The sequence below is a fragment of the Panonychus citri genome, unplaced genomic scaffold (assembly GCF_014898815.1).
Source record: "Panonychus citri isolate SS breed McGregor unplaced genomic scaffold, ASM1489881v1 Contig00020, whole genome shotgun sequence".
Lineage (NCBI taxonomy): Eukaryota > Metazoa > Arthropoda > Arachnida > Trombidiformes > Tetranychidae > Panonychus > Panonychus citri.
In genome coordinates, this window is record NW_026515425.1 from 1 (window position 1) to 72,089 (window position 72,089).

Genomic DNA, 72,089 nt, shown 5'->3' on the forward strand with positions numbered 1-72,089 from the left:
TGCTGATTATCTGATGATGGACAATCTACAAGTTCTTTGTAGTCGATATTTTCTTGATAATTTTAATATCTGTAAACTACCAACTGTCCTTAAATCTTTATCTTCTGTGACTGATGCCCCATATCAATTTGGACTGATTAACAAACAGATAATCAATCATTTCATTAATCGACATTTCGACCAAATCTCATATACTCAAGCCTTTCTCAACTTTTCAGCTGAAACCATTGAATACATTTGTAAACTGGATTTGATAATTGACTCGGAATGTCAAGTGTTTGATGCGATAACCCGATGGATCCAAGTGAATGAAGATGAACGAAAAATTTACAAAGACCAGTTGATGAAATGTATCCGTTGGAATCATTGTAATGAACAAGACATGGAAAAGATCAGGAGCAATCATGGTAACATTGGCGAAGTTGAAAAGTCAAGTAACTCAAATGATGGAATAAAAAATCGAGTCATAGTCAAGTTTCTCGTTGCAATATATAAATTAAGTGAAACTGTAATTCAACTTCGAGCTTATAAGAATTCAAATCGTTGGATCAATTGTGGTGAATTCACTTTGAAAAATGATCTCTGTTGCAATCTAATAACCAATGACAGTATCACCGATATCGTTTACGGTTTTGGGACCAAAGGTATTCGTTTAGATTGGAAGGAGAAAAAGTTTAAATATCTCAACATGTTCGGTGATGAAAACTCGTACTATGGACAAATGTTCAAGTACATTATGGATGATCCATCTTCCCTTGGCAGTGGGTAAGTATTCGTATCGTATCCCAAAAACAATTGAAAATGTTTCTTAAATCTAATCTTGTTGTTATTGATCTTATCGATTCGAAATGAAATGTTAATTTGAAAGAAAATGGATAACCCTTGAACCCGATACAACTCAATCACTATCATCGGAGGAATTGAACGCCGTTGAAATGATACTTTACCACAAGGGTAAATTCAACGCAATTGGTAAACACATAATCTACAACACCTCGAAATATGGTAAACGCGTATCTCAAACATTTCTAGTCTATCAATCACCCGTTATGGACCAAAGCCTATTCTCAACTGACCCCGAGACTCGATCGGCACACGCTTGTATTATCAACAATTCAATTTACAAATTGGATGAGTCACTTGACTTTCAAGAGTGCGATGTGTCTAACCCAAAGATGCGAACATTAAAATTTATCGATGAGAAATTATCCTTCGAAAACTTGGAATTATTGAATCACAATGATGATCTAATTCTTTGTGATAAAGACACCAAAAAAGCTTATAAATACAATTCATCTAAAAATGATTGGCAATTCTTATTTGAAATAAGAACAGAAAAAAAATTGATCACAATGGTATCAATTCATCTACTTAATTCTTATCCTCAAACAATTATATAATCTCAATCTAATCTTATTATACAAAAAAATATATTATCTTATTGTTCACATTGTAACTTCATTTACATAATATTGTATTGGAAAGATTAGAAATCGTTAATCAATTTCTAAGATTTCTATCAGAGTAATTTCTTTGTATCAAATTATAAATATAATCAAATGAAATATTAATAAAATTATAATCTATCATCATGAATCTCTGTCCAATTCTTGGGGTCACAAATCGCTGATCAACTGAATGGGGAGATTATTTGAAATCTAAACTACGGGCTTCAAGATGTATCAAATGAATTCATTTCTTTTCTGGTAATTTAGATCTAAATAGCAATTAGAATTGACTAATTAATTATTTGAAATAATATAACAACATCTCATTCTCTTTACAACAGTTTACCAATACTTTGAATTAGTAATAATCGAATAACAAAAAAAGGGAAAAATAATTAGACAAGTTTATTAATTAGTTAATCATCTTTTATAACTTGATCCTTTTCAATTGAATGGGTTAATAATGATCATTGGAATTAATTAAATTTTAATTTTTCTCCACTAACTAGATATTACTGTTGGTTCATCTGGATTAGGCCTCGGTGTAGCTGAAGATCTCTCCTATCACAATGCATCGGCATTGATGAAGAAAAAGAAAGGACGAAAGCCTAAAGGTTCACCTGAAAGCCTCACTGGTCCCGGTCAAACTCCAGGAGTGGCCGGTGTATGTCCGAGCTCAACAAAGAGAAAGTCTCGTGAAGGTTCAACTACTTTTCTTTGGGAATTTTTACTAAAATTATTACAGGACAAAGAGTATTGTCCAAGATTCATCAAATGGACCAACAGAGAGAAAGGTGAGTATAAGTTACATGCTATTAATCAAAAAGGGCACGAAAATAATTTACAATCAATGTTGAGAACAAGTGCAAATTGGTTTGGTTAGAGCGTTTATTTTGATCATGATTGTGACCCGAATTTCAGTTGGATTTCTGAATCACTTTCTAAGGAAAACTGATTGTTTGGCTTTTGTGTTAAAAATTGATTAATGTCTATTATTTTACCCAAATTACGATCAAAAAATCATAGGATGCATTATTTTTCTCGGTTGATTGGCTAATTGTAGTAGATTTACCGGAATGAAAGAAGTTGATAGAAACTTGAACAGAAATGAAAGTATGAACGAAACAATTCCTGTGATCAGTTGATTGTGAGTATTTTACTCGGTGGCATCATCCTTTGTGACGGAAAAAGGTTCCTCAACGGGAAGGACACCACTGTCAGAGATCACAACAGATTCAACTGGCTTATCTCCACTACTTGTTTTGGTCGATTCGATTTTACGAACAACATCCTGAGAGAAAAATTGAAAATGATTCAATTAAACGATAAGTTGACAATGTTGTTAATCATTTGCTTCAACTATTTCTTACCATTCCTTTGATGACCTTGCCAAAAACAACGTGACGATCATCAAGCCATGAAGTTTTCTTGGTTGTGATGAAAAACTGAGAACCATTGGTATCTTTACCAGAATTGGCCATCGAAAGCCAACCAGCACCGTAGTGCTTGAGTTTGAAGTTTTCATCATCAAATCGTCGGCCATAGATTGACTCTCCACCGGTTCCATCACCATTGGTGAAATCTCCTCCTTGGATCATGAAGTCTTGGATAACTCGGTGGAAAGTACTTCCCTTGTATCCAACTAATTTTCCATCAGAGCTTGGCTAATGAGAGACAAAGAGATTAGTTATCAAGATTAGTGAAAACAAAGATCACAATTTTATTCCTCATCAATTGATTAGATTAATGAGACAATTTGAAGTTTTGTCAACATACTTGATCTTTGTGCCTTGTAGCCAATCCAATGAAATTTTTTGCAGTTTTAGGAACAGTTTTACCAAAAAGTCCGATTTCAATTCTTCCAATGGGTTCATTGCCGATTTGAATATCAAAATATACCTGAGGAAAAGAGACAGAGATATTGATTAAGATTACAATTAGTTACAATTAGCTATGAATAAGTTTGAAATAAGCAAATGAATCACAAGCAGAAGAGGTTCTGTCATAGGATCTCAACAACACAAGGAATAGTGTTTTAAGCTGAGAACAAACATTTACAATGAAAATTTAATTATTTCCATTTTATCGGAAACCCCAATGAAACTTGCAGATGGAAAGATGATTTCTCATTGGAAATTGGCGAATGACAAATTGAATTAATTAAGTGAATTTAATGAGAAATTTATATTAATTAGAAAAAGAGGAATAGACTTACAATATCAGTCACTTTTGGACCTTTAGCTTTGGTTCCATCTTGACTGGAATGAGCAACAGTAATTGCAAAAGTGAGTAAACAAAAAAACAGTAAATTGTTCATTTTCTAAGAAAATAATTAAAAATTAACAATTTAAATGAAATTAAATAACCAAAGGTTTAGAAAATTAACACGTAATGATAAAAGTCTTTCAACAAAAACTAAACAATCATAACAAAGAAAAAATTCTGACATCTATTGAGAAAATAGAAAACAACAGCCAAAAGAAAAGAAACTCAATCAGAATTAGATAATTGATTTTAATTCCAATAAATTAGATGATTTTTAATTAAATAAACACGAATTACTATTTTAAAAATTGATTCCAATCAAATGAGAAAATAATAAATGAACATTCAATTAAATTGATTCTTATATTTAAAGAATTAAAAAGGAGACTGTATTTTTCAAGTTCCATTGTTGGAATATAAGATTTGGACTCTCCCTAACAGGCATACTTACCTGGCTCCGAGAACCCTGTGATCAAAAAGGCAGGGACTCCGGGTCGAGGCCCTCTCATTGCACTCCGAGAGTGGCTGAAGCCCGCCACTAACTCAAAACGAGTTAGATGGGGAGTGATATTTTTGGTAGCGGGGTGATTGCGTTCGCGCAGCACCCCTTTATCTATTATAAAACAAGAGCAGAAAAGCACCTCTGATCCATTGGACGTAAAATCGACCCTTTGAAATCGATTTTGACCAATTTTCGGGTTTTCAGTTAATCTTCCTCAAACCATTTTCCATGTTTGAAAGCCCAAAGTCTAAAGAATCTCAATTCAAATCTAGTTGACAAATTGAAGCCAAATTTCAGTTGAATAGTAAACTCAAAATCTATTGTTCATTTAAGACAATTAAAAGTTAACAGAAACTAAATTAAAACAAATTATCGTGTTTCTATGAAAGAAACAAATGGTAGTGAAAATAATCAACTTGAATTAATTGTTTACCTTGATTAATAGAAAAAAACAATTGGTTCGCAATTTAGCATAATTGAAACACAATCGGATTACACACGAGAAGAGAAACTTTTAATTACTTTGAAATCTTTTTATTACTACAAACAATCAACAACAAAGGTAAACAACAATTTAAGCTATGGAAACGCAGGCGTTTCCATTGTTATCACTATTATATTACACACTATTAAATCATGATTAACCCTGGTAACTTTGTCTGATCATTGTGAAAGTTGGTAACAATATTATTGAACAGAAAAAAAAGTCTAAATCTAAATTGTTGATTAACAAGAAAAACGCGAAAAAAACTGACAAGAGAGGTAATTATTTGATTCTCAATTGAATATAAGATCATCAACAATTATCATACTGTGACTAACATGAGCTTAATTTGTTTTAATGACAATTATCTTTGCCTGATTATCCTGATGATTGGCCAAGGCCGATTCAAAGAATCATAAACGATTCTCATCAGTGCGATATCATCATCACAATCAACATGATCAACAACAACATGATCATAATCATTATTCATAATTTCAAGTCTTTTCACTTGATTATTTTTCCCATTAAATCATTTTTTATATCAAATTGTTTAACCTGGAAACAAGAATCGAAACTGACAAACGTGTTGTTATTTCATTAGTTTGTTGATTTTTGTTTCTTGATAAACACGATGATGATGATGATGATGATTGAGATGGAAAAAGGTAAGGTGGTGATGAGGATGACGACGGTTTGTTGTTGTTTTTCAAGGAAAACTGGAAGAGAGGGGATAAGAAAAGAAAGAGGCGAAACAATATCATCATTATCATCAAGAAGATGCCAAAAGAAACAACAATATTTTTGGAAACTGATGAGGCCCAATAAAGGCAAAGAGGATGGAATTGGATGATGATACAAACTCTCACGATCAACTCTGAATAAGGGATTAAGAGTGGGATTAACGATTAAATGATTAAAAACAAGTTGAATCAGCAAAAAAACTTTTTGTTTCTTTATATGATGAAGGCATAAATTGTAATGATTATAATGGATAATATTGAAACAGTTATAATCAAATTATGTAATAAGTTTAGGATAATATAAAAAAAAACAATTGATTGTGAATTAAGTATAATAATCGTGGATTAGATGAAAGGTTTTGTTTGGCCTGGGTGAGATTAGGTGATTGGCATGGTGATGGTGGGATTCGAGGAGAGTGAATTTCATGATGATGGGTCGGGGGTGAGGATCCTTGTGGTTAATATGATTGATTAACTGATGGTTAACGGTAATTAAACAACGTTAACTGATCTCGCGTTGAAAAACTTGAGTAAAGCCGCCATGATACAGACGAGAATCGTTAATGCGACAACTAGACTGTTGTTAACAGCTACTCCAGCATCTGCGCCCCAGGCGAAGGCGAGGTCAAGGATCAGTGCGACACCAGCGATGACCAGGTAAAGGAATTCCTCTTTCCAAGCACCAAACAGAGCAAATAGTAAGACAACATAGGTACAAACGAAGTAGATAATTTTTTCTGTTTGGAAACTTTTACCATGTTGGACAAGGTCAACGGTGATCTTGACCAATATGATGATGGTGATGATCATGATGGCATATTTGATGATGGTTGCGATGATATCCTTTGGGTTTGCCATTTTTATTTAGATTCACTTGTTGATATTGTTAATACAAAGAAGAGAAAATAACTGTTAATTGGTTAGAGATGAAGAATTGAAGTGATCACCACTTTAATTATGATACTGAATCAAATTTAGATCCTGGATGACAATTTGAAACTGATTATGGTTCGTCAATGTTTGTGGCTATTTAAGCTCAACCCAAACTGGAAATTGGCTACACTTTTGTGTGAGTGTGTTACTGTAAAGGGAGAGAGATTATGATGATGATGATGATGATGAGGGAGAGCAAGTAAAGAGAAAAAATGAAGGAGGAAAGAGAGAGTCAGTTAATGAGATAAATGGCGTGAGATGGAAGAGAGAGAAAGAGAGAGAAAGAGAGAAGATTGAAAAGAGGAAAAAAGGGAGCGGCTGATGAAGATTCAAAGAGAAATGAGTAAACTGTTATGAGCATTCGGGATGAAGAGGCTTCTCTCTGGTTGGAATATCAGATACAATTAAAGATAAAAGAAAGAGAGAAAGAGAAAGAAGATAAAATTCATATGATGATGAGTAATTTTCGACAATCTGAATTACTCTTGATGACTTTTCTCTCTTTTTTCCAATGGTAATTTTCTGATGATCGAATACATTTTTCCAATGAACTGAACCGATTGAGATAAAATTGAAATTTCATAAGATGAACTTTGATTCCAATTCAACTATTTTTGAATAAATTACATTCATGTTTCCTGATTGATTGAAGTTTACGATTAGTTGACAATTTATTTTTAAAAGAAATTAGATTAGACTTGTTTTAATTTAGTTTGTAATTCTGGTAAAAAGTCAATTTAAAGTGTCAACAAGTTTTTTTTTCTCAAACTAAACGAATGCAAATTTTAGGTTAGCTGATTAGTTAATCATTTACAATTAGTTTATTTAGAGATAAAAATAAACGACAATTTAAATTTTAGCAATTAAATTACTGGTGTTTCTGGTTGCTGATATTGAATTAATTAATCATCATGATCAACATCCGAATGGCTTAGTTTTATTTTTCTTATATTATATTTTTGGTTAATTATTATTGAATGTAAACATTTAAAATCTAAGTCAAGGTTATCACAATTAAATCTAATTACTCAATGATAGTTAATTGTTGAAGAGGAAAAAGTTATTTATTTTATTATTTGTTATTGAATAATTGTTTTCATTTAGTATTAATCTGATTCTTGGTAACAATTTGTATTGTTTCATTAGCAATCAACAATCAAGAAAAAGTGATTTGATTTGACTCAAAGTTTTCCAGTAAACTGATTAACTCATTTCTAATTGTTTACAATTAATTAATCACATTACCCTATTTTTGCTATTAATGCTGATTGAATAGTAGTCAGTGCAAGTTAATTAATTGATCAATTGTCGTTGTTGATAATCCACATCTAATCAAATAATCTAATGAATTGAAATTTTATCCTTATCAACAATTGAATTAATATTCAAATTTACCTTTAATTGCTGAATCATAATTATTAATAACAATGAACTTTTGAGCTTTCATGTAAAAAATCAGTGAAACTTAATTGTCCCTAAGAAAATTCAATCTCATAGACTCGATTAATTTTCACACTCATTACAATTAATTATCTGGCAATTAGACAATCGAGCAAAAAATCATATTAATTAACCTGAAAAAGGTAAAGCTGATTTCATTAATACATTTTAATCAACTGATTGTCGTCAATTGCAATACACTTATGAAAGTTAATTGTAATGAGTGATTAACATGATTTATCAATGTTGTTATTTTTATTGATTAACTGGATGATGATTTATTAGCAGAAATGTTAAGATTAAGATTTGATATTTTATCAAATTAAATCTCTAGTTGATTGTTGAAAGTGTTACATTGATTGTAAGTAATACAAATGTATGAATTTACCAGTAATGATGTTTATAATTAGTTGATTGTGAAAGTTTTGTCTTCCTCTCATTTGATTAACAAGGTTAATGATTTATTATTGATTATTTTCTTGATCTCAATGAATTTACATGAACTTAATTGAAAAAACAAATTGTTTATCAAACATTGGGAACATGATTTAATTTCATAAATTAACTTTGACTGTTTACAATTAACATTTCATTTATTTCATTTTACTCATTTCTTTTTAATTGTTGATTATCTAATTCAATGATTAATCAATTGATGTATCATGTTGAAATTAAACTCAATAGAGCTGAATGGAATTTTAATTAATTATGATCAATAGATTTAAAATTATCTTCTTAATCATAAACAAGATCAAGATTAACCATTTCAAAGTAAAAGTCAATTGAAAATCAACAATTTAACATCTAAACGAATCATTTTCAAAATGATTCGTTTTAATTTACCCATCAAGTGATTAGATTAGGATTTAGATTTCAATCATGATAATGAACAAAATACTTATTAATCTTTAATCATTCTATTGATAATCTTAATCATTTATCGAGACATTTGTTTACTATTAAAACGATCTTCTGATGATTTCATCCAATTATCACGACTTTTGATCAGTTAATCAGAATTATTAATAGAATTATGATCTTAAAACAGTTTAGTTCCTTTCAAGAACAATAGATGTCATTCCTTTTCGCGTTAATTGTTCAACGATTACAATTCAAATTGAAGAGTTTAAAAGAGAAACTCAAAAGATCAGTTTAAAAGTAATTGTAGATTTTAATTGTAACAGTTGATTATTGTTGATAGTTTATGAAAAAAGCGCGAACTAGACTTTGTCAACTGTTGATGACAATTCCATAGTTAGTTCAGCTCTCCATTTAATTCTGACTATTTAATTAGTACTTTGGTTGCAAACATTAATCTAATCAACTCATTTCCAGATAATTGTTTTTAACTTTTCTAATATTTTTGACAATTTGACCCTTAAATGACTTTTCCATTAGCTAATTTTTTAAACCAATGTGATTAATCTGAGTTATGGTGATTTAGATAAGATTATCTTCTAGTAGCAATAACAATCATTGTTCCATTTATCTAATGGTCAGTTTGAACCAAATGGGTTTGAGTTTTGTTTCATCAAATAATCAAGTATTATTTTGGTAACGATAAATCATATTTTCCTTGGAAATAGCTTTGTAAATTCTGAGGGTTTCAACGAATTGCAAATCAGAAAATAAACCAGTTTCTTATTTTCAACGGGATTCTGAATTCAGTTGATCATTTGATCAATCACACAATCATCATGGTAAATATAAAATGCCATTTCTATCGTTACAATCAGATGTTGTTCAGGAATAGCCCAAAAAAAATCAAAAAAAAAAGTTAATATCCCAGAACTTTAGAGTTTCAAAGATTGGATCGAGTAACAATATTGATAATATCACTGAGAGGAAAATATTCAATATTGAAACGTAAAGTTCTGAGATGAATGCAACTTACACCCTCGATTAAACATGATGGAGAGTGTAATTCGGTACTTGAATATTCATGGGATATTAGTGATTATTTAAAAGTAGCTCGATAAAATCAGGATAATCGAAAATTAAAATTGTACACAAATTAAGATAATAACATTCATTGATTAGCAAAGAGCATCTGATTGGAAAGTATCATCATGGTGATTACTATGATGATCGGGTATCATTATCTAGTAATAAAACAAGTTATAACTTTGTTATGGATTGGAAAACAAGCCTGATGATAATAATGAGCTTGAAATGTTGTTCAGTTTAATAGAACCCAAAAAGACCTTAAATTGACCAATAAAGGCAAGAATTAATAGTATCATTATAAGCTAGCGGAAAAAAAGTCTCCCTCTTTTTGGATCAATCGTTTTTTTTGCCTCATCATTATCATCAGATTCGAAATCAGAAGCATCATCATCATCATCATCATCCCACTCTCACTCTCACTGCCATCTAACAAGATCTTCACCCAAGATGCTCACCATGTTTATTGATTTCATCGATTAACAATTTTCAATTGAACAATCTCCAGATTTCCAGAGCTTCTCATCTCACCATCATTTCAATTTTTTCTTCTCAGAGTTTTTTTTGTTTCAATCTTCTAGTTCCACAGATATACCCATAGATGTACATTAATGGAATAATCTATGGAAGGTATTATATATCCTCTTCCTTTTTGATTATTCATGATAAAAAACTTCCTAGATTTTGGGCTCTATTTTTCCTTTTATTTCAACTTGTTCCATGATATAAATGAATTTCATGAGCATCTTCCGAACCTTGATAATGTCCATTTGTTTCTGTGTGAACATTTGTACAAACTGAATCATTGATTGATGCAAATATCATTATCGGATGAAAATACAACTCAATAGTTGATGAATATCTGTCTTACATCTAATGAAATGTTATCTTTCACTTTCTCAACTTATTCATCCAATCATGTTAGTACATTTCTAGGAAACTGGACACAATCAAGAAGTATTATCTCTTACCATGATTACATTTGTTCGAAGTTTTTTTCCCCTCGAAAACACCAAGAAAACAAGTTCTAAGCTTAAAAAAAGTTCTAAACGTGGTTTGAATCGATGAATAGTGAGAAACCAAATTGAATATAAACTGTAAAAAGAGCTAACAAGTTGACATGATTGAGTAAAATACTTAACCTGTTTCACTGTTTTATTTATTTTACTGTTTTTATGTATTAATTTACAGTTAGATCACAAACAAAAAGGTTCATCCCATTCAATTGAGAGCAAAAGAAAAAGTTTCAAGTCAAATTTGCAATTGATGAAAAAAAAGTAAACACTGTTCATTGATATATCATCATGATCACCATACTGAATAAATGAAATCTAAATACAGAGAAAAAAAAATTAAATATTTACCTGAGTGACTTAAACTGTTGAATTTTTCATCTTTACTATTCAAAGACAAATAGTTTGCAATTAAATTTGCACAATTTAATCAAAACTGCAAATCAATAAAAACTTTTCAAGAAACAATTTTCTTTCCAATTTCTCCAGGATTCTCACTGTGTTATTAACCATTGATTGATAATAAAGTGAAAGATTCAGTAGTTGCAACCAGATCAATTTAATCAACCACCACACCTACCACACTCTCCCCTGCGTTTACCAATGCAAGAGCCACTTACTTTAAATCCCAGAGGTTTTTTTGCAAAGAAACAATTACTTTGGTAGATTCTAATAGTATAATGTTTGGGTGAAAATATAAGCCTAATACTTGTGGATTTAAGCAATTGCAATTATCTAATTACACGCAGATATGCATATCCAATTGTACTAATCAAGTTGATTGAGATGATGACATTTAGATGAATCTTTTCAGTATACATCTTAGTGAGAACATGACATTTGATTGTTTCCTTCCAATTCCAAGTTACTTTTCCAAAGAAATAACAAATTTTGGACAATCAATTACATTCAATTATCACAATTAATAAGATCATTTCCAAAATAAAAATCGTTTAGACTTGGCATCAGTCATCCTTATACTTTTACAAAGAGGTTTCTATCATTATGAACGTGTTGAAATTTTTTATGAACAAGAGGAAGAAGAAAAAAAATTCTGTCTCACTGAGTTTCATCATTTTCATGGTCAATCGATTTCATTTTGTCCACTAAAAAGGTTTTCAAGATAAGTGTTGTCAGCGAGTTTTTTTCCTTCAGCCTTAACCTTATTCCATAGAGTGAGTAAAATAAGAAACAAAATGAGAGAGAGAGAGAGAGAGTCTAATCCATAGTCCAAATGGATTAGACATTTGTTATCAGGGGGAGCGATTAATGTTTCTCAACCCTGGGAGTTATTGTTATCATTTTTGGTGGATGAATGGTTCAGCTTAGTGGATAAACGTTTCTCATCGCATCTCTTAACTATTCACTTATATTTTGATTTATTCTAAATGTTTCACTTGAATTGTAACAAACAATCATAATCATCATCATGATGTAATATTGCAATAACCATAATCATAGGAAAGGTTATCAACAATCAAATGGTATCATTGCTACTTGTATTAAGTGGATATAACAGGAAACGGAAGTTTACTCTTCTTTCTCTTTAGCCTTTATAGCCTCATCTTTTTTCATCATCATCATCATGATAGAGCTTCTATCTTTTATTGTTAATAATCTCAATGAAACATATCAACTACTATTATTTTTATTATTATCTTTCCGAGGATACATTTTTTATCATGATGATCATCAAAATCGTCTATGGAATGCTATTTGTTGTCATTATTATGTTATCGTTATAAAACATGGTTCCAACAGAAACCTGATTCACAAACAATCATCTGAACTTTTTGTCAAATCTGAGTAAGATTATCTAACCTGATCATCATCAGTGATGATGAAAACACTGAATAACATGAACAATCTGAACTTGTCAACCAGCAACAAAGATGAAAATGTTGTGGAGTGAAGGAAGAAAAAAAGAAGATGAAAAAAGAGAGATTCTTACAATTCCATGAGAATCACCAGAGAAACAACTTTTTCCCTCGGAAAAATAAAGGATTTTCAATTGAAGATTATGAGTTATCATCAACACCATCAACAGAATCATCGGAATGAAAATTGTTAAAAAAATATCCATGATATCAAATGTAATATTCAAAGATCCTTTTGTTGAGCTATGATGAAGCCTCGGTTTTATTATATTTTATTGGGTATTGTTGTTATTTAGGCATGAAAAATAAACGATTGGGAGTAAGCGTTACATTGTCATTGTTGGAGTGAAAATAAATTTCCTATTATCATGTCAAATACATGATCATCATGAAAATGAGTCAGTGTAAGATGATGAGCAGGAAGAAGGGCAAAAAAAACCAAGTATCCAAACACATTATATCTGATACAGATGATGATGATGATGATGATTACTATGATAATGATAATATTAGTTATCAGAATTGGACTTAATCTGTGTTCACCTTATACTATTTTCATGTTGCTAATCTGCTGTCAACATTTTTTCTTGCCTCTTTCCTGATAGATGCTAATACTTTATGTAATTGTATACCAAAAGTGTCCCCCTTGAATATGATGCTATCACTATGACAAGTTGATATTATTGTGATTTTTTTTTTCTTCAGCCTGAAAGTTTATTCAATCTTTAGCATCCTCATCATGTTTTATTATCATCACGACAAAGTTATCAAAGTTTATATATGAAATCCTTTTCTCTTTGCCATCACCATGAATTCATTTGATTTTGATGATTGAGCTTTGATAAATATACATTTCATTTAATTACTTTCTGTTAATTAACTTGATTCCTTTATCATCAGATTCCAGATGATTACTTACAATAAGATGATGATACAATTACTTACGCCATTTAAAATTAATAAGATCCATTGACAAGGTGATTTCAAAGGTGATTAAGGTGAATGATGATGAGGATGATGAAGGTGATGAAAGAGATGATGATGGAAAGATGATAAAGAGGAAGGAAGAAAATTTTCCACCCATTTAATCCGACAATTTGAGCTGTTGACACTTTTTTTCAACAGTTGTAATATAAGCCAATTAATTGTTAAGATAATTATTATTAGTCATTTGATTCGGAATTAATCATCGATAATATTATTATAAGGGAAGGATTAAAGCTTATATAAACATCTTACATCAAACTGATCAATAATAACAATTGTAAGGAGAATCTGTATCTCAATTGGATAACAATTGATCTGATAATTGTTGATTAAATTAAGGAATTAGATTAACTACCTAAAGTCAATGAACTTTTAAAATAGACACAGAAGAAAGAAAGAGAAAAAAAGTTTTCATTTTATTTGAAATTCTGAGTTCATTGTAGATCCAAAATTTGTCACCATAAACTTGAAATGAGTTGAAATTAAGATTGATGAAAAATCGTGATAATTAATATAAGAGATTGAGTTAATTTACCTTTTTATGGATCTTCATTTACAGGGAAGATACTCAGGTTGACGATAATGATGATTATGTTGTTGATGATGATGATGGTGGTGGTGGTGGTGATGATGGCTACGATCTAATGGTTCAATACTTACATGGTGAATGTAAAGGTGAAGATGATAGATAAATGAATGAAAAAACCTCTGTAGTTGATTGGTGAAGACAAATGAAGATGTAGATTCTTCAAGCCTGAGATGAGTCTTCTGGGTATGTAAATGTTATATTAATAAGTTAGCGAGCTTGTCATCTTATCTGATTTTTGCTATTGAACTTTTTTTCTTACCATGTAACTGAGTTATGGTTGATATGATTCATGGTTAGAGAATTTTATTTTTGAAAGATTTTCATCATTTATGGTTGATATACAGGGGAAGAGGAAAAAAGTTCAATGGGTGAGAAATAAATCAAGGTAAAGTTTCAGTGACAATGATAATTCAACAATTCAAGTTTACTGAACATGAATAAATCTTCATTCCTTGATTTTATATTAGCATTTAGATTTCATTCAAAGTTGTGAGTTTTACAATCATTTTCATGATGATAATAAAGATAATGATAACTTTTCAATTTCTTCCGTTTCTTGTACCCACCATGAACACATTAGTATTATTTAATCTAATGGCTAATCAACAGTAAATGGTGATAGACAATGTTGTTTACATTGAGAATGAAAATGTTGAGTTTATCATTAAATTTAATGCATTTGACGCTCATGATGATTTCATGGGAGTAGAAGGAGGAGGAAGTGGGTAAAGTTAATGAGTGAAACTTTTTTCATCCACAGTTTTGTTCATTAATAATAGTAAAGTAAACGATGGTGATGATAATGATGATGATTGAATGTGAAATTGTGCTAATCGTGAACAAACAATTTGTATTATTATGAAGTTTCAAGTGTATTTACTTAACAAGGGATCGAATTCTTGAAATTCGAAATCGTTTTTTTTTTCTCTTCTTTTTCTTATCTCAGATGGATTGTCATGATCTTCAGGATTTCATGTTGATAACCAGAATCAAAAGCTATTAAACATTTTGAGTTACAATTGTTTGCTTGTATTTATATCATATTATGTTGATACTACAATGATAATACAATATTGGAGACAACATAACTGTCATCATTTGTTGTTACTATTTGCTGTTGATGATGATGGTGATAAAAAGTAACCATAATGGACTTTGATGACCATAGATAAGCTTCAAATTATTGTCATCATCATTGAGTTAAGGCATGAAGAGAGACAAACAGGGTGGAGGGACTACAGGGATAACATTCACAGGAGTGGACATTGAATAACAGTGAGCAGGCTAATAAGTTTGGAGGCTCTTCTAACCTTGCCGGATACTTACTCCTTGTTTTCTGACCAGAAGCTCAGATTACACACCCACAAGGGTAAAAGAAGGCAAAAAATTTCATTGGTCAGCTCATGGTGATGATTAACGCTCTACATGGATCAAGTCCAGTGTATAAAAAACTTATTGACAACAGAAACAAACATTGATATAATCGTAAAAAACATGAGCAGCCATGTTAAGTCATCTGATGATGTAGATGATATGGAGGTGATCATTAAGGTGGAAAAGAGAGACAAGGGTGGACCAAGCAAAGAGGTGGACTTTCTCTTAAGAAAACAAATTTTTTCATCTCTAACTTACATCATATCAGATCTAAATTGACCATCATTATATACGAAGACCAAAGATATCGATTATATTGTTAGATATGGTTTTCCTTTTGGATTCGAGATGAAAATAGTACAAAAATAATTTTTTCATCTTCATCATCAGGATCTTGTTCATTTATTTCATTGCCTCTGGAAGAAAAGTTTCATATTATTACAATCACTGAGTAAATAGTCGTAATTTTAAAAGATCTTACTTATAATCTTTGGGATCCCAAGTGTTGATAATTCACCCTGATGATCATGAGCCATTGTCAAAATGTGAACATTTTGTACAACATTTGATAACTTTTTTTTTCTTAAGTTATATTATCATTAATATCATCTAACATGTAATATAACAGATTATGTTTGAAGAGGAGGAGGGAAAAAGAAGATGAAGCACAAAAAAGTTCTGAACTCGAACTTGATTTGACTTTGAGACAAGAACTTTCTTATTTTTCTCCTCCCTGATGTTTCCCATTTATTGCTTGCTTAACCGTAGCTGGTTAAATCTGATTGAACAAATAATAATAATATCGCTGACCTGAGCCATAATTCATATTTCTGATATGAAATATCAACTGATTTTCTGGTTTCAAGATAAAGCAGAAAAATGATAATAGTCTCGAAAAAACTTTTTCAGAACTTTCTATGAACACTATCATGAAGAGAGAGAGAGAGAGAGAGAGAGTCAACACATGTTAACTCAACCTTGTTTTCCCTTTATCATCACAAAATTGATGAAAAATAATAATGATAATATCACCATGAAGTGAATCAGAAATTGTTATATCGCTTTACCCAACATCACAAGCACAACAAATAATATCAACAATCAGTAATATCATGATTGCTGAAAATTATTGTTCATCTATTGATCCAGGACGATTCATGGTAACTGAATCATTTCAAAGTATCATTTCTCTCCCAAGAATACAGAGGAAATGATAGTAAAAATGTTCTAATTTGAATATTAGACGGAAAATATCATATGTAAACTTAATACTCTCTTGGTGATAAAAGAAACCAAAATTATATTAACTCGAAATTTTTACAGATCAAAACTTTCATTCTGCTAATCCGATAATTGATAAATATGAAAATCACCAGAGAGTCAAAGTAAATCAAATCAGTAGGCAGAATAACACATCTAATCATTTTAGCAGAAAAAAAAATCTTTTTCTTCTCACAGAGATTTCAGGTGATTTATATCTTAAGAGGACTAAGGAAGACTGTGGGTGGATGAATGGAGAGGGTGGTGGGTAAAAGGATGAGTACAGGATGATAAAGATTATCCAATTGCTCTTCCAATTCCAATTTCTTTTTCTTTTCCAAAATTTCATCTCAATCTCTTTCTCTGATCTTGTTATATAACAGGAGAAGGAAAAAAAGTGTTGTTCTTGTTTGGTGTCTTGTTGTGTAGAGAAGTGAAAAAAAAGAGATCAACACAAGATGAAAGATGATGAAGAAGAAAAGAAGATGAAGATGAAGAAGAGAATAGATAGAAAGTTATTCTCATGTTGACATTGTTACATAACATTTTCTAATTCTATTCTTACCCCTCATCTTTTCCTTCATCATGAAGCTTTTTCAAAGATTCATTCTCGAAACTAAATCAATGGATCCTAAAGATGAAAAAGAAAAAGAGAAAATTCTTCAATCATACATTCTTCTTCTTCTTCCTCATCATCATATTTTCTCCACTGAAAACTATTCTCACAGTCTTCTACACTTTATTCACCTTTTCACCTCTTCCATCTTCCTCATCATCAGCCACTTCCCAGTTAAAGAGCAAGACCTCACCCTTTTCTCACCCTTTCCTCTCTCATTCTCTTTATAAATTAATTAACATTCATCTTAACAGACTTTCTTTCAATAGGATAATAAGTTCATGATATCAAGTAATTTGTTCAACACTTAACTTTGATACTAATACTCAGGTTAACATAAAAAGTTTCGCAAGTTTCAAGATTGAATAACTAATAATAATTTGTAACCTTGAGTTAGCAAGATTTTGCTTCCTGTTTCTGAATAACTTTTCCATCAACATGAAACTGATAATGAACAAACTTAATAAAATAATAAACAAAAGGAACCATAATGAACCCCCCAGAATAGACTGAATAAATTTAGTGACACTGAACTTTTTTTTGTCATTCTTCAGACATTATTAGACTTTTGCATATAATGTTTACGTTAATGATGATGATTTGTATCATCATGAACCTTTGTTCATTATCTTTCATTTTATCAAAATAAAGAAAGAAAAAAACTCAACTTAGCTTTAATATCAAGGTTAGATACATGGATAGTATTCATAGTTAATTACAATTCATAATTAGTCATCTTCATTAAAGTATTAATATTGAACTAATACAACATATCAAAGCGATATGATGATGAAAGATTCATGAACATTTCCACTCTCGACAAGAATGAATTATTATGGGAAATCGTTTACGTCGCCCATGAATCCGGAAAATCAATTCATCCTTTTTTGTCACAAAATTGATTATCTATTGTTGTTATAACCTTTATATTAATACTTTGGTTTAAATTGTTATTGTTTATCATGGTGTTTAAAATTTGATTGTTCAGATGAAAACTTTGATTCCTGAAACACTGAATGTTATTGAGTTTTTTTTTGTTCAAAATTCAATCGATAACTGAATCGAGAAATAATGAAACATTCAGAATGAATTTTTTTTTTCTGTAACTTCCTTTCCATGCTTTTTCATTTCTCTCAACTCAGGGAGCAATTTTTTCATCTTTATCTCTATCATCATCATCATCATCATCTCAGGATGAAATATATATTCTATGTACCCTTTGCCTTGATGATGATCATTATCATTATGAAAACTGTGTGTGTGTTGGCTTGTTGTTACTCTTGAATTGCTTTTCTGTAGATGAGCTGAAATGATATGAGAAGTTGGGAACAATTTCCTTGGAATCAAAATAATTGGATGAATTTTCTGATAGGCTTAAGATTGATGGTTACCCTGTTATCTTTTTGATTATCCTCCATCTTTGTCTTTTCCATCTTCCTTTTGTCCCAACTATACAACTCAAGTGGCAAATTTATGATTTCAAATGATTAAAGGGACTGGGAGTGAGAAGAAGATAAAAAAATTCTGGATAAACGGAGTTACAGTTAAGGACACAAGTTGATTTGCTGAAGTAACTGAAAGAAAAAAGTGTTTGATGAGAAATAAATCACAAGAAAATGATTCCAATCCAATATTGTTGGCAATTAGTTAAATGTACCATCTCAATCTAATCATATCGAAGAAATTTATTATCAATAATCAATTGCTACAAATTCCATCTCTTATTAATTAAACAAATTGGTAAAGTTTCACATCTTTACTGATCAAATTCAAATGCCAAGATATCAGAAAAGTATACAACCAATAGGAACTAAACCGAATCACATGAAAAGTTGAGTATTTTTTGCACTACTTTGTATCATTTTACATTGTGTGTCTATGATAAATGATTGTTATCATGATATTTATCCCCTTACTCCCTCCTACTATTATTATCATCATCATTCATTAGGTGAACCGTGATTCCTTCATCATCTCTCCAAAGATGGAGATAAATATTTCCTTTTAACAATGTTATATACATTTAAGATGAAATGTCAACCCAAAGACGAAGTAGATAAAGAAGTGACTGGGACTTGAACATATCATCAAATTGATCAAAATTGATTAACTTTACTTGTTACTGACCAGTGGAAAAAGATTACAGAAAAGTAATCATTTTCGTCTTTATATTCCTCCTTCATATCATCATCATTATTATTATCCTTTTATCATCACTAACATTGTAATCTACAAATGATGATATGAATTATGAAACATAATAGATAAGCAATAATCTTGCAAAAGTAACAATGTGAATGAGATTAAGTTAAAACTGCCAAAGGCTTGATACAATTGAAACTTTCGATTACTACAATCAATTAAACTATTAACTTTGTTGATATCGACAAATTACACTTGTACAGTCCTCGTTAAAAGTTGTCACTGGTAAAATAACGCGTTTCAAGGTCATTTGAAGGCATTACCATAAAAAAGTATGTGTGAAAACACCAGTATCAAGTTTTCAGGCTCGTATGTCTTTGTATTCAACTGTTAAGATAAGTTTTGTTAATTAAAGAATCTCAGTAATTGAACTTTTTAATTAAACTGCAATATTTTCTGCTTGACAGTTACTGTTGGGGATTCTCGATAAGAGAGCTCAGAATAAAAAGATCGTATCGGAACAAAATAACTTTTATTGAAACACTAATTAAAGAGACTTTAGTTGGTGGTAGTTTTAAGGATGGTTTAGGTAGAAAGCACAATGAGAGATTTTGAATAGGGTTAATTAAAGGACATAAGGGTGAAAATATTAACTATTAATGTAATGTAAAAAGGCTTTGTATTTATACATAAGGGTTTATTCCCTAGAGGAGATTGTGATGTAATCAATGGACGATGGGGTGGTCAACTAATTACGATTAAAATGAAGCTATTTCCCTAACAGTTACAACAAACTTCAAAATCTTGCCCAGGATGAATAAGCTTGGAAAATCATAAAATGACCATAAAATGACCTTGAAACTCGTTATTTCACCAGTGACCTGAATGACCTTGATCTTTTAATATGACAATCCAGTATCGCTCAAACTCATACCACTCAAGTCGCCTTCACTCTTCGTTGCTGAGATTATCTCAAAAAACATCGGCGAAAATAGCTGAATAGCCCTGTAGTTTAAAATTTCAGGTACGAGATTTTAATACTCTCATTAAAAATGAGAAGATTAAACCCTATCTATGATTTCACTGATGATCAGATTAGGATTTTAAACTGTTTAAAAGATTTACCCTTGAACTCTCTCGTTTTTAGTGTTTTTAAATTTCATTCGCGATCCCGGCCGTAGAGAAATAACAGAGGACGAAGTCAGATCGTATCTCCGTGATCAACGATACTTATGTATGGAGAAAAACGTTGCCCAGTCTGTAAGTATTGGTTATATTATCATGCAGGTCGTTTTTATCAACTAAAGCTGATTTCACTGAATATCTCAAGAGCTCACAGTCATTAGAATGTCAAACGAGACCACAGGACTGAATAGAATTGAAGTGTTTGGCCTTACGATTTTCAAGGTCCGTGAGGATGTATCCCGAAGGACACGTTGAAAAGTAATTTTACGGTCACCATGTGAAAGAACACAAGTAGTTTCGCAGAAGTCTTTGGGTTTGATGAAACTTATTCAAACAGCAGCTGAGATAGAGACTTTTCTCATGAACTTGTGTCCCGAAGTGTTTCTAGATTGAAAATGGTTATCTTATAATCCTGTCACCAAAGTGACTCTAAAATAAAATTTTAGGAATAATTTGATAACGGTTATACTCTTTCGCACGGTTACCTATCAACGTTTCCTTCGTGAAACCAATTTATTTAAGATTCAAATCGTAAACTGACTAGAGATATGATGGATGTGATAATCATTCTAGTTCATTTCAACAAAATCAAATCTGTTTATATTCAGGTAAAATATAATATTCTTCAGTTTTATTCGTGTACATACACGTCGATCTTGAAGATCTCATGTGATCTGCAATACTTTTACACGACCAGAACAGAAACAAAGGAAATGAAATGTTTAGCTTTTCTAAGAAATATATTCCATATTATGCCCTATCAGTTTCCAATATTTCTCCAATATTTGTCTCTCAGAACATTCGAAAAGCTCTGAAAAACTTTTATTCTTGTTCCATAAGATTTATAGTCGGAATCACTGTAAAGGAACTAATCACATTTTTGTAACATGATGGTTGCCAATTCAGCAATATCTAAAATCTCAAGTTTGATGCTTCATATTGATGTTCACATAAATTGGAATCTTTTTTCATATTCACTTTTTTTCTTCTTTGTTTAGCTTTTACAAGACTGATATTGAAATTATCGATCTAAGAAGCACCATGAATGAGAAAGCTACAAAAGAGAGCGATTCAATTTGTAATTTCATTGGTTATTAAATATTCCAATATGTTAAAATGTTTTAATAAAAGTTAATTGAGTTTATTTACATTTAGTTAATGACAAGAGAATGATTTTCAATTGTTATCAATACTTTTTATAAGTATTATTATTTTAGGTAGAACAACAATTCATTTGAATAAAGAGTTCGAGTTGAAAGTTTACTTTGTTATGTTTTATAATACAAATTCAGTTGGTTTCATATGAATGTTTATTTAATTGCTAATCATATTTACAGAGAAGTTAATTAGTTACATATCAGCATTTGTCAGGGTTGGAAGTGAAAAATGTCTATAAGTAATGTACTCTTCTGGAACCTCATCTTTCACTGTCCGTTTCCGTCTCTTTCGCTTTATATTGATCGAAGTCAGTAGGCCAACAAGAATTATAATGAAAACAGCACAAATAGAAACACTGACGATGATTCCAACAGTTGATATCGACATTCGAGTCTTTTCATTGGCTGCAAGCGTCCGAGCCTAAAAAGATGAGCCAAAAATTGAGATAATTTAAGATTAATTTTGTTGAATTGAAATCGAAATGTTCAAACTTGTATGGTTAAGATGACTATGAAACTTTTCATTTGGTTCTAGTTTCTTTGTGTTGATATCTAATTGAATGGTTTGAGTTCAAGTATTAGGTCAATCATGGTTATTATGGTGAACACCATGAGACATCATCAAAAGTATCATGATTAAAATTGTATATCATAATACTGTCAGGAGTAGTCGGTTAAATCTTGCTGAAAAGTAGGTTCTTATTCAGGCTCATGTAATAATAATACATGATAATAAAAACATCAACAACAAGAAATAGTGAAAAAAATGGTTTGTATAAAAAGTGATATGATTTTTTGGAAGAAAAAAAATTGAAAAAAGTTGATGGGAGTTAAGATATTGGAGTGGGTCATTAGGTGGGTCCTATTGAGATACATTGAGCAAGTAAATTTAATGGAATTGTGGAGGGTGGGAGATTATGGTGGTGGGAGTTAAGTTATCGATGTGAAATGATGATGAGGATGAAGAAGGAGGAAGAGGATAAGAAAAATTCTTAGGCTTTTTTTATATAACATTTACTACAGAATAAGAAGTAAATAATAATAGAGATTGAATTGTAACTGCAGGCTACTTTTGGTGGGTTAATATCTTGCTTATATCCTCATCTAACAAGGAAGAGGATGAAGATAAGGATGAGGAAAGAAAAGAAAGATTTATTTTCAAAATGAGTTGAAGATTTTGAGGTTGATATTGACTTCGCAATGAGTATATTATATTGGTAAGTGAAGCATATAAATCGGACCCGAACAAACAAACATTTACTTTTATATTTGCTATACTATCTTAACAATGTTCTGAATGAAATGATTCAGATGATGAGAGTGAGTGAGAGAGATTGGTAGGTGGAGGAAGAAAAATGATGATAAAGAATAGCAAATCAAGAGAGTTACTTGATTGTCGAGAAAAAGTTTACTTTGGTTTTTTATTTTCTTGCATTTCTTTTATTCCTTCATCATCATCTTTTGCCTTCTCAGCTTATTGGAAGAGGAGGAAATTCATGGAGAAAAGGCAAAGAACAGCAAGTGAAAGGGTGGGAGGCAAAGATGAAGTCGTAACCTTTCCTGGCCCTGTTATTGTATCAACATTGACTAATGTTCAGTAAATATTATGGAAAAAGGAGAGAAAAAATTCACTCATGGAACTTTCATTTTCTCCTGGAAAAACTTTTCATATCATGGATATTAGATGAACTGATATGTTCAGATAGAGAAAAAGTTTGAACAAAAAAAATTCCAAAAACTTTTTTCTTCGCTTTAAACTGATCACATATTCACACTATTAAGATTTTTCAATATTCAAAACTTCATCACATTATCATTAGATATCATGTGTCCTTTTTTTGTGATATTTTCCAAATAAAAGTTCACTCAAGCCCTCATGTCATATTCTGTAACTACATTATTGAGATTTTGCATATTCAAAGATGAACTCTAATTGATATGAATTGTGTAATTTAAATTGATAGCAAGTATTATGGAATAATAATAAACACCTTAATTATCATGTTAATTTATATTCAAAGTTGTTAAAATACATGGTTACTATCATGAGTATTATTATCATGCATAATGTGGGTAACAACATTTAGATAATGGGTTAACATCAACTTTAATGATAATAATTTAGGGTGATGATGTTATTATGGTGAAATGTGGTTGAAATAATGATGATAATTATGATTAATTTGGATAATTGTAAAATTGTATACAGTTAATGATTAGATAATGACCAGTCCAAATAATTTGAAAACATTTTCATTATCTTTAAAAATGTAACGAGTAAAAAATCCTCTGAATTATTCTGAGTAAGTTCAGAATCTATCTCATGATAAGAATGTTATCTTGGTGAAAGATTATAAACTAATGGTGATTATTCAAGTGATGAGGATGAAAGATAAACTGAAGAAAAAAGAATAGCATCTCTTGAAAAAACCGAAATATAATCATAACAAAATGAAAGGATAAGAAAATAAAATGAGATGAGATGATGAAGATAATGATGATAAAAATTAATCCCTTATAATCTGGTTAACTAATCATCTATCACAATTATATCTATAATATGAGATAAATATATCAACTGGAATCACGAAAGGATAAAAAGTAATCGAATCAGTTTCAATGAGAAAAATGTATATGTATTTTATAATAGAAATCATCGGAAGATGATAAGAAAAGGAAGATGATGATAATGATGACTGTAATCATGAAGATAAAGACTTTTCTTCCTAATCTTTGGTGGAGAAATATCAATGATGATGATGATGATGATGGTGATGATGATAGAGGAAGAGAAAGAGAAAGGGTAAAGAGAAACATTGAAATAGATATCTAATAGAAAGGAATCTTATCATCTTCTCCCGCATCATCATCAGAATTTATTCTCTTTTCGATTACAGGGTGAGAATCGTCATCATCATTTCTTATCATCCTCATCTTCCAAATGAACATAAACTGAGGCGAAAAAAGTGAATCAAAATACGATATCTATGAATGTACATTAATGAACGAGACCAACAAGGTTACTATTAATAGTTTCTTTAGGACGAAGACATCATGATGATCACCATGATGATGATCATCCTTATCAATGCCTTTCAATTTAAATCCACTTTGAACACAATCAATTTCAATGTTGAGCATGAAAGGGGAAGGAAAGAAGCTGAAGATGGTTCATGATGCTAAGAACTTTTTCTTCCTCAACATCATCATCTTTCTCTCGCTCCTTTGGGTTACTTTCAGATCCAATTAGATAGAGAAACAATAGGAAAGAAAGAAAAGAAAGAGCATGATAAAAGTCTTTCTCCTCATCTTTTTGAGCCTTTTACTTGTTTCCTTTTTCACTTTCACTGTGGATAATGATGATGATGAGGATGAGAAATGAAACATTTCTCTTTCTCTCTTCTTTGAGAAACCATTGAACCTTTAAACAACAATTAATCAACAGAATCACAGTTTTATCACCAACTCTCATTTTCACTCTTCATTCATTCATTAACTTGATTCAACTCTTTTTTCCCTTCTTCCCTTTCCCCCTTCTATCATCATTCTTGATAAATTATCAGCATCATCATGGAAACGTATTAATATCAATACATTTCATTTGAATTAACTATTCAGTTGATATACTAATTGTTGTGCTCCGACTGATTGTTAAAGATACATTTTGACTCGAGTTCTGATTTAATACATTGGAAATTGAATATTAATCATTTTAATTAATCCAATTGTCAATAGCATTGATGCTATTTCTTATTCTTACTTTTCATGTTTAATCTGATAATTGACTAATTGTTATTTAGCAATTAAACGATTAGTTGGATGTTCATTAGCTGATTGATTTCAATGTGTAAAAGTTAATGAATTAATATTAATGGAAATCGATGAATGTTTAATAGTAATTGTTTCCATTTAATCTAATCAATTTAACCGCAATTAAAATGGATTTTGTTGCAATCAGCTTAATGTTAAAAGTTGTTGGTGTGTATAAGTAATTAATTAATGATGATTAACTGCTGGTAAGGAGTAAATAAATCAACATCAATTGATTAATCATTTACAATGACCATCGATTTGGAAATTGATCAGAAAACAATCAATGGTCAAAGATAGAAAGAGAATTTTCTGAAAAAGTTTTCCAACTTGAAATAGTTGAGATTTAAGATTTTTTATCACATTCGAGTTAGAATTTGAACTTTCCATTTCCATTTTCTAAGTGATAATAGAGAAATTATTTATCAGTAACTAGAGATCAACCAGAGATGATCTGAAATGGATCAAACTGAATCTAAACATCGGTATTGGAGATGAAATTTGAATCAGGAACAACAACAAATCCCTATGTTAACCATTGAACTGAACAATTCTCATTGATAAGATGATAATGATTCATTCTTACCTGAATGCATTTTCGATTTGATGGTGAATACTCAGCGTAATTTATTCTTTGCTGACCCACCACGTAAGCTCGAGGTTTGCCATTGTTTTTAAGATACTTTTCGTTAGCGTGTAGGCAAACTGTGTACCAAGTTTCACTTGAAAGATTTTCAAGGGTAACGTATCGTTGCAATGGAGACAATTCTTTCGAAACAGGAACCGGAAATCTTGCTGATGTAACATGATAATCTATTGTGTAACCCGAGACAAGACTTTCATTGGTAACCTCCCAGTGAATTGTTATCCCTTGCGGATCAAGTTTGTACACCTCAAGGATTGATATGGTTGGTATGGGACAGAAATCAACTGGATGTAAACTTAAAATCATCGATGAAAACAATTTACCTGGACCAGCACATGATAAATCCTTGTCTTGATCAGCTGATCCAAGTAAACGTGAATGACTTTGTAACCATTCCCAGAGGGATAATAAACGGCAATCACAATGTAATGGATTACCTGTTGTTGGATTTGATGTGTTGATAGATTACAAAAGAAAATGAAAAGTTTTGATTAAGATTAATTATCCACCAAAGTAAAAACAGTAAACAATATGCATTGAATATCAATTATCAATCAACTTGTCAACAACAGTTGAAAAATCATAGAACGAGATTAGTTTTCTGTTTGATTTCCTTACATTTCAAAACTAATTGTCAATTATATCCAAGGAATTATCAGGAAAATCATGAAGCTAAAATCATCTACAGATGATGATGATTTATGAAGATGATTGATTAACCTGAAAAATGGTTCATTTAACTTTTTACTCTTTTCCCTACAAATTGCTGATTAAATCAAATGCTTTCACTAATTGTTTTACTCTATTTCCAGTCATAATCAATGGTAACAATTTACCAACACGATTCAACATTCTGATTAATATTTAATCTCAAAAGTTACCATTCATTTGTATGGTTACATCATTAATGTCCATTCCAAGTGTACAGTAATACCCTCAAATGATGGTAACAATAACAATCATAATAAAATAATGATGGTATTGAGTCAGTGAAGGTCATCATCATCATCAGAATGACCAGACTGTATCTGAGATTATGAATGTTACTAATAATAACAATGATGATGGTAATACTTATGGACTCATGGATTATGTTCAGTTGATAATTGAACCTCTTTAATAATAATAACATATATAAGATAAATGAATAATGAATAACTCAAGTTCATATTGGACATTTCCTTTCCCATGGTGACCTTATAATAAAGGGACAAAGGTTAGATTATAAGACTAATAATCGAGAATCTTTCTTATTATCGTCCAAATCATTATTATTACTTATGATTATTATCATTGCCAGAAAGTATTAATAATAATGAGAAATTATTATCAGTTTCATGTGAATCTTATCATGTGTTAACATGATGTCTATTTTTGTAACTGTTGAAACTCATTTCTAATCAGCTATCGATTCAATAATAATCCAATGAATTCGCTATGAATTTTGAAAATTGAAAGATTCTCTCGGTGATGAAAATTTAGAAGTTAAATTGTGATTCCAATTGGAACTAGATTAATCACTAAAAAATTGATTCTATAACAATAAAAGGAGTAAATTGTTGGGGATGTTTAATTTCACCAGAATAATAAGATTTGACTTCATGATAGTAAAGTGATGATGAGCTTGGATTTTGGAAGGAAAATTAATTTATTTTGTAGTTAAAGGGAACTGAATTAAAAACAATCAAGGTTTTCATTCATATCGTTTTTGTGCTTCTCTTCCATGAATCTACCATGTTAATCTATTATCTCATAATCAACAACTCACACTTCATTAAATGAACATTATCATTAATGAATGAACCATTTTCATGAGACATTCAGAAATGATGATTAACATTAACACACCATGAATACAATGGACATTGAATCGCTGAATGTGTAACATTGTCTTTGTCACTATTACAATTGACTTGAATTGTTGTTGTTGATTGTATCACAATAACAATTGCAAACTCTAATTAACATGAATGATTTATTTACTAAAATTGAATCTTATTGTTATCATTTAAACGTAACAGTAAATGTCATCATTATCAAATGAAATCAAGAGTTGAATCAAATAACACTAACAGTTGATTATGTTTTCATCTTCATCTTCATCAGTAATCATCATGAAAAACGAAACATTTTACTGATCATTATCATCTCTGTCCTGATGATTACCAACATTTGTTTAATGCTAAATTGTTTGATCAACTAAATGAAAATTAAATTCACCATTCTAATCATCTTCATCGTCCTTATTGATGCTTTTTCAATTGAATATTCACTAACAACCATTGACCACTGGGAATGCTTGTTAACACAGACACTTGAGTGTTATCATCATTTTCATCACCTCAGTCTCTTTATAAGTGTTGAGTTAATTTAGTAAAAAGTATAACATTGAAAGAGGATAAACAAACAATCTCGAGAAACAAGAGATGAAAAATAAACTGAGACAAAAAAACATTCGCATCAAGTGTAATCAAAGTTTCAAGTGATTACAATTAATTCATTTCCATGGGATAATTATTGGTAATTTTAGCTTTTTCATGTAAATCCATGATAACACTTGAATCTAAACAACCATTAAGGCAACTTGAAACACTGACATACCTTTTAAATGTATTAACAAAATTGAAATTAAGTATTAATATAAATATTAATAATGATAATCTAATGTAATCTTGGGTGTTCAGGATTAACTATTTATCTTTCAGGGTGATAATCTTTGTTGATATTTACTGTGAATAATCTTGTTGACTGAGATTGAATGAACTGATGTTACAACTTGTATTTATCTATTGATATATCAATAGATAATTAAACTATAGTTTAATTATGATGAAAGTGTAAACTTACCAGTTAGGTAGAGCTGGTCAATGGTCACTTCAATAGTTTCAAGGGGAACCACTGACATGTGAGTTAAAAAGTTATGCCTTAGGTCAAGTGTTAAAAGAGATGTTAAATTTTGGAAAGCATTGTTGGCAATCCAAGATATTGAGTTGCCCGTTAGGATTAAGGTGGTCAGTGAATCGCCCAAATGTCCGAGGGTGTCAAGGCGACTCAATCTATTATATGAAAGGTCAACTGTTTTAAGATTAGATGAGGATGAAGGTGATGGACCAAAATAAGGCAACTCAACTAGATGATTATGGGTAACATTGAGCAATTCCAGGTGAATTAAACCAGATAATCTTTCTTCAGGTAAAATTTCTAACTCATTGTAACTTAAATCGAGGTAAATCAAACCGATTAGCGGACGAAATGATCCCGGTGATATTTTACTTATATGATTTTGACTTAAAGTTAATTTAGTTATCGCTTCGAATCCGAAAAAATCGTGTGAGGCAATTATTGATAGATTGCCTGAACTTATGGTCAACTCGGTAAGAGATTCAAATGAGCCGGAGATACTTAAATCTTCACGAATCCGTAACATTGGATTACCTGAAATGTAATCCTTAAGGGTAGATAATCCGGATCTTATGAAATTGTTGGGAATATATTGAAACCAATTTCCCGATAAATGAATAACTTGGAGTGATGATAAATTACTGAAAACATCAGTTGAAATATATCTCATCACATTATTAGATAAATCAAGAAACTTAAGATGTTTAAGATTAACAAGTGACCCAGGGTCAAGAGTGGAAAGTGAGTTATTGGATAGATTAAGTTTCTCAAGGTGCTGATAATGACGAAATGAGCCTGAGCCAATATGACGAAGACGATTAGAGGATAAAGATAATACCTAAGAGAAAGGACATACCAAGTTCGGGCTTAGGAAGAAATTCAATTAGATTATAATCAAGATATAATTCACTTAATTGTGGACATGATATTGACGATGGTGGAATTGTATCTTCACTGAAAACTGAAGTCAATCCATTACCTTGAAGGAAGAGAGTGTAAAGATGAACATGATGAAGAAGACGACGAAGATACAATTTTATCATAAGAAGATATTCCAGAAAAGAAGCATCAAAAATGGATAAACTTGATGTCGATAGGAAATGGTAGCTTTTCAAAGATGTCCCGTTATTTGATGAGATGTTCAAGTGCTTCAAAGTGGATGGAAGTGCCAATGTATCCAGTTTGTCGGATGATAAATTATTGTCACTCAGATCAAGGATTGTCAATGAGGTCAAGTAACTAAAAGTTAAAGGGTCAATTTCCTCTACCATAACATTAGACAGATAGAGTTCATCAAGATTTGAAAGATTGGTGAAAAAATGATTTCGTATAACGTACAGCTGATTGTTAGACATTGACAAATATCTTAATGACAATGACAACGAACTGAAACTTGCTGGCTCAATGTCCATCAAGTGATTACCTGATAGGTAGAGTTGTGCTAATGAGGTGACACCACGAAAAACACCTTCCGACAAGTGATTAAGATTATTGTTCTCGAGGTTCAAGTAAATCAGTTGGCTTAGAGATTCAAATGTTCCAACTTCAATCGATGAGATCTCGTTATTTTCGAGATACAACTTTTGTAACCCTGAACACGAAGCGAAAACTTGTTTAGTCAACTTTTGGATTTTATTCCAATTTAACCAAAGGATTTCGAGGCCAGACTGGCCTGTTAACGAATCATTGTGTACAGTGTAGATTGTGTTGTTATTGAGTTGAAGATATTTCAATGAGGACGGAAACTTGGATAGAGAATCAGACATTTCGATCAACTTATTACCCTGAATGTTGAGAAGTTCAAGATTAGCCAAACTCGCCAGTGCCTCATTCTCAATCACCTCAATTCGGTTGTTTTGAAGATGAAGCTCCTGAAGATTTGGGAACGAATAGAAAACACCTTTTCGAACTTTTTTCAATAAGTTCCGTTGTAATCTGAGATCACGAAGCTCTACTAGCTCCTGAAAAGTTCCTGGTTGAATATTTGCAATTAAATTGTTGTCAAGTGAAAGGGAACGAAGTTCGTGGTTGTATTTGAAAAGATTTGGGTGTATAGCTCAAGCGAGTTGAATGAAAGATGAAGTTGATTGAGATGTTGCAGAGTATAAAGTGTACCAAATTCAATGTCAGTCAACGCGTTATTGGTTAACCAAAGCACTGAAAGGTTAGTTGAGTTCCAAAAGTATCGTTGATTAATCGAAGCAATTGTTTCGATTAAGATAAAGTTCCCTTAGTGAAGGTAAATTATGAAATGTTCCAAAATCGATTGAGTGAAGATGGTTATGAGAAATGTCAATCGTCTTTAGTTTAGTTAAACCTGCAAATAATTCGGAGGGAAGAAGTCGAAGCGAGTTGTGGCTTAGATCAATCGATTCAAGGTCAAGCAGAGTAAAAAATGTTCGTTCTTCAAGAAAAGTCAATTTATTGTTATAAAGAGACAGAGTTGTGAGTTTGGGCATAGTTATGAAACTTTTATCAGATAAAGTTCGAAGGGCATTTGAAGAAAGGTCAAGTGTAGTTAGTGCTGTGAGTCGGGTAAACCCATCATCGGTAATGTCGGTGATTTTGTTTCCAAAGTTTAAGTTCACGAAGTTTACGAAGACGACGAAGAGCCACCAAAGGAAACCATCAATTCTATTAGATGAAAGTGTCAACTTTTCGAGTTGCCTCAAGGCCACAAATGAATATTCAAGTAAAGATGAAATTCGATTACCATGAAGATTGAGAGTCTCCAGAGGAAGACCATAAGCTGTATAACTTTCAATCTCATCGATTTCATTGGCCTCAAGGTCAAGTGTTGTTAGACTTCGAAGGCCTGCTAGAGAGGATTGAGGTAACACCTTTAATTTAGAATTAACCAGAGAGTGACCTAAGGCAACCTGAAAGTCCATGGAAAACAGAATCAGATAAATTGGACAATGAAGTAAATGATATGTGAATCGATTCAATTGTTGAATTGGTAAATACACTTGAAGGTAGAAAGGTAATGTTTCCATTAAGATTGTAAATGGTTAATGATTTAACTGGACTGGAAAGAAGACGAAGTGTCGTTGCAATGGCCTCGATATCGGTTGATGGGCATTCGACGTAAAGTCCATCGGTAAACTGGTAACACGAACAGCCCAAAGAGGTTCCATTAGAGTCCATTAAAGGACAGAGATCACGAGTTACTTTGATTGAAGGTTTTGATGATTTGGAATCAATATCATAATTAATTGGACGAAGTGACACTGATAATGATGATGGAGATGAAGAGATTGAATTGATTCATATCGTTGCTGAGATTCATCAAGAGAAGATATTTGCAAAATGATTTAAATGGTGATGATACAATTTCCATGGAAACAGGAAGTATAAACAGAATTGAAATGATGATCACATGATGATAGAAACTAATTAACTTGATTGGAATGTAGTTTACCTTTAGAAGTAACAATTTATCACAAAAATGTTTTTCTTTCATGTTATTATTTATACTAACAAACAATCCTTGTGACGATCACGATGAGTTTATGTTTAAACTTTTCTGATGAACAATCAACTGTTAATCTTCAAGTCATTGTTGTAATTTGTTATTAATTATGATTGAAGTGGATCACAATCAATATAAAATAGTCACTGAACTTGGTCGAAAGTTTTGTTATGATTGAAACAATTAGTTTGATATGAGTTGACAATCCATATCGTTGACAAGATCTGGAATAAACAAAATGGTTTCATTAGCATTCAATAGAAATCAAAATTTTTGGCTCATCATCAGATTTGAATAATTGTCCAATATCATGATTAAATTATTGGTTGATTGGAAATGATAATGATGATGATATTGTAATCAATATGATGTTGATGTAAAAAAGTAGTTGATTCCTATCAAGATGTTCAGTTGATTCAGAATAATAATTTTTTCCTCCCTATTGTTATCATTTTCTGACTTTATCATGATTATAATTCAAGTTAATATCTTACAAACAACGACATTATGATGATGATAATGGTGAAAACAGAACAGACTGAATGAATAATCTTTATCATGGCTTCAAGGAAATGAATACAGAGAAAAGAGGAGGAGGAAAGAGGAAGAAGGAGGAAAAATCTCAAGTTCTTGACATGTTAATGTCACTTTGTCATCTCTCTTCTTTGTATTCATCAATTCTCAAGATCAATTGATGTTGTCATGATGTGTGTAAGATGAAGATGCTAAAGAAAGAAAGAGTAGAGAGAGGGGAGCTAAGAATGAGAATGTTTAAACTGATTGAATATGAGAGAGTGGGGGAGAAAAAAAATCTATCAAAGGCATAGAAAAAAGTCTTTGACATATTAAGATTGTGTGTGGGGAGGGTTGAAGGAGAGTGGGTTTGGGACAGGGTGAGAAATCATGACTTCAAATAGATGAACATGAAAAGTTTGATAATCGAGACTGGATGTTGGTGAGAAATTAGGACTGGGAGTGAGAGGGAGGAAAAAGTAAAGATATTCTCAAGAGTCACTTCGGATATTGAGTTTATTTCAAATTCAATCATGAAAGTGTTACATTGGAAACAATGATAACAATAGATTTTGTGATAAAAATTGAAAATGTTGGCGATAATTTGATCCTTACCATGAAAAAGTTCAATTCTAATGAATAGGCAAGGAAAATAATTTTGAATGAATACAAGATCATCTCATGAAATCACCATGAAAATTTCATAGTTTTCATCTTAGAACATGAATTCATTTTCTCAAAATCAGGTCATGATTTTCCTGTTTAGGTTCAATTTAGTTATTTAATCTACTTTAGCTCGTCAAAGTAACATTTATATTCATTAGAATTTTAATTGTTTATTGGAAATTCCAATTCTCCAATGAACCGAAATAGCTACTAAGTTCATTGAATACTTAATGAAGCAAAAATTTATTCGATTGACATCTTCTTGAGTGTCAAGATCCACATATCATTGCATCATGATGTGAATGCTCAATCTTATCATGAAACAATTGAAATTGACAAAAAATCATTGGAATTCATATCAATAGATTTACAAATTGATAACTTGAGGGCTTCATGAAATCAGAGGTTTAAAAGACTAGTTAGTATTTTTATTCCAACTGAATAGTAAATTCATATTCATTCATTTTTATTAGATATTCAATCTTAATAAAATATATGTTGCTCCAAGCAGATTATACGTTTTGACTTTGATGAATTTCAGTCTAATCCCAAAAGCTGAAACTTTAAAACGAGAACCGTTTTGTAAACGGTTAACTAACTGCTAACATGGTCAAAGACAAGTTCACTTGGAACGTGAGTTGAAATTTTAAATTTATTTTCCCTCTCAAACTAAGAAAAATGTTATGAACAAATTTCAGTCCAATCTCAAAACTGCTCAAAGGTTAACCGAGGTCATCAAGATCAATGTGAATCATTCCAATAACGATTTTTGAAAAATTATAAACATAATCTATTGGTCAGTTTGATTTTCGATCGTCTGACTCTCCGGATTTCTTCAAATTTACCATGAAGACCGTTACCTCCTTGTAATGGTATAATTCTGAATACAAGGCATGATGATGATAGATTTACTCAGAGAAAATATCTAAGGTGATATATTATACTTAAAGCATATCAATAATGCTGCTGGTCATCTATTCACCTCGAGGTGATAACTTTAAGCATTTTAACAAAATGTTCAACTTTTTCTATTCCTTGAGCCTCTGAATAGGTGTTGTAATGAATATTTGATGTGAAACTTTGAGATTATGCTGATTAACTTAAAGAGATTTATTAATACAATTAATAACAATTTTTCATGCATTTTATATAACAAATGATTAATGTTAAAATGTTAAATTGCAGAGAAGATAAAATAAGCACCAAACTCTCAGAAGTTCAATTTATCATGCATCATGAAGTTTTTTTTGCAGATTAACCGATGAACTTTTTTTTCTAAATCATAGTTTAATCCCCTTGTTTCGTGTAATATAACTGATGCATAATCGATGGTTGGAATTGGCTCAATATTTTCACAATATAAACAGTAAAGCTCATGCAAATACCCAATCAACAGAAAAGAGTCAAAAGAGAGTCAAAAAACGAGTTGTTTAAGACAAAAAGACGACATGATGAATCAAAATTTTTTGAGCGTTTTTGATTCTATTTTGAGTGTTTTAGAAGATATTTTGACTCTTCTATTTCAAACTAAATGGAATCAAAAGACGATACTTTTGGGTTGATTCAAAATAAATATCTAAGATTTATTTATTAGAAGAAAATTATTTTAAGTAAATATCCAAGATTTTAATCAAAATTACGATAAATAGAAAAAGAATCAAAATTTAGATGAATAGAAAAAGATTCAAAAATTGAATCAAAAGATCCATGTTCAATAATAAATAATTTTTAGTCGATAATTGAATCATCGTCAGTTGCATTTTCAAAAACAGATTCATCTTCGGATCCATATTCTTTCGATGCATGTGCTTCTTCCGATTCTTCTTGATTGTTTGATTGATTCTCCTCATCGTCCTCGGTTTCATTATCCGCCGATCTTTTTGTTAGATCGAAGTTTCTTGCACAAAGTTCTTTTATTATTCTTCCTCTGACCTTTTTTTCTAAGGCATCAGAATATCTAAGAATCTCTGCCTTTCTGAATAAATGAGTTATAAAGGCTTGAACTCTTTTTTGGCCTAATCTATAGTTAAATGACCCTTCCAATCTTCCAGAATAAGGATCATCAAACCCCCAAATGAAGGAAAGAGGATACTTGTTCTTTCTTGTTTCGATATTTTCATCCAAATAACTTTCTAGTTCGAATTTTGTGATCATTTTCTTGCCTAAAGTAACATCCTTGTAGTATGATTCTGGAAACGAAAAGCGATGATCTGGTAAGCAAACGAACAAGGTTTCCAGGCTTTGAATTTTAACAGCAAAGTGTATTTATCTAGATCCAATTGAATCAATCCTTCTAGGAAAACTTGATTCTTAGATTTGATCTTATATGTTGGATCAGTCTCTGAGATTTCATTGAATGATTCAATTTCTCTTCGATTTTGTTCATCAACGATTTTTGGAGAATCTTGAGTCCATCGATCATTTCGAAAAGAATGGATCCAGTTGTATCAAACTTGGAGAACATTTTCTTTCTATCTAACTCCTTCATATGCTCGCCATAATCTTTGATCAACTTTTCCAGTTTAGGCATATCTATTGCCTTTTCTTCAGATTTTGAAGTTTCATCCATAGAATCATAAACAGCATCTTTTTGTAGTATTTTCACTTTTTCACATACAGATTCATGGGCACCTGAAGTGGAAGCTTTGTCGAAATCGGAATTGAAAGAACTTTCATCATTTGCCGAAGATTGTTCGAAAAGCTTCGCTATTCTGAACACCAAGTACTTGCTGGCAAGGAATATCTGTAGCATCACTCAAAGGCTTGTATTGCATCACTTCCACCGTGAAACGCTTTACCTTTTGAAGATTCTTCCATGACGGGTTCAAACTTTTATTCTTTATCAGCTCTTCTCAAGCCAGATCTTGATTCAGAAGTTGCTAGAATTTGAGCAGTTAATCTCATTCCATTTAGTTTGATTTCAAAATAGTTTTTGATTTGGTCCATGATCCAGTTCGAAGATCGATAATCTATACCAAAATTATCTAACTGCTTCTTCTTGATTCTGACTAGAATTGGTTGATTATAATTTACACACTCCTTGTTCAAAATGAGAGGCAGCATAACAGCATATAGAGTTTCCGGTGTGACCAGCGGGTAAGGTTGAGCAAGAGGGAAATAATCATCATTTTTTTCTTCACAAAGTTTTTCGTTTGAGTTCTCATCTGGATCATGATTCTTTGAAGATGGAGATGATACTTTCTCTATAATAGTTGTTACCTTTTTCGGTTTCCTTTGACACTGAAATGGATCATTATTCTCACTTCCTTTGGAACTTTTTACTTGTTGCACGGATGAATTTGTTTTCTTAGAAACAGGAACCATAGATTGTGATGAAGGTATTTTATTACCATATACCGTAGATACGATTGGAGCTGATAAAACACGCACATTGTCAAAAGCATTATAAGAATCACCTTTGATTCTTTTTCCTTTTAGAGGTAGAGACATTAAATTATAAAAGCAAGAGACACTCAAAACAGAAAGTCAATTCAAGATACACAGAGGATCAAACAATATTGATCAAGTTGAACAAACATCTAGTAGTTTTATTATGAGGAAAACTCGAAGTAAGATGAAGAAAGAATTTGAAAACTTTGCAAAAATTGATTTCATTGGGTAATAAATATTGAGATTGATTTGCTAATAAATTGATTGGTTAGTTCAGATGAATTTGATTTGATATTTGATCAAGGTTCTTTGTTTTGTGTTACAATGATTGAAAAAAATTAGAACAAAAAATTTGAGGTTGAATTACTAATAAACTGATTGGTTAAATGGAAGAAAATTGATTGGATAGTTGAACAAGGTTCTTTGTTTCGTAATTACAAAGATTTTGAAAAATGGAACAAAAAAGAAAAAATTACCTTGAAATGTCTCATGAGACAATGGTTACTGGTTTGAAGAAGAAAACTTTTAAAGTATCCAATAGAAATTGAATTGGAAAACTTGATCAATATTCATTGTTGTTTTGGTTTATCAGTTCTTTGTAACTTTTCCAATAAACTCGGACCGTATTTGGCTTGTAGCTCAGCTAGTAACTTTACATCAGCCTCACTTGGCTCAGAGACCCGACTCGACGATTCAATTTCTGGCGTTTTTTGGGTCATTGGTATTTCCAGATCTTCTTTATTTTCATCAACCGAAGTTAGATCTGCACCAGAATCTGTAGGCTTTTCAACTTGATTCTCAGTTTCACAATTATCTTTCGAAACTTTTCTTTTCTTCAGCATCTCTAGTAGCTTGAATCATCTTCTTCGTTTCCATCAGCGACTACTTCTTCTTCCTCACCATCAGCATCTTGTTCTTCTTCCGGAATATCTTCTTCTTGTATCTCTTCTTCTTGCATCTCTTCTTCTATCTCTTCTTCTTGTATCTCTTCTTCTTGGATCTCTTCTCCATCTTCTACGTCATCTTCTGTGATCTGAGGATGAGTAACTTCATCTTTTCAGGATTTCATTCACTACGTGAAGCAACTTGAATGGGTCAAAAGATGTTGAAGGCACAATATCTTCGGCAATATCCGTTCCTTGTTCTCCAACTGACACGAAAGATTCGTTATGACTCGCTTGACCCTTCAAAACCAGATTCTACCGAATAGTTGGTAGGTTTTCCTGTTTTCAATCGAGACGATTGCCTTACAGGTGTTGATGTAGAAATTGAGGTTCTAGAGAATCTATCTTCTCGATCGTACCATCTTCCACCTGTGAAGCAAGGGATAGAAATTGTTGAAACTGATCTAGTAGATCTATGGTCCAAATCACTGATATCACCTGGTCTTTTTTCACTCGCTTTTGTCTTTTCGAAGGAACATAAGAATCTCCACTCTCTGATTCCACCGATGCTGAATCATCATTGACCCGGTAATAAGAGCTTGATCTTTCTTGGACTTAGCTTTAGCTGCATCCGCTGTGGTTATTCGAACTCTTTCATATTGTAATGCCTTAGAAAGAATAGTGGTTGATAGATATTCGTACGTTGAATCATCGTAGCTCATTTTTCCACATTTCCGACAGACATGATCTGAAAAGAAAAAATAGAGTTAATGTATAATTGATACTTGAAACATTTTCACTTACCGATCAATGCTCTGACTCTATTCTTGCCAAGTTCAGGAACCTTATCACCTTGATCAGTTGTAGATAATGGATATTTGTAATCCCAAAGATCAAACAACGAAGTTCTACCACCTGTTCCATGAACTGTGACATCAACGATCCAATGTCGTGGGAAACAATGTTTCACTATATTGTTCATAACTTGTCTTGGCTGACGATCTTCAACTTTTCTAGGTAGAGATCTGCAAGCGTTTTTGTATTTAGCTGCAGAAAGGGGTAAAGTACCTTCGATCATGATATAACCACCATCTTCGAAAGTTATATCTTCACCGATTATCCGATCGGCTGATTTTACCTCAACTCTCTCACTTATTTCAGTTGTTTTGATAAGGCAAATCAACTCTACTACCGATTCACAAATGGGTAAGATCTTTGAAAAAAGTTCATAACCTTCAGTTACTCTTGGTGTAGCATCGAAACAATCTTTCAATTCATTGAATTTTTTCACCATAACTTCGAGTTTCTTCTGCCAAGGTTTTGCTTTTGATTCTGGAACTTTAGCTGGCGGTGAATCGATTTTTTCCTTTTTTATCTCTGATGGAGCAAGGAGACGACTTGTAGAAGCAACTGGACTTTGTTGAGATTCTAGATCAATAAATTCTACATCATTTGATGATTTATCCATGAATCCTATTTCTTGCTTGTACAAAAGATTTGAATGGTCAATAAATGAAATAAACTTGCTTCTTGATACCATTGGCAAGGTATTTTCATCATACGCAGTTACAATATTAATATTGTTGCACTTAAGCCAAGTTTCAACTTGATATTTGACATTTGGAATCTTGAGGTTTTTCATTTTGTGAGCAAATAAAGTATAAGACTCCAACAGTGGCTTCGAATCATCTGAAAAAAATGATAAATTCACGTTAATTTTTCGATTAAAGAAAAAAAGATAAAAGAACTTACTTCCTGATGCAACTGCCATCGCTGGAACCATTACATTACCATCAATTATGATTTTCATGAAATTATCATAATGAACAGTATAAGGCTTCCAAATTTTTGGCACACATTGACGTTCGATCTTAAATCCGATAGGAATTGTTTCCTGAGAACCATTATCATTTTTGACCCTACAAACGGCAATCACGATAGTTTGATTCTGTTTAAGAGCCAACATTGTTGCCAATAATGTTTGTTGATTATTGATCAACTTATGAGATTTTCTCACGTCTCTTTTTGATGAAGAATTCAATTTAACTTTGACCGTCTTTCTGGATCTAAGATTTCTGTCCATAAATTCACTCGAATAAAACAAAGATCACTTTTTTGGTCATAAATTGAGTTTTAAACACTGAAACACTTTCTCTTAAAACAATTTACACGTTTTCAGACACAATTAAAATAGATTTTGCTGATAAAACTTCCTAAATTGATAAAAGTACCCTTTCCGTAACAATTAAAATTGATTAGATAAAGAAAATGATTAATGTTCCCATAGCAACGTAGAAAAGAACAAAATTTAAATTCTATTCTTTTTTGAGTCACGTGAGAAACAAGTGGTACCACCTGTTTGTTGCTCTATTTTAAATTCTCTTTTCAGAAAATTAAATGTGTTCATTTAATTGTTTTATATTTAATTAATTTTGTGTTTAAGAAATTTTCTTTAATTGATTTAGTTAATTGTTCTTAATTGAAATTAGTGTCACAACCTAAAATATCATCGTTTCTTGAAACAGTTGATATGTTTCCATGTGGACAGAATTCAGCAGAATCTACAAGAACCAAAGATCGTAAGCTACGGTCTGGTTTTGAATATAGTCAATTAAACTATATTGAAGATCTGCCAGATTTTGCTGATCAAATTGATGATGATTCTTATATCCAAAGTGATGATGATCTGTCCTCAATCATCTTTTCATCAGATGGTGAAAGTGATTTGTTAATTGACCCGAATAACCTTCATAACTCACCATCTAAAAAGGAATATTTGGAAGCAGTTCTTTCTTCTATCATGTCATTTGGTTGTTTGAATCTCTCACAGGCAGAGATTGTTGTTAATTTATTCAACAGTTTGAATCAAAGATTCTCTTCAGATCCAATTTGTTTGCCCAGTATTAGATATTATTGGGACAAAAAATCAAAGGAAAATCCGGTTAAATGTTATATTTTGTGTGATGAAAAACATGCACATGGACCCTTCATCGGAGAGCCTAAAGACTTTGGTTTTTTCATCTGTGGTGATCAACATGTCAAGGGAACAATAAAGAATGATCAATATTTTCTACATATAAGTTTAAAGAAGCAACTAGAGAATCATCTCCCATCTTTCAGTGAAAATGATTATCTTGAGGTGAACGATGACGAAGAAATCAATGATATTTGTTCTGGTTACCAAGCTAAAAAACTCAAAAGTGACAGTTCAGATACAGATTCGAAAAAGTTTTCTATCACCCTTCATGCGGACGAAGTCCAAGCTGGTAATAGCTCTAACATCAAGATTTTTCCTATTCTGATCACTTTGAATGAGCTGAAACCAGATATTAGAAGGAAAAATATTTTCATGGTTGGTTTATTTGTTGGAAAGACAAAGCCGAAAGTTTCTAGTTACCTTGGCCCAATAGCAGATGAACTGAAAGAGCTTGAAAACTCTCCAATTTCTTGGATAAATAAGGAAGGAAAACAAATGAGATCAACGTTCCATCTTATCTGTCTAATTGCCGACGCGCCAATGCGTGCTTATTTACGTAATGTACGACAGTACAATTTTTCACACGGTTGTGATTGGTGCCTTCATCAAATGTCTTCAATAGATGGAAATAGAATGTACTCGAATTTAACTTCAAGAACAGAGATCAATAATCTCAAACGGAAACATGATGATTTTTTAGAATTTTCAACTCTTTTCAACGCTGATTCTAATAGCGAAGATCATGATCAACAAATCTTGAATCCTCGTTTCAAGGGCCTGATCGATGATTCACCCTTGCTCGGACTCAAATATTTCGATCTTGTTAATGGTATCAGTGTCGAGCCGATGCACTGTTTGTTATTGGGTATTGTGCGTTCGATTCTGTTGAAGGGTTGGCTTGGGTCGAAGAATCTAAAGATCTATGAAGTTAATGATAAAACTTCTTTCAAAGATAGATTATCAGAAAGATTGATAAAGATTCGAGTTCCAACAGATTTTGGAAGGCCACCTAGAGATTTGGACCAAGTTAAACACTGGAAGAGTGCAGAATATGACAGTTTTTTATCATATTACTTTCTTCCAACGATAAAAGGTCTATTAAAACCTGCTATTTATAACCATTTTCTTTGTTTGGTCCGGATATACTTTCTGGCTCATCGAGGTCCGATTAATTCAGATAGAATTGAAGAAATAACTAATCTTATCGAAGTGTTTCAACATGGTGTATTCAAGATCTATGGTTCAAGTTTCATGACTTATAACTTGCATATTTTAACTCATTTACCAAGCTCTCTGCAAAATTTGGGTCCAACCGCAAGTGTTTCATCTTATCCATTGGAGAATACAATGGGAATTTTAAAAGAAAAAGTGAGAAGAAGTGTAAACATCGCATCATCTCTTGTACGTGTATTCATCAATGACTTTCGGTTCAAAGAATCACTTATAACCAGAATATCATCATGGCGATTGAGTGAGAGAGAAAAAAGATGTTTTGGCTTGAGCGAAGGTGAAAACACAAACCATTCTCCCAAAATCACAGTCACTGAAATAATGAATTTGTCCAGGGCAGAAATGATAAAATAAGATTGATAAAAGAACACCTTGGATCTCAATATCTTCCTAATGATATCGAATTTCTAAAAAGTGTAACCATAAGTGGCCTTCGATATTCATCGGAAAGTTATACAGTTGGTAAGAAACGAGATGATTCTTTCATCAATTTTCGAAATCAACAATTTTTTCGGATCATGGATATTGTTCGGATCAAAGGTGAAAAGATCTATGGTATTTGTCGACAAATCAAAGTTTCCAAAACAAAAACTCAATTCAAAGGACCTAAGGAGAAAGTGATCTTGAATTTTGATCATATTTTTGACGTAAAACTAGAGAAATTGGATCAACAGATTTTGACGCTAATTGAACTAAATTCGGAGATAAAAAAAGCTATTTTTATTCCCAGTACCGAGTTCAGTCATAAATACAGATGTGACCACATCGTCGAAGCTTTTTTATTGAATTTTTGACGCGTCGTGTTTGGATTTGTGATCTATTTGATTTTATTTACAGTGGTGGTTTTTTCTTCTTTTTTCGAGTGAAACTTGATCAAGATTTGTTGAAATTCTATTGAACATTGGATATTAAATCTAAGATCGTTCAATTTTCATCAATTAGTTCAAATCTTTCCGAAAAAGATTCATCTAAAGTGAAATTAAGTGAAAAGTGAAAGTTCAATTATCCTGTTTTCGTTAATCAAAATTAAACGTCTCAAAAAAAGAAAATCAGTCTTTTCTTCTTGCAACATCATCTTTATCAAAGTTAAATCATCATCATCATAGATCAGAATAATCAAAAATTACAAAAATTTCATCAAAAATCATGGTTAAAAGTAAAATCTAATTTCTTTTTCTTTTTACATTTTTCTCTATTGATATTGAGTGTTCATTGTTTTTTTCTTTATTTTCTGCTAAAGTAAACAAACATTATCTTTCATCATTTCCCTCAACAATTTTTAACCGGTCGATCTTTGATTATTATCATTATGGACTAAGTTCTATGGCCAAATTGTTCAACGGAATTAATCAAAGAAAAAATCTCTATTATGAACCTAAAAAGATCCAAAAAGCGTTAGAAAGCTATTTCAAAGATCAGAAAAAAACAATGAAGGATTCACAATCTGAAGATTCAGAAATGGAATCAATCGATGTCTTTGATCTTATGGATAACTTACAAGAAATTGATCTCAACTAATTACGGATCCAGGAGAAATTTATATTTAAAGTTCAAATTACAATCATCTTGTTACAAGAAATCAACCGATCTCAGTTAGAGTGAAACAAGTTCCAAATCAACAAAATTTTATTATTAGATATTAATCAGAATTGTTTTATATATCAAATGTTATTGTCAAAATCTCTATTTTTCTAGAATATCAATGTTTCTCAAATTGACTCACAAAAAATCAATTATCTTTTATGCATTTATCCTTGATTAAAATGGAATCATGAATCTCACCAACAAAAAATTGCCTTTAAAAAAAGCGCTCAAAAAGCGTCAAAAATCTAAAATTCAAAAAAATTTGTATCTGGATCCAAAGTATTGATCCAATCACTTGATCCGACTTTGAGTCAAAATAAACTCTAATTGAATTCAATTTGATTAAATATATTTTCTCTCAATTTTTGACTCAAATCTTGACTCAATAAGTGCTCAAAAATTTCTCAATTTCTCTCCCTAAAAACTTCTCTGTTGATTGGGTAGCTCTTGTTTTGTTTGGTGAATTGATGGTAGGAAGAGTGCAATCGGTACGATACCTTCACCCACAGAATTTTGAACCGTTTGAGATCAGGAAAACAGAGAGTAACAATAATCATAATAAGTAATAATAAACTCTATCAAGTGGGTTGTTTGTATACACAGTAGTACGAAAACTCATTAAGCTTACCTTCAGGGTGTATTCATGGAAAGAAGAAAATAATTCAAAAACTATGGGAACAAAAAACAGAGCAGATTGTTCAGATAACTGAGGCGGAAATAATAATATCCGAAATAATAGTAAATAATGATAACACTAAATACTCACGATATGATATTGTAATAAATTTAGAGTATTTTAGTTTCGAAGGCAAAAAAAACGAAATTATCATGGTGATTATTTTTTCCATTCTCTTTCCTTTTTTATCTTATTCTGAGAACAGAATCTTTAGAAATTGAGAGAGAAAATGTTTCTTTTTCTCTCTAATCAAAAATATAACCCATGATAATGATAGAGAGATGAGGCAACAATGAGTTTCCATGATAATTGAGGTGAAGAGAGATGAAAAGTTCAAAGTATTCCGAATGTTGTGAGCATTTCGAAACTCAAATGTTTTCCCTCAGATTATCAAATTATCATGATAATGTTATCTCAACCCTCTCCTACGTTTCTCCCTTCATATTCTGATGAATAATAAAATCTGATATTTAGAACTTTTTTTCTCATTCTCTTTTTTTCCCTCTCTAGAATGAATCAAAATTCAGTATCTGATGAAAACACCATCATCATGATAATTTAACGAAATGATACACTTGATGATAGTAACACAATTAAATTTAATATAATAAATATATGTGAAAAGTTCAGACTATGATACAGTTGATAAAAAAAATTGTTCACACTTTTCTCGTTCAGGGTAAATGATAATGTTAATTTAATTACCATGATAATGCTCAGAATTGAATAACAATTTAAATTATGAGAATGAATTATTGGATGATAGAAAAAATCATTCTAATTCATTTCAAATCATGAGTATTGAAACTTGATTAACTTTGAACGTCATTCAATTGTATTGTGATTGAAATGAAAAGTTCAAGAAAATTAAATCAACGTTATATTGTTAATAAACATCAATAAGAGTTTATCAAATCATGTTGGTAATATTTCATTGACTGAACAATCATTTTCTATTATTTCCATCATCATTTCCACAATTGAATTTGCTCTGGTCTTAATTAATAACAAGTTGATTGGTCGTTTAATCTAATGGCTGATTCAAGTTTTGTAATCGATTCAACCTTTGAATATAAGTATAAAGGTGAAAACTCATTCATTGATATAACATATCTGTGACTAAACTAATCATCTAGTAACTATCCATTTGCCATGTCATTTATTCATTCATGGTGTGTCTACATGAGTGTGAAGATGATAAGTTCAATTACAAGAGCCTGAATCAAGATCTGTAGATAATCTGATAGGAAAAGGAAAGTGAAGCAAAAAAAGAAGGTGAAAAAGATAAACAGGAAGAAAAAGAAAATGATTATTTCTAGTTAACATATGAAAGAAAAACCCTTTCCCTTGATTGGTAATGATGGTGGTGATTCTTCATAGTATCATGAACATCAAAATCATCATCAACTCCCAGATGAAACTGATGCCAACAACATGAAGATTAGCCATCAGGAAGAGAGAGAGAGAGAGAGAAAAAATTATTACATTGAGATGATAATAGTTACATTACATGATGAACAGAATATCATTTATTCATATGGAATGTCTTAACCTTCCCACTCCTCTTTTATCATCCTAATGGTTTTCCCACCCTCTCTCTCTCACACAGTGGTACCAATACTATAACCACCTTTCTCTCCTCCCTCTACACCTCCCACTCTGTCTTCGCTTCCAAGTTGATGATACCCATTCATACAGTTGATCATGTAATATATACGATTTTGTATCATTACGATCATGTTAATAATAATGTATCTGTATAAATCTAAGGGTGAAACTGTGTTGGTGTAGAAAAAGAGACAGAAAATTGTTAGTGATTGAAATTTTCTTCTCAATTGAAATTCTGATGAAAATCTCATTTGAAATGAAACCTCAAGCTTCATATTTTGATTATTCATTCCCAGGGAAAAGGTAAATCTACTATTAATGTCTCTACAAGATGATAATCATCATCATACTATTGATAAGATGGTAGATATGAGATTTTGATAAATGCTTAGGGAAAAAAATTCTGTCATGAAAATGAGATTTGCATTAACCAAGTTCAAGTTTATCATCATAGTTATCTCAACATTTTTTCATTCCCAATGACTCAACTTCCGCCCCTGAGATTCCCACTTTCATTCACTTTTTTCACCACCTTCTCATGTTATCATATTCATCATTTATTAAAGAATTGAATCATCTCTCTTTTGAGTCAGTGGTAGAAATTATCATGGTTTCGACTTTTGCTTTATTCATTCATTTCCGTTCCTATTCAATTCTGATTCACATAGAGACTCAACCTCATCATCATCATAAAATCCCAGTTATTGTTCAGAGGCTCAGATTATATAAACATATCTTACACTTTGACAAAGTGAAAAATATTATCTTTTTTTATAGTATTAGAAAAAAAAGTCTCATGAAAGATCTGAAAAAAGTACAGATAATATAATGGATGTTTCAATATTCAAGGATCAGTGGATACATTTTCTGTTTTCTGTTCATTACTCAGAACGGAAATACCCTGAATATGAATATGAAAATCATTCATATTCCTCGAGAATTTTTTTCTCTCTTGTTTCTTCAACAATTTATTCACTTAGTTTCGTTTTATCATAATGTTGCGATGATGATCCTCAGATTTAGTGATACTTTTAATCATCACCATCATAATGATGACTAAAAGGAGATGCTAAATGGATGTGAAATATGAATGTTGGGTGAAAAAATATGAAGCCCGAAAGTTAAAGTGAATAAGAAATATGAAAATGATGATGATGAAGAGGATAAGATGATGAAAATGATTGCGATGAGCATGATGAAAGGATAATGATGTGTTAAACTCACCAAAAAGTATTTGAAGATGAGGATGAAAAGTTATCACCAAAGAGATGATTCAAGTTGATGGCTTAATGCAAATATGATGATCTCCATGCAAAAATATCTCAACTTGAGGAATTGATTATTTGCTCAGTTTTTTGATAAAAACTCGATAACTCGATAAATTATAAACGGAGTGATGTTTAGTGAACACACTTCACTTGATTACAATTAAAACAAACAAACTTTAATGTTTTATAACAAATCTTGTCAATCTCGAGAAATTTTTAGATTAAGATTACTGATCTGCACGTTAATAGTATCAGAGGGGATGAAATCAGTTTACTAACAAAAGTTCAAAGGTTATTGAAGATTATGGTGACTAAGATTAAAAAATGATTAGAAACGATAAGAAAGTTAATTGCAACAGAGAAACAAAAAGTTCTGGTTACTATTTAAACACAGAACTGAGTTTGTCTATGTACTCATTGTTAATACTGTGCGTCATGAGCTGAAGGCGATGATTCTTGAAGGGATTTATGAACACGACTCGGTATCTCCACCTATTGTTATCGAATAGAAGTATTAATGTTGACTCATTTTCTCTATGTAGCTTCTCTTTCGTTTAGTTCGATGACAAGAAACTTCTTAGAAAGTTATTGAAAAGATGCAAACATGATATCTTAATATTCATAATAATATATGATGCAGGGAGTTCCTATTCACTATGGATATTTTACAAGATATTTCAAGAACTGAAAATCATATGAAGGTTAAACTTGGCCAGAACACTGAGCAGAGTTACCGTTGCTTTATCGAATTTCAAGGTAATTACTCGAAGAACATGTTTGAAGGTCGTTTCATTTCAAGGTTTTTACGTAAAAGAGTATATTGTCACCCATCATCATGGGATAATTATCTGTTCTTCTTTTCAAAAAACCTTCAAATGACCTCTAAATAGGTTTATCGTTAAATGACCTGAATAACATTGAAACTTTTTTTACGAAGTCCTGCAGTTCCGAAATGTATCTGTTCGAGGTCTGCTCTTTTAGACTTACTAATTCTTGACTTATAACTAAAAATCTGCGTGAGATGAAGTTGAATTTTTCTATATTAGGAATTCGCATTTGTCTTTCTAAAAATATGAAAATCTCAATTGTAAACTCAAAACTAGAATTTGGTGTGCATTCTATTAGGTATTTAACAGACAACTACAAGTAGACTGTAGACGAATAAAACGTTTAATACATTGATGAAAAAAACTCTAATGTTTTGTTAATTTTCAATTACAGATTGATAAACAAATAGAAACACATCATCATCGACTGCATCCTCATCATAATTACCTTCATCATCTCAATTATCTGCATCATAACAAATGAAATGAATCAAATTATGGAAACAACTTGATTGCAATTAAATGAATTCTCAACAGGATCCATATTATCAATACAGTCAACTACCTAATTTTGTCCTACCTAAAATTATCCGATCGATTGTGGCTCCATCTTCTTAATCAGAACTAGCACCCCATTGTCGCAATTAGAGTGATTATTTTTTTTAATTCTTATCAAATTGATTTTAAAAAAATCGAAATCAATATTTTTAGTTAAATCTATGGTGATTTAAAAGATTTAAATAAGTTAAATATTTTTTTTGATCGAAAAATTCAATTAGTTTTAACCCTTTCGAATTGCCTCACCAAAAGACAATGTTTTGTCTAAGATTGAGAATTTCAGTTGAGTTAATAATCTAGTAGAACAAAAAAATCGGCCGTACAAAAAAACGGACAAAATTAGGTAGTTGACTGTACCCGAGAATAGATGATGAGGTAATAGAGAGAGAGGAGGAAAGAGAGAGAGAGAGAGGGAGAGAGAGAGAGATTACTTTAGTCGATGGGATATAAACAAATATGGACAACGGAAAATGGAAAATGAACAATCAGTTGAAACTTCGATTGAATTACAGTTGCGTTGATAATCTAATAAAAGAAAAAAATCTTACTGGTAATAATAATTAAAAAGAGCATAAAAATAATGAAAGGGTATGTATCACCTAAAATCGACTTTAGAAAACTAAAATAAGGTTATTCTGATAAAATGCATCAAAAGACAATGTTTTGTCTAGTCAAAACGTCCCGTTCGGTCACAATTTCCGTCGAAACTCGTTTTTCGATAATATTTCGAGAACGATGATGAATGCAGGCGTGTAGTTTTATAAAATTGTAGTTCATACATTGTTCTATAGAATAATAGAAAAGTAAGTTCACGCGTTGGCTGCTCAAATATGATCTTGAGGTCATTTAGCTTCGAAATGAAATCCCGTAAAGTCGTTATTAAAAATCTATTTTATTAACTATAAATATAGTGTCTTGCACAAAAACTGACAGTAGCGTTTTCATTTGTTACTAAGATCGCTTCAATTATTGAGTTGAAATTTTTTCACAAAATTGTAGATGACCATGTATCAATATCATATAAAAGATAAGAATCACCATGATGCAGAGATTATTAGTATTATAATGATTATTTTTTATCATTTTAAAAGATCGCGGAAGAACTAAGATCGTTTTTCCCGTTTCCCGTTTTCCTTTTTCTTTATCATCATCATCCAACATCAACCCAAGTTCCATCATCTCTTTCGCATCTTAATTCCCTTTCTTTCTATTTCTCTTTCTTTACTCTCTTATTATTATTTCAAATTAACGGCTGATAGACTATAAGTTAAAATAAGAAATTGCATCAAGAAAAAGGCTGAATAACAACAATTGCAGCACTTTAATGGCCTGAGAATTGAAGATTGATACTGATTGAAGATGATAAGTTGTAGTAGTTAACAGTAGTTGTAGCGGTAATGTTGTTGTTAGAGTGATGGTGTTGGTAGTGACGGTGGTGGTGGTGGGATGAGTGATGGTGACGGTGGAAAGATGTTGATTAGTATTTAAGAGGAAAGGGAAAGCTAAAAAAAGTAAGAGAAGAGAAATGGAAAAAGCAATAAGAAAGAAACGTTAGAAACTAATCATGATTATCATCATCTTTCTCTCACTCTCTCACTAATCGTAATTAGTATTTAACAGACAACTAGATGAATAAAACGATTGATACATTGATGAAAAAAACTCTAATGTTTTGTTAATTTTTAATTACAGATTGATAAACAAATAGAAACACATCATCATCATCGACTGCATCCTCATCATAATTACCTTCATCATCTCAATTGTCTGCATCATAACAAATGAAATGAATCAAATTATGGAAACAACTTGATTGCAATTAAATGAATTCTCAACAGGATCCATATTATCAATACCCGAGAGTAGATGATGAGGTAATTGAGAGAGGAGAGAGAGAGAGAGAGATTACTTTAGTCGATGGGATATAAACAAATATGGACAATGGAAATGGAAAATGAACAATCAGTTGAAATTTCGATTGAGAATTGAAGTTGAGTTAATAATCGAGTAAAAGAGAAAAAAATGTTAATGATAATAATAATTAGAAAGAACATAAAAAGTGAATATCATTGATGATGCTCGTTGACGCAGTTACGAACTAAAGTTTCTAAGTTTAGATCGAGTTCAGGTTTTTTTTATTTTCTCTCTTTTCAGATACTCTCCTGTTGTGCAACAATTTAATATTTACTTTCCCTTTCAATCGTTAACCTCACTTTCACCATTCTAATCATTTCGAATTCAATTGGAAAATGAGATTAGCTAAACTACATCAGTATCATTATTGTTGTTGTTACTTGATAATAATGATAAAGTCTCTTCCTGTTATCGTATCGGAATCTTCTGTAATTGATTATTGCTTTTTCGAATGAAAATCAATTGTACGATTTTGACAATCAATCGACTTGATTCTAGTGCAACAAGTCGCGGTCATTCAAAACCGGTTAGACCGGTTAAACAAGATTAAGCTAATTAGTTAATCAATATTAGTAGCATACCAAACTAGTTTTTTTGTGATAAAAATATTATTCTGAACAGATAGTGGTCATTCTATACTGAACCTTTGAAGCGTGCGCTATGCCTTTTTCCTGTTAGCGCAACCCGGACAGCACCATACGGAGGTAGGGAATAACTTTTGCTGCCACAGAATTCGGTCACTAGAGCAGTCCATTTATCCGAACTCAACGGAGCTCTGACCTGGACGCTTTAGATATTTTTCCCAAAAAAATATAATTTTCTGAAAGTACAATAAGTGTACTAATCAACATCTTTGCACCGTATTATTAATTCTGTTCATCGATGTTTCAATAGTTTTATTCATCTAGTTGTCTGTTGAATACTAATTACGATTAGTGAGAGAGAGAAAGATGATGATGATAAGAAATTTGGGCATCATTCAAAAAAAGAAAACCTAAGCTAACCTAACCAAATCTATCGAACCATTTTTTAGCTGAAAACTTTGTTTAATTGTATTATTTGGTCAAATGCCAAATCTATCAAACCATTTTTCAATAAAAAGCATTGTTTATTTGTATTTGGCCAGATGCCAAATCTAATGAACCATTTTATATTTTTTAATTGTGTAGAAGAGCCCTTATCACTGTAAATAAATATTGCTTTCCTAACAAACCTTATCCTTTGAATTATTTTTTTATCAAAAAATAGTATTTTTGATTTTTGGTCAGGTGTTAAAAACAAAGCATTTTAGTGATTGCAAATAATAGTTTTTGCACCAGATTGTTCAGAAATTTGTGCATCATTTAAAAAAGAAAACCTAAGCTAACCTAACCAAATCTATCGAACCATTTTTTAGCTGAAAACATTGTTTATTTGTATTATTTGGTCAAATGCCAAACCTATCGAACCATTTTATGTAGAAACGTTGTTTCTTTGTATTTGACCAGATGCCAAATCTAATGAACCATTTTTTATAGAAACATAATTCATTTTTATTGGGTCAGATGCCAAATCATTCATCGTTTCTTCTATAAATTACATCTTAAACGGAAAAAAGTTCTTATTCCGCAAAAATTGATGATGCTACTATCCTTGTATAACCTTGTATAACCAAACCATTGCACCACAGCCATAAAAATACGTAGAATCAGGCGAAGAAAAGAAACCCCATGAGGCAGAACGTAATTTAGGCTGACAAGAAGGTGGTTGATTTTCTTGAAACCTGTAACCAGAATGAATTTGCAAAAAATCACAGTGTCGAGGTTTACAAAGACGACGGAGAGCCACCAAAGGGAAACCATCAATTTTATTAGTCGAAAGTGTCAACATTTCGAGAGTTGCCTCAAGGTCACCTAATGAATATTCATGTAAAGATGATGATTAGTTTCTAACGTTTCTTTCTCATTGCTTTTGCCATTTCTCTTCTCTCACCTTTTTAGCTTTCCCTCTCATTCATCTTGCAACTACTTGTAAGTTTATTTGTATTGCTGATTAAACTTACATCTGACACCGTAAAAGTGATATTCATATTTTCTTGAGAGTTTGTCCGATTTCGTGCGTACAAGCATAGAGATATTTCTGCATAAATGATGTTCTTTGCTCCTGAAAATTAGATCTTAAACGGAAAAGGTTCTTATTCCGCAAATGATGAAACTACTACAACTTATTATCTTCAATCAGTATCAATCTTCAATTCTCAGGCCATTAAAGTGCTGCAATTGTTGTTATTCAGCCTTTTTCTTGATGCAATTTCTTATTTTAACTTATAGTCTATCAGCCGTTAATTTGAAATAATAATATGAGAGTAAAGAAAGAGAAATAGAAAGAAAAGGAATTAAGATGCGAAAGAAACGGGAAAAACGATCTTAGTTCTTCCGCGATCTTTTAAAATGATAAAAAATAATCATTATAATACTAATAATCTCTGCATCATGGTGATTCTTATCTTTTATATGATATTGATACATGGTCATCTACAATTTTGTGAAAAAATTTCAACTCAATAATTGAAGCGATCTTAGTAACAAATGAAAACGCTACTGTCAGTTTTTGTGCAAGACACTGTATTTGCATCAACAGGCTGTGATTGTTGTTAATTATCCTGAATCTTGATACAATTTCTTATTTTATAGTTTACCAGCGTATAATCTGAAATAATAAGAGAGTAAAAAAGAGATCATGCGCATAACTCATAAACTATTTCTAGTATCATGGCCACTTTACATATCTTGTACATACTCATCAAGAGAGATCTTTCTGTCGGCATCTTTAATTCATTTTCCCAAGTCTCATTGTGACAATATAGTTCATAGGTTGAGTTTCTTTGGATCAAGAAAATGTGTCAACTTCTCAGTTAATTAACCGTCGCCATAGTATGGTGAAAGTATGTTAATGAACCATTGCCTATCGTAATTTAATTGTTGAAGGAAATAGTATAATAAATATTAGAATAAATATATAAACATAAAATAAATTAAATTAAATTTTTTGATTTAATGTCTCTTCTTTCATTTTTTATCATTCCATTCTCTTGTCCTACAAGAACATTGCTACGCAAACTGCTGGGAACTACTACAACTTATTATCTTCAATCAGAATCAATTTCCAATATTAAGCCATCAAAGTGCTGCAACTATTGTTTTCAACCTTTTTTCTGTTGCAATTTCTTATGCATATTTTAACTAATTACTGTATCAGTACTGTATAAGACCTATTAGAGATTGGCGAAACTATTAACATTTTTTCTCTCTTTTTACTCGATTATTAACTCAACTTCAATTCTCAATCGAAATTTCAACTGATTGTTCATTTTCCATTTTCCATTGTCCATATTTGTTTATATTCCATCGACTAAAATAATCTCTCCCTCTCTCTCCTTCTCTCTCAATTACCTCATCATCTATTCTTGGGTATTGATAATATGGATCCTGTTGAGAATTCATTTAATTGCAATCAATTTGTTTCCATAATTTGTCCACTGTCCACTAAAATTGTCCACTTTTTGTACGGGTTATTCGTAGAGCGGGTGATTTGAAAGGGGTGAAAATTAATCAATAATTTTGATCAAAAAAATATTTTACTTGAACTAATCCCCTAAACAATCAGAAATTGTCATAAAAATGATAATTTTAATCTTTTTAAATTATTTTTATGAGATTTAATTAAGAAAAAAATATTCGCTCTAATTAATTCAATGGGGGGTTAGTTCCAATTAGAAAGATGGAGCTACGATCGGTGGACAGTTTTGGGTACGGACAATTTCAGTTACTTGACTGTATTTGTTTATCAATCTGTAATTAAAAATTAACAAAACATTAGAGTTTTTTTCATCAATGTATCAATCGTTTTATTCATCTAGTTGTCTGTTAAATACTAATTACGATTAGTGAGAGAGTGAGAGAAAGATGATGATAATCATGATTAGTTTCTAACGTTTCTTTCTTATTGCTTTTTCCATTTCTCTTCTCTTACTTTTTTTAGCTTTCCCTTTCCTCTTAAATACTAATCAACATCTTTCCACCGTCACCATCACTCATCCCACCACCACCACCGTCACTACCAACACCATCACTCTAACAACAACATTACCGCTACAACTACTGTTAACTACTACAACTTATCATCTTCAATCAGTATCAATCGTCAATTCTCAGGTTAATAATAGAGATGGAACATGTGCTGATGTTGAAAGATGATGATAAACAGAGTGTACTTTTGATCAAATTCTCGGGAGTTTAGTGTCGTGGTCGTGGTTTATTTACCGATGTCACAAGTCTGCTCCTTGTCCATTTACTCTTCTATAAAGTGATAAATACCCAAACTGGGTCACCTAACGTTATGAAAGGTAAACAATAATATGTGATTTGGACAGAGAGCCATAGATACACTATAGCTAGACTATATTTTCAAAGCAGTAGTGTGAATATATATATATATATAATATATATATTTAATATTCGTTGATAATTAATAGTTAAAAAATGTATGTACAACTGTACAAGACCTTGTCTGCATTTATGCACCTCCTTAAAATATTATGAAAAAGAATTAAATTTTAGATGACCAATTCTCTCCGAACGGACCATTATAGAGAAGTTTTAAATAGACAAAACATTGATATGCGTTGTCAGAATAGGATTGTGCATTATTGCAAATTGCACGAAAGTTGGTTTCGCGTTACACGTAAGCCTTCACTTACTTTTTATGCTCTTAAAGATTACTATCAACATTTTTCTCTTCCTAGTCGATTATTAATTCATCTTATTGCAATAAAGCCGTTTCCATATTTTTATACATTTCCTGTGTTTATCAATCTGTAATTAAAAATTAACAAATATTAGAGTTTTTCATCAATGTAGTTGTCTTCTAAATATTACAATTTGTATGAGAGAGAAAGATGATGATCGAGATTATGAGTTTCCTACTATATACATTCATGTATGGTATAAAGGAATTGTATGAGCCATAAGATATTAGCACTTTCACTTATAGCCTTTCATTTATGATTTCAGGTCATGAATATTTCTGTTCTCCATATTTATTTATATCCCATCGACTAAAGTAATCTCTCTCTCTCTCTCTTTCCTTTTCTCTCTATACCTCATTATCTATTCTAGGGTATTGATAATATGGATCTTGTTGAGAATTCATTTAAGTGCAATCAAGTTGTTTCTATGATTTGATTCATTTCATTTTTTATGATGCAAATAATTGAGGTGATGAAGGTAATTATGATGATGATTCCGTTGCTGATGATGTGTTTCTATTTGATTCTCTTTTTTGTGATATAGATAATTTACTCTATAAGCAGACTTTATTGGTACTCAATCGGAAGTTGGATGAAGTTAGTGAATTGCTAAAAAATTTTAAGGATGATATCAGATGTAAACGAAAGAACCGTGAAAGAAGAGTTTTTAGCTCTACAAATGATGTTCAATGAACCAAAATTACAACAAAATGCAATCCTTCAGCGACACAATTTGCTGAACTTTGGGCAATTAAAGTGTCTAAAACCCAGGATGGATCGACGAAAAATGACTATTTTTGGTGCTCCAATAATTTTTATTGCTTATTCTGACTATTATGGTTATGAAGACTTGTATTTATTACCAAATACTAGATTTTTTTGAACTTGAGCAATGCACCATTCGTTGAAGCTACAATGGTGGTATGATGTTTTTGTGATAAAACTTAGAACAATTTTATAACTGTAGAGAGGGAAAGCAAAATTAAGTTAATCCGTTCTAATGTAACAATTATCCATCTTGTGCAATACCTATTGGCTACCATTACCTTCTCAATTACACTAAAACCAGAATATTTCTTTTTCGCCTTATTTGCTAATGTTTATCAATGACTAGAATAAAATGAAGGAACAAAGAGTCATCATTTTTACGAAAAGGTTCGTAACAAATCAAAATTGCCCTAAAACAAATTATTCGATAATTTTTTCTTTCTCTTTCTTACTCTCATATCAGAAACTCAGCATAACTACAAGCATAGTACTTACAAGTTATTTTCCCGAAACAATTAGTATTTATAACATTCTTATTAATAAATTTAATAAATACAAAATGAAAAACAATCATATTTACTCAACGAAAAATGCATGACCAAGCTGAAATATTGAAAGATACCGATTGCTCTTGCGTCTTCAAATTCTTCACGATGGAGCGAACTATAAGACAATTGATCTAACACTGACTAAAATCGCTTTTTCTTCCTGATAACCCTGTCAGATGTAACAGTATAAACGCCATCATGGCCACTGTGCCATATCTTGTCCTTAATTATCAAGTTAGATTTTTCTGTCAACATCTAACATTTTTTCTTTGCTTTTTCCATTTCTCTTCTCTTACTTTTTTAGCTTTCCATTCCCTCTTAAATACTAATCAACATCTTTCCATCGTCACCATCATTCATTACATCACAAACACCGTCACTACCAACACCATCACTCTAACAACAACATAGCCACTACAACTACTGTTAACTACTACAACTTATTATCTTCGATCAGTATCAGTATCAATCTTCAATTCTCAGGCAAATAAAGTGCTACAATTGTTGTTATTCAGCCTTTTCTTGATGCAATTTCTCATTTTAGCTTATCAGCCGTATTTAACTTCCGGCTTTGTATTTGTCAGTCAGACCAACATTTTCATGGTCATAGTCATCATTGACAAACCTTGAATTAACATTTCTCTCCCCCTGCTGCTCATTTTTTTGTCTCTCTATCCTTATTCTTGTTATTAAAGACACGTAAAAATAATGTTTTAAGACTATATAGATAATTGGTAATATCAATATACTCCGTTGTTCAAATTGGAACACACGGGATCTTTTATCTCGTTATCTAATGAAATTGTTTCATTTGTTACAATGTAATGATTAAGGTGATGACGTTAATTATGATGATGATTCATTTAGTTATCTGTTGCATACAAGATACGATTAGTGATAGAGAGATGACAATGATCATGATCTAACATTTCTTTCTGTTTTTGTGCTTTCCCATTCTCTTTTCTCTTACAGGTCACTTTCTTTCAAGTGTTGATTAACAATAAGCTTTTTCATTTTTTCTTTTACTTTGCCAGGTTCCAGCTCTTTTCTCATTATTCTATTTATTAATACAATTATTTGTACAAAAACAATGAACAATAAATGGAGCTATTTCTACTTATAAAGACAATATATATAGTAAATGAATATAATTAAATTAGTTACCAATGTAAACCATTTTTTTCAGGCAAACATTTTCTTCTGTAATATTACTGATTGAGATATTCGCTACTTCATAATCTCCACGACCATGCTAATTTCTCGGAATTGCTAATGAGCTTTTAATGGCGGTTTAGAGATAACGAAAGAACTGTCTAAGAAGATAATGGAAAGACTAGGATGTTCAAGAAAAGTGCCAAGAAAGACCAATGAATGACACCAGAGAAAGACTTGAGGCTCATAACTTTATTTATATTGCAAAAAGAGATAAGATGGAGAATTATTGAAGATAACTCTTTGCGAAATTCACTTCTTGACCAACAACGAAATTTCACACTTATACCAACTCGTAAAACCAATCGTAAAGAAGATAATGTGGATTGAAGCAAAAGACAGTAGTTAAGCCTTCTTGCACAGTTATTCATCCTTGCACTGGATGATACACTAAAAGGTCCGAACGAAATACGGAACAAAGAAAAATCGATGAATTAGTGTGAGCGCGGAAGATAATTGACTTAGAGACCAAACTAGCTTTAGTTCGTAACTGCGTCAACAAGTATCATCAATGATAAGTTGATTTAAGTTGTCTTATATTATTGACTCAATTACAATGCAATCAAAGTTGCATACTAATACAGCCGTGAAAGTTGAATTGAAAAAGATGCGCAAATGATTTTTAAAAAAGCACAAACTCAATTTTCACGGCTGTAAATCATTGACTAGAATGATATTATTATTAACGCGATTATCAACTTCAATTCTCGTTCCAACCATTTCAATCCTCAATTTAGTGAGTGCTGAAATTTATTGACTTAGAGGCGAAACTAGCTTTAGTTCGTAACTGCGTCAACGAGCATCATCAATGATATTCACTTTTTATGTTCTTTCCAATTATTTGTATCATTAAAAAATTTCTCTTCTTACTCGATTATTAACTCAACATCAATTCTCAATCGAAGTTTCAATTGATTGATCATCTTCAATTTTCTATTTTCCATAATTGTTTATATTCCATTGAGTAAAATAATCTCTCTCTTTACCTCATCAGTTATTTTATGTGGGTATAAACAAGATCCTGTTAAAAATTCATTTAACTGCAATAAAGTTGTTCCATAATAATTTAACATTTAACAACAGATGAAATCTGCAGAGCATTCAGGTTGAGGAAAGTTGTGCCAGACAACTCAGGGATGGAAAATACAAAAGATTTGGTTTACAAATTATTAGATAAAAACACAGATTAAAATTTACAATTTATATTAATTGACTGGTGATTAGTTTTATTGTCCACATGTCCAATTCTATGAACGAATGTACGACACAACTACTACAAGCAACTGCTGTAATTTCGTTACATGAAACTTGTCAGTGAAAAATATCATTACTCTACCAGAACTCTTTATCACTCTATAAATTCATATTAATCCATAAGTCTGTTTGAAAAAATTAGCAAGATTTATTTTAAGCTATTTTGTAGATACCAGCAAATTTGTACAGGATGCCTGAATATTAAAAAACTAGGATGTATAGTTCTTTGCCGTATTAACAAATAAGCATGATCTGATTTATCTAATGTGAGCTTTCTTTGTCTGCCTATATTGCGTAAGAATTTATCATGCAGATATTCAGTTCTAGAATTTGCTAGCTTAAACAGACTAAATTACTGGAACGTAAATTAAATCTTTTAGTGCATGAATGTTAACACAGATAATACAGATGGTAATACAGATGTTTAAATTTTCATTTTGTATTGGCTGAATTTTTCGGATTATTTTGTTAATGAAAACTCTTTTGTAATAAAAAAAGATTCTTTTTCATCTTAATATTTTTTTGACGTTATCGTGTTTTGTACAATCCTTAAAAAAGAATATTAACATTTCCTTATTCTGAGTTTATAAAGGTTTCTTAGTATCAAAACTTTTACTATTTTGCAATCGATTATTGGAAACGTCACTTTCACAAACGGTGGCATGTAATATAAATGTTAAATTATGGAGCTGGTTATAATATATCTAAGAATTTTCTGCAAAAACAAAATATGCCCTTGCAAAGCCTTGCCTTTGCCATCATTCCATAATTTGATTCATTTCATTTGTTATGATGTAGATAATTGAGGTGATGAGGATGCAGTAGATGATAGTGTGTTTCTATTTGTTTATCAATGAATTTTTTTACATGCGCATAATGCCAAAACCATCCCTATGAACGATAAAAGCATTGAATAAACCTCACTAATGATTGTTTAATGAAACTTTGTATTTTCTTTATATTACTTGGCAGAAAAGTTTATTTTCATTCAGTTATTATCTTCAATCAGAATCAATTTCCAATATTAACCCATCAAAGTGCTGCAACTGTTGTTATTCAACCTTTTTTCTGATGCAATTTCTTATTAATATTTTAACTCATTACTGTATTAATGCTGTATTAGACCGTATTAGAGAGTGGCAAAATTAGCCTTTCCTTTCTTTTTTAAATACTAGAGTTTTGCCTGTTTTTTGGTTGAGTTTTCAAATTTTCATAAAATACTAGAGAGATATAAGAGATAAAAATATTGATCATTTTGCAAGGTGCGATTTTTCATTCATTTTGACATAATCAAGGGGCTTACGCTTCTCATCTATCAGTCCTCTGATGTTAAGGTCACCAGCAAAATTATTTAAGTTGTCTTATATTATTGACTCAATTACAATGCAATCAAAGTTGCATACTAATACAGCCGTGAAAGTTGAATTGAAAAAGATGCGCAAATGATTTTTAAAAAAGCACAAACTCAATTTTCACGGCTGTAAATCATTGACTAGAATGATATTATTATTAACGCGATTATCAACTTCAATTCTCGTTCCAACCATTTCAATCCTCAATTTAGTGAGTGCGGAAATTTATTGACTTAGAGGCGAAACTAGCTTTAGTTCGTAACTGCGTCAACGAGCATCATCAATGATATTCACTTTTTATGTTCTTTCTAATTATTATTATCATTAACATTTTTTTTCTCTTCTTACTCGATTATTAACTCAACTTCAATTCTCAATGGAAGTTTCAACTGATTGTTCATTTTCCATTTTCCATTGTCCATATTTGTTTATATTCCATCGACTAAAATAATCTCTCCCTCTCTCTCCTTCTCTCTCAATTACCTCATCATCTACTCTCGGGTATTGATAATATGGATCCTGTTGAGAATTCATTTAATTGCAATCAAGTTGTTCCCATAATTTGATTCATTTCATTTGTTATGATACAGATAATTGATCTGATGAAGGTAATACGGATGAGGATACACAGTCGAAGATGTGTTTCTATTTGTTTATCAATATGTAATCAAAAATTCCAAAACAGAATTTTTTCATCAATGTATCACCACCGTCACTACTAACACCATCTCTCTAAGAACAGCATTACCGCTACAACTACTGTGGACAACTACAACTTATTATCTTCAATCAGTATCAATCTCCAATTCTCAGGCATCAAAGTGCTGCAACTGTTGTTATTCAACCTTTTTCCTGATGCAATTTCTCATTAATATTTTAACTCATTACTGTATAAATACTATATTAGACCGTATTATAGAGTGGTCAAATTAGCCTTTCCTTTCCTCTTAAATACTAATCAACATCTTTCCACCGTCACCATCACTCATCCCACCACCACCACCGTCACTACCAACACCATCACTCTAACAACAACATTACCGCTACAACTACTGTTAACTACTACAACTTATCATCTTCAATCAGTATCAATCTTCAATTCTCAGGCTATTAACAGGCTGTGATTGTTGTTATTCAACCTTTTTCCTGATGCAGTTTCTTAATTTAACTTATAGTCTATCAGCCGTTTATTTGAAATAATAATAAAAGAAAGAGAAATCGCAAAAAATTTAAAAAATTTTCTTCATCTTGTTGCCGTCATTTGGTTGCCAACAAACTAAAACACAATGTATTTATTGTAATTGTCAGTGGAATGGTTTAATTTCCAATGAAAAGCTAGCCAACACGGTTAAAAATAGAATAAGTCCTTTTTCCTTGAATAAACTTGACTAGTATATTTACCTCGAGAGTATTATGCATAACAAATATTATAATTATTAAGTCCATAACGATGATGCTGCATTCGATTTTGTGTTCCTATTTGTTTATCAATTTTAAGTAAACTAGCAAAACATTAAGATTCTCTAAAATGTATCAATCGTTTCATTCATTCTGCTGTCTGTCAAGCGTTTGAATTATTGTCCTCCTAAGGTCAAGTGCTGTAAAAAGTCGAAGGAATAGTTATGCCATTCAGGTGTAAATTTTGAAATTTTCATTGATAAATTAAATGCATATTTACATTTGTTGATTGAGCGAGAAAGGGCTCTTAGTCCTAAAAAGATAAAGAAAAAGAAATGGTAGAAGCGTGTCTTTTGGCGACTGTGTTAAGTTTACTCTAGGCAGGGGTTATTTTCGCTCGCTTGTTTCTTCATCTTCATTAGCATTAAAGAGAAAAGGGAAAGGGTAAGCTCAGAAACTGAGAGAAACGTCAAAAAATATCATCATCTTTTTTCTCTCTGCTTTAGTCCAGTGGTTAGCACCCAGAGCACGCCTCATCATTTGTCTTGCTAAATTTGAAGCTCTAAGTTCGACTCCTAACAGAGGCGAGTACCAATGCTTTGATCCTGCATTTGGGAAAGAGAAGCCTCTAGCGTGGAACTAGGCCTAAGAATAACCCTACAATCCTTCCCTCGGATCCGTTATCTATATACAGCCGATTGAATGGACTAGCTAAAATAGGTGGAATGCAACACTATAAAAGCCGTGACTTCCCTGGTAGGAGTTTCCCCAAACTAGTTTTTTAGGGAAAGGCAAAGCGAAAAAAGTAAGAGAAGAGAAATACCAGAAGCAATAAGAAAGAAACATTAGAAACTAATCATGATCGTGTTTGTTAATTGTTTTGTTAATTTCTCATTACAGATTGATGTATAGAACAATTGATACATTGATGAAGGTAAGATCTTAGTTAATGGTTGGAGGTGGAGCTAATGACTATTCGTCACACTTATCCCTTTGTTTGTTTAAATTAGGTTAGGTTAGGTCTTCATTAAAAGGGTCAAAATCGACATAGAAAGGTCCGGAGGGCCTGAGACAATCAAACGGGCACACAAGCAACCCAAAATTCAACTTAATTTTCCAATTTAAGCTGACGGACACTATCGATAAGTGTGTAGAATAATCATTGGCTCCGCCTCCAACCATTAACTAGGATCTTACCATTGATGAAAAACTCCGATGTTTTGTGTATTTTTAATTACAGATTAATAAACAAATAGAAACAATAACCTTGAAACTTTTAGTACAAAGTCGGCAATGGCAAAATGTATCATAACGAGGATTGATATCATATTTGCCGAATATTTTTCATATTTGCTGATCAACCGAATTGAGGTGATTGAGAATGAAGCGAGTTTGGCTAATCTTGAACTTCTCAACATTCAGGGTAATAAGTTGATCGAAATGTCTGATTCTCTATCCAAGTTTCCGTCCTCATTGAAATATCTTCAACTCAATAACAACACAATCTACACTGTACACAATGATTCGTTAACAGGCCAGTCTGGCCTCGAAATCCTTTGGTTAAATTGGAATAAAATCCAAAAGTTGACTAAACAAGTTTTCGCTTCGTGTTCAGGGTTACAAAAGTTGTATCTCGAAAATAACGAGATCTCATCAATTGAAGTTGGAACATTTGAATCTCTAAGCCAACTGATTTACTTGAACCTCGAGAACAATAATCTTAATCACTTGTCGGAAGGTGTTTTTCGTGGTGTCACCTCATTAGCAAAGCTCTACCTATCAGGTAATCACTTGATGGACATTGAGCCAGCAAGTTTCAGTTCGTTGTCATTGTCATTAAGATATTTGTCAATGTCTAACAATCAGCTGTACGTTATACGAAATCATTTTTTCACCAATCTTTCAAATCTTGATGAACTCTATCTGTCTAATGTTATGGTAGAGGAAATTGACCCTTTAACTTTTAGTTACTTGACCTCATTGACAATCCTTGATCTGAGTGACAATAATTTATCATCCGACAAACTGGATACATTGGCACTTCCATCCACTTTGAAGCACTTGAACATCTCATCAAATAACGGGACATCTTTGAAAAGCTACCATTTCCTATCGACATCAAGTTTATCCATTTTTGATGCTTCTTTTTCTGGAATATCTTCTTATTTTAAAATTGTATCTTCGTCGTCTTCTTCATCGTGTTCATCTTTACACACTCTCTTCCTTCAAGGTAATGGATTGACTTCAGTTTTCAGTGAAGATACAATTCCACCATCGTCAATATCATGTCCACAATTAAGTGAATTATATCTTGATTATAATCTAATTGAATTTCTTCCTAAGCCCGAACTTGGTATGTCCTTTCCCTCTCTAAGGGTATTATCTTTATCCTCTAATCGTCTTCGTCATATTGGCTCAGGCTCATTTCGTCATTATCAGCACCTTGAGAAACTTAATCTATCCAATAACTCACTTTCCACTCTTGACCCTGGGTCACTTGTAAATCTAAGATAAGGTAAGATTTAAGTATCTCCGGCTCATTTGAATCTCTTACCGAGTTGACCATAAGTTCAGGTAATTTATCAATAATTACCTCACACGATTTTTTCGGATTCGAAGCGATAACTAAATTAACTTTAAGTCAAAATCTTATGAGTAGAATATCACCAGGATCATTTCGTCCGCTAATCGGTTTGATTTGCCTCGATTTAAGTTACAATGAGTTAGAAATTCTAACTGAAGAAAGATTATCTGGTTTAATTCACCTGAAATTGTTCAATGTTACCCATAGTCATCAGTTTTTCTCGAAAAGTTCTCGATTAGTGGTTAGATCAGAAAACTAAATATATTTGTACAAAAACAAAGTCTCAACTTTAAAATAAAAAGCATAATTTTTGTTGATTGTCCTTAAAAGGCAAAATAAATGAAAAATGAACTCAAATGAAAAAGGTTAATTTTCTAATCAATGTAAAGTTTAATTGATATAACTCATCACGCACCTGAAAAGAATAGATTGATAGCTTACGAGACTCAATAAAAAACTCATGAATAATCTGCCATCTATCGGATTGACTAAACCTTATTAGAACTCGGCTAATTGAGAACAAGGCGAAATTCACTGAGAAGGTGTGTAACATTTTCAATACTTTTGTCTTTTCAGTGGATTTTAAGCTTTTTTCATGATCCAAACAAGATCAACAAACAAAAACCCACTTTCTTTTCGGGTTTTAGCAACACCCATACAGTTTATATATGAGTGTACTCAACATCGTTCAACCAAGTAAACTTGCAATCAATAATTCCTTGGATGAATTCAAAATGAGAGCCATAGCAATAGATCCACGAATAATAGAATGGATGCTGGTCAAGAGATGGCGACACTCGACAGATAAAAAAGAAATAAAAACGAAAAGAAATGAATATATTTTCTGTTTTCTGCTTCGGTCTAAATCTGTCTGTTGATAATCGAAAGAGAAAGGAAACTTTTATCGTGAAGGTAATGCTTCTCATTTCTGTTCATTTTCATTAATTGGAAGATTCTAAGTTCGTGGATAAATTTAGTTCAACTCTCTGATTTTCTTTTGGATTGTGAAACGTTTTTGTTTTCTCATTTTCTTCTGTGACAAAACTCGAATTGGATAATATTAAGTGAACTCTTTTAAGCTGAGGATTGTTTCCCATTCTTCCCTTAGACTTTTGAATGAAAAACGGTTATTCGTTGGACTAATAAATTGCTGATTTATGTTCGTTGCAGCTTTTTTACGTATAGTGGAAGGGAATGAGATCAAACAGTATTGGGAATAGTATGGAAGGTGTCGGAGGGTTACCACCACCACCACCGCAATCTCATATATCGGAATCAATGCATCAAACATCGGCACCACTTCGTCATGGAATGGGTCCATTGAACGCTTTAGGGGAATCGCATTCTTACAATTATCAGGATAAATCAGGAAATTTTCTTCAAGGTAAACGATTCATGGGCTTTGATTCAAGTAAGTTTTATTTAACAATTAACTGTTCTATTGGAAAAACAAACAATTAATCAAGAAAACAATTCATCAAATCTGATCGTTCAAAAGTCAATTCAGGTAAATTGATGTAAAATTGTTGACACAGTATTTTATATAATTTCTGACTCAGGAAAAAGTTCACTCAAATAGATTTGAAATCCATGATGATAATGAAGATAAATTGATTGAGTTGATGGAGAAAATTTTCACCGCAACAATTAACTTGATTACTTTTAGCTATTCTATTGCATCTTGATGGAAAGTTATTTTTAGAATCTACAGTTTGATGTTTTCATTTAATTTCAAACCAATTTAAGTGAATAAAATATTAGCGATTGAACTTTAATTAATCAACTCAAATCAACTAATTAATTAAGATTGATTTCTAGTTCTAATAACAGGTAACCATAACCACGATTAACTTTAATTAAGAGTAAATATTCAAGTCTAGGATTTGCGAATCAAGTCAATCAGAATTTTTTTAATTCCTCTCTTTTTCCTGTTCAGTTTAATTCCCATTTCAAATTGACTGTTAATCATTAATTGTTTTCACTAAACCAATAAATCTTGGTTGATCCAGTTGATCGATTCAAGTTGATTGCTTATCAATCGTTATGTTTGATTTTTATAGTTATTAAATCCATCCAAGTCTCGAAATGATGATCATTGAGTTGTAACAGTTCATCTCTTTAAGATGTTCATAATAATCTGAAGATGAAGATGAAGATGAAGATGATCACATGTATCTCTAGTTAGATGAATTTCATGGTTCAAAATGATTTGGAAAAAAATTGACTTTCGAGATTGGAAATTAAAGGATAAAGGTGAAGATGATCAACTTTCATTGATGTGACAGAATGTTGTTGATCATCATCATCTTTTCTTCCTCTTCGTTCGGGTAATAATAAACCATCGATATTTCATTTTGAAAGAAAAAAAAGAAGAAAAAATGAATTCGAAAAAACTTATTTGTTATTGATTGGTGAACCAAATAAAAACGATGATGATGATTAGGAAGTGAGATGATGGCCCTATGGCTATAAGCTTTTCCAGGTTACAGTTTTGTCAGAAAATTACTAACTCCAAGTTGGAAACAGTGGGAATGCTGTGATTTTTTTCAGGTCAAATTGATTGTTGTTGTGAAAGAGGAAATGAAAGAAACATATAAAAGGAAGGAAAGAGAGAGAAGAAGAAAAAAGTTCTAAGTGAATAATGGTGATATTGATGATGCCGATGACGAAGGGGCAGTAAAAATTGTTCTTCTAAATTGACCACTTTTCTAACCATGGAAAAGCCCAAGTTACTCAGGATACTCTCTAATATCCTCTTCCATTCCTGCTCTCCCCATTCATTTCTCTCTCAGGGTGAGAAAGTGTTTGTGCTTAGTTTGCTGGAAAAAAATCGATAATCATCTGACTCTCTCAGAGTGAGAATACCTAGAAAAGATGATTGATAAAAACGCGAAGGTTTATTTTCAATCTAACTTTTCATCTCTTTTTCTTTTCTCTATTTTTTTCCTCTTCCTCTTCTCTCTTTCATCATCGTTACCATTCTTGGTCGTGATCATCATTTTCATCTTTCATCTTAATCACCAAAATAATATGAATGAGATTCTCTTCTTCGTTTAAATCAGATTCGAATATTTTGGTTAACGGAATTTTCGGAATTCATCTTTCTTCAATTCTCTCAATCTGAGTTCCATGTTTATCTCAACTAATAGTAATTTCCACTGACATAAACATTCTGTTTTCTCTCGATTTCTTTTCTCTCTCTGTTCTTACTTTCTTCTTTTTCGTTCTTTCGTTTTTGGTTCATGTGCAGAATCTCGAAGACTTGAGATAATATTTGAACATTTGAGAACAAAAGATGTATGAACTAGAATACAAAATGATCTTAAACATTCTTCATATGAAAGAGAAAAAAATTCTTGATTCTGTCAGATGATGATAATACTTCATTTTTTATATTTTCTTTTTCACTCCCAACACTGCAACACCCCACCACCACCACCGCTACCATCATCATCATCATCTTATCCTAATCTCTCCACCAGAAGATAAGTATCATGATACTAACGATCATTCATTGTATTATCATAACAATTTTCTGATTCTTTAGTTTTATTATTATTAAGAAAGAAAACAAAATCATGAAATTTCACCATCGAAATTATTTCAACATGATGGCAGGAATTTCACATTTTATCACATAGTGATATTCTCAGAATTATGTATGGGTGGGAAATTCGAGGGAGAAGAACGGAAAAGGGAAAAAGTTAACACCTTGGAGTCAGAAAAATTTCTCCAAATTCGAATAGACTTTTTTTCCTCTTTTACACCAAATCAATTTTCACTCCCACTGTTCAAGTGTTTGAACATGGAACAGAATTTGACAATTTATATCATCATAATTTCATCATCGCCAGATGAGTAAAATTTATAAGAGAGGATGAGAAATGAAGGTGATTGAAAAATAATATAAACCAGATACAGAGGAAATGTTGAGTTGGATGGAAAAGATTGGTGATTCATCTGAATAATCACAAGTCCAGAAACAGAATTTTTCACAAATGTGAGATATATTGAACTGAATTCTGTCAAACCTGAGTACATCTCTGAATTATTCTTGTACTTTTATGATAGATCAAGCAACCAATCGGTTGAAAAACAATATTTGCGATTATATTGAACAGAGACAAATATAACATTTTAGATGAGGAAAATCAAGAAAGAGATTTGATCATTTCCCCTGGAAGTTTTCCCTGTAAAAACAACAATAATTCTGGAAATCTCTTGGAAAATAAGGAAAACAAATGCACAGATTCTGTAATTCATGTTACCTCAAGGCAAAAGAATTGAGAGATTCTCTTTGTAAAGAAATTGTAGTTTTCTTATATCTGGAAGTTATCATGTAAAAAGTCAAAGAAAAACAAAGTTTAGTGACTTTGTGAGCAGTTCAAATGAAATCGCAGGAAATTTTAACGATATATTAATGAATATGAATTTTTTCCTATTATTTTATCATCTTACATTTAATTGTATTCATCTGGGAAAAAAAATCTCCTTGTATTTATCATGAACATGATGATATTTTATCATGAATAGTAATAATAATTTTAAGTTTTTTCTCTCCTCTTTTTCTCTCTCTTCCTCATTCATATAAATATCAGTGTGTTCAGGGATATTGAAAGATAACATGAACAAACTGAACTATACTTGAATCTTCATGAAGATAATTTGATGTAGGTTTCATCTTTGATTCTCGAGAGTAAATTGTTACTATTAGAGGAAACAAAAATTGGATATATTATGGAGGAGAAAGAGAGAGAAATGAAGATGATCATGAGGCATGGAAAGAAGCTAAAATAAAGGAAGTGGAAGATAACTGTTAAGTTTGATGATAATATTATCATCCTCATGTACATTTGATAATAATAATACTTAGTCTCATTAGTCTGTGAAACTATTCAATTAGTTGGGAAACACATTCAACTGTTAAATTGTGCACCATTTATCCTCAAGGTATATTCAACATTTACACTAAATAACAGTTATTATCATTGTAATTTGTATTCATTGTTGTTGATCAATAATCACGACCCAAGTGAGAGTGTCAATGTTGATCAGAGCTTTTTTTTATCTACATCTTATTCATTTCCATAGGTTTTCAAGTAACACTTAAGATTTACCAATATTTTCATTGGTATCATGATGATACTCAGCACATGTGAATTGTTATCTTACTTTTTCAGGGTAAATATGAATTTCTTTGCCTGGTTCTGGATTTTTTCAAAGAAACTTTTATTCACCTGAGATGTGAATTTAGTTTTTTCACTTACGAAAGATTCATTTTAGAAAATTGTGAATTTTTTTCTTTACCATTTTCTGTGTTCTTTTCTGTGTTCCCATTGATAACTCTTAAGCTTCAGGGCGATTCCATATTCACATTTGATTCTAGCATTTGGATCATAAAATGTTGATGAAGAAAAAAAAACATCTACTCTATTATTTACATTGTATTCCCACATGAATTAGTGTTACATTAGGTTGAGCATGATGAATATTCCATATTTGAGAGATTCCATTTTTTCTGATTTCTATGATTTTCTGAAAGCCACAATGTGACACATTTTTGTGGCTAACATGATGTTGATGATGATGAAGGATATTCATTTGTTTCATCATATTGGAATCATACATTATCAATGGAAGGCATAACTACCCTTCAATAGGCTGTCACCTTTATTGAGATCATTCAGCTTGTCAGAATTTTATCCTTCAACCTTAGGAATCTGTTGGAAAAGTGTTATCGTCAACTTTGATTATGAAAATAAGTCAACAGCTAAATGAATGATTGAAAAGGTTATCAGTTAATGAGAACGAGATTTTTTCCCTTCATTCATATCGATTCCCGATTTGATTAAACTTCATTTTCCATGGTGCCTGAGTGTCAATGTTTTCTCATGATAAAAATGTCGAGCTCATTATTTCATCAAATGTAAAATGGTTGATTTTTGTGCTCTTTCAGATTAATTACCTGAGCCTTTAGTTTCTCCGCCATTATTATGATATTATTATTACTCAAAATGAACAAGATAGAATGAACTTTTTTCTTCTTCTTTTTCTTCATCATCAAATTTTCTGTTAATCTTTCGGTGATTTATTTAACATTCTCATTAGCTAATGTAATAAGAGATTACTCCGAATTCATTTTGTGAATAATTATCTTTTGCATTGGATATTGGGATTTATCATCATGTTGATCAACTGAGTGAAATCTGCTCACAGGGTATTCTTAGTATTCAATGAGAGTCTCATAACATCAGAATTATATTAAATTGTAATGATAATCTGATAGTAATGAAAAAAAAGGTAAAATACTAGAAATTTAATCTCAAGTTATTATTCAGTTGAATTGAATTTGATGAAGAAAAAAACAAGCTGAATGTTTTATCATGACTCATGTATATATTAATACATGAATTTACACCAGGATTGAATTGAGTTGGTATCTATTGAATATTACTTATCATGATGAAGATGATTATTTGTTCATATGAGTTGATTATCATACGATAGTTATCATGAAAATTTATTTACATTTGACATTGAACATAATAAATGTTGTTGATCTGATGATATTACACCAATAGTATAAATTGAATATCAATTTGAGTAGTTCAATTATCTCGTCACCATCAACTATCATTGATAGATTTTTATATGTATAAATTATTCTGAATCAAGTTAGGAAATTATCAATCCTCTGAACAATTGAGTAAAAAACTTTTGTAGTTGCTACATGATTGTTAACCCAATGTCATGATAAGTTTGACAGGGACAAGATTTCAAAGTAAATCTATTTCCCTTTTAATGTATAGTAGCTAGAAAAATAATTTGCGACTGAATTTAAATATTTCATCTGAAAGGAGAAGCAGAAAAAAAAAGTTTCCTCAATTGAATCATCATGAAAATTGAGAGAAGATTCTCAAAGACAGAGATAAAAAAATAGCAAATGATTCCCCTGATTTCGTCTCATGATAATGTTACAATAACCAAATGAAAAGGTTGAAATGAATTGATTGAGTTTTATTGTGTCATTGGTGATTGAAGTGGGGTGGGTTTGCTTAACAAAGAGATTCCCATGAAAGGTTTCAGAATTGATTTCACATGAGAAATGATATTCAACCTTGAACATTCAGAACTTTCTCCTCCCCTCATAATATCATAATATTTTTACCCTTTTTGGAAATTGAGTTATCTCTTACAAATGATCCAACAATACAATCAAATTTAATTGTCAATTTAAAGTCAACAATTGAAATTGTAGATAAACTTTTATTTTTTTTCTATTAATATTGATCAGCTGATGGAAA

General features: G+C 31.3%; 5 protein-coding genes and 1 non-coding gene across 6 annotated transcripts in view; 4 read left to right on the top strand and 2 right to left on the bottom strand.

Annotated features, from left to right (window-relative positions):
- The first annotated feature begins 6 nt into the window (after positions 1-6).
- LOC128394352 (uncharacterized) lies at positions 7-1,592 on the top strand. Its single transcript, XM_053354678.1, has 2 exons — positions 7-765; positions 869-1,592. Exons 1-2 carry the CDS (start codon positions 14-16, stop codon positions 1,398-1,400), a joined length of 1,284 nt encoding a protein of 427 aa, XP_053210653.1. The 5' UTR covers positions 7-13; the 3' UTR covers positions 1,401-1,592.
- Positions 1,593-2,318: 726 nt separating this feature from the next.
- On the bottom strand, positions 2,319-3,853 carry LOC128394363 (peptidyl-prolyl cis-trans isomerase 6-like). The gene is made up of 4 exons (XM_053354689.1): positions 3,664-3,853; positions 3,225-3,347; positions 2,819-3,112; positions 2,319-2,739 (listed from the first exon to the last, which is right to left on the bottom strand). Exons 1-4 carry the CDS (start codon positions 3,763-3,765, stop codon positions 2,605-2,607), a joined length of 654 nt encoding a protein of 217 aa, XP_053210664.1. The 5' UTR covers positions 3,766-3,853; the 3' UTR covers positions 2,319-2,604.
- A 303-nt stretch (positions 3,854-4,156) lies between these two features.
- LOC128394384 (U1 spliceosomal RNA) lies at positions 4,157-4,322 on the top strand. The gene has a single exon (XR_008326356.1). It is a non-coding gene; the product is annotated as a U1 spliceosomal RNA (small nuclear RNA).
- Positions 4,323-21,872: 17,550 nt separating this feature from the next.
- Positions 21,873-36,784, bottom strand: LOC128394372 (protein artichoke-like). The gene is given in 12 exon segments (XM_053354700.1): positions 21,873-22,380; positions 26,356-26,852; positions 29,263-30,111; positions 30,173-31,372; positions 31,432-31,520; positions 31,522-31,886; positions 31,888-31,943; positions 31,946-32,195; positions 32,284-32,546; positions 36,195-36,371; positions 36,464-36,598; positions 36,766-36,784. Coding segments are annotated over 12 exon segments (4,128 nt in total). The 3' UTR covers positions 21,873-22,152.
- A 26,816-nt stretch (positions 36,785-63,600) lies between these two features.
- Positions 63,601-64,805, top strand: LOC128394335 (leucine-rich repeat-containing protein 15-like). Its single transcript, XM_053354659.1, has one exon. It carries the CDS (start codon positions 63,642-63,644, stop codon positions 64,713-64,715), a length of 1,074 nt encoding a protein of 357 aa, XP_053210634.1. The 5' UTR covers positions 63,601-63,641; the 3' UTR covers positions 64,716-64,805.
- Positions 64,806-65,660: 855 nt separating this feature from the next.
- Positions 65,661-72,089, top strand: part of LOC128394327 (band 7 protein AGAP004871-like) — a 26,094-nt gene continuing 19,665 nt past the window's right edge. Inside the window, exon 1 of the mRNA XM_053354650.1 lies at positions 65,661-66,196. Within this exon, the coding sequence (XP_053210625.1) occupies positions 65,980-66,196 (217 nt within the window). The 5' untranslated portion in view covers positions 65,661-65,979. The remainder of the gene's footprint in view (positions 66,197-72,089) is intronic.

Bases quoted from the DNA above. Each gene is read 5' to 3' on its own strand.
- LOC128394352 (XM_053354678.1), top strand. From the start codon at position 14: ATGATGGACAATCTACAAGTTCTTTGTAGTCGATATTTTCTTGATAAT. The intron at 766-868 runs GTAAGTATTCGT...TTAATTTGAAAG, and splicing joins CCATCTTCCCTTGGCAGTGG to AAAATGGATAACCCTTGAAC.
- LOC128394335 (XM_053354659.1), top strand. From the start codon at position 63,642: ATGTCTGATTCTCTATCCAAGTTTCCGTCCTCATTGAAATATCTTCAA.
- LOC128394363 (XM_053354689.1), bottom strand. From the start codon at position 3,765: ATGAACAATTTACTGTTTTTTTGTTTACTCACTTTTGCAATTACTGTT. The intron at 3,348-3,663 runs GTAAGTCTATTC...TCTTTTCCTCAG, and splicing joins GTCCAAAAGTGACTGATATT to GTATATTTTGATATTCAAAT. The intron at 2,740-2,818 runs GTAAGAAATAGT...TTTTTCTCTCAG, and splicing joins GCAAGGTCATCAAAGGAATG to GATGTTGTTCGTAAAATCGA.